We start from the raw sequence: 72089 nt of genomic DNA, 5'->3' as shown, positions 1-72089 counted from the left end.
AAAGAAGACACCCCAAGGTATTCCGTGAGGGGCATGGCGAGTTCCTATAATTTTTTATTTTTTGTCACAAGTTAGCGGAAAATGATGATTTTTTATTTTTTATTTTTTTTTCTTACAAAGTCTCATATTCCACTAACTTGTGACAAAAAATTAAAAATTCCAGGAACTCGCCATGCCTCTCACGGAATACCTTGGGGTGTCTTCTTTCCAAAATGGGGTCACTTGTGGGGTAGTTATACTGCCCTGGCAATTTAGGGGCCCTAATGTGTGCGAAGTAGTTTGAAATCAAAATCTGTAAAAAATGGCCGGTGAAATCCTAAAGGTGCATTTTGGAATATGTGCCCCTTTGCCCACCTAGGCTGCAAAAAAGTGTGACACATCTGGTATCGCCGTACTCAGGAGAAGTTGGGCAATGTGTTTTGGGGTGTCATTTTACATATACCCATGCTGGGTGAGATAAATATCTTGGTCAAATGCCAACTTTGTATAAAAAAATGGGAAAAGTTGTCTTTTGCCAAGATATTTCTCTCACCCAGCATGGTTATATGTAAAATGACACCCCAAAACACATTCCCCAACTTCTCCTGAGTACGGCGATACCAGATGTGTGTCACTTTTTTGCCGCCTAGGTGGGCAAAGGGGCACACATTCCAAAGTGCACCTTTCGGATTTCACAGGCCATTTTTTACACATTTTGATTGCAAAGTACTTCTCACACATTTGGGCCCCTAAATTGCCAGGGCAGTATAACTACCCCACAAGTGACCCCATTTTGGAAAGAAGACACCCCAAGGTATTTCGTGATGGGCATAGTGAGTTCATGGAAGTTTTTATTTTTTGTCACAAGTTAGTGGAATATGAGACTTTGTAAGAAAAAAAATAAAAAAAAAATAAATCATCATTTTCCGCTAACTTGTGACAAAAAATAAAAAGTTCTATGAACTCACTATGCCCATCAGTGAATACCTTAGGGTGTCTACTTTCCGAAATGGGGTCATTTGTGGGGGGTTTCTACTGTCTGGGCATTGTAGAACCTCAGGAAACATGACAGGTGCTCAGAAAGTCAGAGCTGCTTCAAAAAGCGGAAATTCACATTTTTGTACCATAGTTTGTAAACGCTATAACTTTTACCCAAACCATTTTTTTTTTTACCCAAACATTTTTTTTAAATCAAAGACATGTAGAACAATAAATTTTACAACTGAAAGTGAAAAATGTCATTTTTTTGCAAAAAAATCGTTAAATTTTGATTAATAACAAAAAAAGTAAAAATGTCAGCAGCAATGAAATACCACCAAATGAAAGCTCTATTAGTGAGAAGAAAAGGAGGTAAAATTAATTTGGGTGGTAAGTTGCATGACCGAGCAATAAACCGCTAAAGTTGTGGAGTGCCGATTTGTAAAAAAGGGCCTGGTCACTAGGGGGGTATAAACCTGTGGTCCTTAAGTGGTTAAGGTGAAATAGGGCTGAGTCCTTAAGGGGTTAAGGTTCTGATCCTGCATTTAATGTATATGTTTGGAATGCATATCTTTTCTATCCTGCAGAGTCTGATAAAAAAAAAAAGCATAATTTTTTTTTTTTGTGAAACTCTGGTGAACATCTGCCACTGTAAGGCATCTGTTACATATATGTTCTTTGAATATGTTAAGTGCATGGACACCGGCCATGTGCGTTCCGCATTTTGCGGACCACACATGGCCTGCATTATAATATAAATGCCTTTTCTTGTCCGTGTCTGTGAGCAATAGGACATTTTTTTGCGGGGCTGCGGAACGGAAGTGCGGATACGAACAGCACACAATCTTTTGCGGCCCCATTGAAAATGAATGGGTCCGCACCCATTCAGCAAAATTGCGTAACGGATGCGGACCCATTTTGCGGACGTGTTAATGGACCCTTAAAAGAAATCTATACTCTATAAACTCTATACACCACCACAATGGATTTGAAATGGAACAAACAACATGCATTAACTGCAGACTGTCAGCTTTAATTTGAGGGCATTTACATCCAAATCAGGTGAACGGTGTAGGAATTACAACAGTTTGCATCTGTGCCTCCCACTTGTTAAGGGACCAAAAGTAATAGGGACAGAATAATAATCATAAATCAAACTTTCACTTTTTAATACTTGGTTGCAAATCCTTTGCAGTCAATTACAGCCTGAAGTCTGGAATGCATAAACATCACCAGATGCTGGGTTTCATCTCTGGTGATGCTCTGCCAGGCCTCTACTGCAACTGTCTTCAGTTCCTGCTTGTTCCTGGGGCATTTTGTCTTCAGCAAGTAAAATGCATGCTCAATCGGATTCAGGTCAGGTGATTGACTTGGCCATTGCATAACATTCCACTTCTTTCCCTTAAACTCTTTGGTTGCTTTTGCAGTATGCTTTGGGTCATTGTCCATCTGCACTGTGAAGCGCCGTCCAATGAGTTCTGAAGCATTTGGCTGAATATGAGCAGATAATATCGCCCGAAACACTTTAGAATTCATCCTGCTGCTTTTGTCAGCAGTCACATCATCAATAATTACAAGAGAACCAGTTCAATTGGCAGCCATACATGCCCACACCATGACACTACCACCACCATGCTTCACTGATGAGGTGGTATGCTTAGGATCATGAGCAGTTCCTTTCCTTCTCCATACTCTTCTCTTTCCATCACTCTGGTACAAGTTGATCTTGGTCTCATCTGTCCATAGGATGTTGTTCCAGAACTGTGAAGGCTTTTTTAGATGTCGTTTGGCAAACTCTAATGTGGCCTTCCTGTTTTTGAGGCTCACCAATGGTTTACATCTTGTTGTGAACCCGCTGTATTCACTCTGGTGAAGTCTTCTCTTGATTGTTGACTTTGACACACATACACCTACCTCCTGGAGAGTGTTCTTGATCTGGCCAACTGTTGTGAAGGGTGTTTTCTTCACCAGGGAAAGGATTCTTCGGTCATCCACCACAGTTGTTTCCTGTGGTCTTCCGGGTCTTTTGGTGTTGCTGAGCTCACCGGTGCGTTCCGTCTTTTTAAGAATGTTCCATATAGTTGTTTTGGCCACGCCTAATGTTTTTGCTATCTCTCTGATGGGTTTTTGTTTTTTCAGCCTAATGATGGCTTGCTTCACTGATAGTGACAGCTCTTTGGATCTCATCTTGAGAGTTGACAGCAACAGATTCCAAATGCAAATAGCACACTTGAAATCAGCTCTGGACCTTTCATCTGCTTATTGTAATTGGGGTAATGAGGGAATAACACACACCTGGCCATGGAACAGCTGAGAAGCCAATTGTCCCATTACTTTTGGCCCCTTAACAAGTAGGAGGCACATGTGCAAACTGTTGTAATTCCTAGACAAGACATGGCCATGCTGAGCCCTCGAGAGAGAATTGCTCTTTACTCTAATAGATGGGGGTTTTCCATGTTCAATGTACTTGTGATGCTGTCAGTAACAGGAAACCCATTATTGTTTTAAAGGGAGTCTGTCACCTCCATATGGCCATATACAGTGCTTACATGGCTCTGTAGCACTTATACAGGATTGTAACTGTACCTTTGTTCTTTTCTTTAGACTTGCACCAGCAGGAAAACTAAGTTTAATTCATATGCAAATAAGCACTCACAAGTGCCCAGGGGCGGCGTTCAGTGTGTAGGTGCCCAGGCTGCTCTGCCTTCTTTTCACTTTACTCCTCCCGAGCCTCTTCCTTTGCCCGCCCTCCAAGTCTCTTGCCTCATCGATAGGTCCGGACTTGGATTTGGGGGCGGGCAAAGGAAGAGGCTGGGGAGGAGTAAAGTGAAAAGAAGGCAGAGCAGCCCTGGCACTTACACAGTGAACTCCGCCCCTGGGCACTTGCGAGTGCTCATTTGCATATGAATTAAACTTCGTTTTTCCTGCTGGTGCAAGTCTAAAGAAAAGAACAAAGGTACAGTTACAATCCTGTATAAGTGTGCTACAGAGCCATGTAAGCACTGTATATGGCCATATGGAGGTGACAGACTCCCTTTAAATGTGTTACTTCCAATTGTCAAGGAAGTATTAAACAGCTTCTGGTGCAAATCTCACAAGTATTAATGAAATGTTTAATAATGTCAATGGTTATAAATATAATAAAAATTTCAACAAAATTTCAGGCTGGTGTCACTATGATAGAATGATCTAGCAGACTACTCCATGAAGGGCTTGTCTGCATGACTACTGCATTTCATGGTGCGTGGTCCATGTTATGCAAAGCATGTCCTCTAAAGATTCTCGTTGTAGTACTATATGATCATTATTTATAGTCTAGCTGTTGGACTGCAATAGACACATTTATAAAGTGTCATAAACATTATATACATATAGTACAATGTTTTGTGAAAGGAATATTTAACACACAAGACTAGAACAATGTACAGTTATAAGGACAAGGATAGATGCTCCAGTATTTTTATTGTATGGGGGATGAAATAATTTTGGAAAACCGACATTGCAGGAGAGGTGACAGGTATGTGCACACAGCAGATTTTTCTGTTGGAGGAATGTCCATCAAACATCCAAGACTGATTGTGAGGAATGTGGAGTTATGATCTAATTCCAGCCATCTGCTTTCAGCTAGCAGAGGGAGCAGACTCCACAGGGGGCCTGGCTTTTAACCACTTCAGCCCCGCTAGGTGAAACCCCCTTCATGACCAGAGCACTTTTTACACTTCGGCACTACACTCCTTTCACCGTTTATCGCTCGGTCATGCAACTTACCACCCAAATGAATTTTACCTCCTTTTCTTCTCACTAATAGAGCTTTCATTTGGTGGTATTTTATTGTCTTCTTTCCAAAATGGGGTCACTTGTGGCGTAGTTATACTGCCCTGGCAATTTAGGGGCCCTAATGTGTGAGAAGTACTTTGCAATCAAAATCTGTAAAAAATGACCGGTGAAATCCGAAAGGTGCACTTTGGAATATGTGCCCCTTTGCCCACCTTGGCATCAAAAAAGTGTCACACATCTGGTATCGCCGTACTCAGGAGAAGTTGGGGAATGTGTTTTGGGGTGTCATTTTACATATACCCATGCTGGGTGAGAGAAATATCTTGGCAAAAGACAACTTTTCCAATTTTTTTATACAAAGTTGGCATTTGACCAAGATATTTTTCTCACCCAGCATGGGTATATGTAAAATGACACCCCAAAACACATTGCCCAACTTCTCCTGAGTACGGCGATACCAGATGTGTCACACTTTTTTGCTGCCAAGGTGGGCAAAGGGGCACATATTCCAAAGTGCACCTTTCGGATTTTGCAGGGCATTTTTTACACATTTTGATTGCAAAGTTCTTCTCACACATTTGGGCCCCTAAATTGCCAGGGCAGTATAACTACGCCACAAGTGACCCCATTTTGGAAAGAAGACACCCCAAGGTATTCCGTGAGGGGCATGGCGAGTTCCTAGAATTTTTTATTTTTTGTCGCAAGTTAGTGGAATATGAGACTTTGTAAGGAAAAAAGAAAAAAAAAGAAAAATCATCATTTTCCGCTAACTTGTGACAAAAAATAAAAAATTCTAGGAACTCGCCGTGCCCCTCACGGAATACCTTGGGGTGTCTTCTTTCCAAAATGGGGTCACTTGTGGCGTAGTTATACTGCCCTGGCAATTTAGGGGCCCAAATGTGTAAGAAGTACCTTGCAATCAAAATGTGTAAAAAATGGCCTGCGAAATCCGAAAGGTGCACTTTGGAATATGTGCCCCTTTGCCCACCTTGGCTGCAAAAAAGTGTCACACATCTGGTATCGCCGTACTCAGGAGAAGTTGGGCAATGTGTTTTGGGGGGTCATTTTACATATACCCATGCTGGGTGAGAGAAATATCTTGGCAAAAGACAACTTTTCCCTTTTTTTTTATACAAAGTTGGCATTTGACCAAGATATTTTTCTCACCCAGCATGGGTATATGTAAAATGACACCCCAAAACACATTCCCCAACTTCTCCTGAGTACGGCGATACCACATGTGTGACACTTTTTTGCAGCCTAGATGCGCAAAGGGGCCCAAATTCCTTTTAGGAGGGCATTTTTTGACATTTGGATCCCAGACTTCTTCTCACACTTTCGGGCCCCTAAAAAGCCAGGGCAGTATAAATACCCCACATGTGACCCCACTTTGGAAAGAAGACACCCCAAGGTATTCAATGAGGGGCCTGGCGAGTTCCTAGAATTTTATTTTTTTTGCATAAGTTAGCGGATATTGATTTTTTTTTGTTTTTTTCTCACAAAGTCTCACTTTCCGCTAACTTAGGACAAAAATTTCAATCTTTCATGGACTCAATATGCCCCTCACGGAATACCTTGGGGTGTCTTCTTTCCGAAATGGGGTCACATGTGGGGTATTTATACTGCCCTGGCTTTTTAGGGGCCCTAAAGCGTGAGAAGAAGTCTGGAATATAAATGTCTAAAAATGTTTACGCATTTGGATTCCGTGAGGGGTATGGTGCGTCCATGTGAGATTTTATTTTTTGACACAAGTTAGTGGAATATGAGACTTTGTAAGAAAAAAAAAAAAAAATTTCCGCTAACTTGTGCCAAAAAAAATGTCTGAATGGAGCCTTACCAGGGGGGGTGATCAATGACAGGGGGGTGATCAATGACAGGGGGTGATCACCCATATAGACTCCCTGATCACCCCCCTGTCATTGATCACCCCCCTGTAAGGCTCCATTCAGACGTCCGTATAATTTTTACGGATCCATGGATCGGATCCGCAAAACACATGCGGACGTCTGAATGGAGCCTTACAGGGGGGTTATCAATGACGGGGGTGATCAGGGTGATCACCCCCCTGTCACTGATCACCCCCCCTGTAAGGCTCCATTCAGACATCCGCATGATTTTTTACGGATCCATGGATCGGATCCACAAAACGCATGCGGACGTCTGAATGGAGCCTTACAGGGGGGTTATCAATGACAGGGGGTGATCAGGGTGATCACCCCCCTGTCAATGATCACCCCTCCTGTAAGGCTCCATTCAGACATCCGCATGATTTTTTACGGATCCATGGATACATGGATCGGATCCATAAAACGCATGCGGACGTCTGAATGGAGCCTTACAGGGGGGTTATCAATGACAGGGGATGATCAGGGTGATCACCCCCCTGTCACTGATCACCCCCCCTGTAAGGCTCCATTCAGACGTCCGCATGTGTTTTGTGGATCCGATCCATGTATCCATGGATCCGTAAAAATCATGCGGACGTCTGAATGGAGCCTTACAGGGGGGTTATCAATGACAGGGGATGATCAGGGTGATCACCCCCCTGTCAATGATCACCCCTCCTGTAAGGCTCCATTCAGACATCCGCATGATTTTTTACGGATCCATGGATACATGGATCGGATCCACAAAACGCATGCGGACGTCTGAATGGAGCCTTACAGGGGGGTTATCAATGACAGGGGATGATCAGGGTGATCACCCCCCTGTCAATGATCACCCCTCCTGTAAGGCTCCATTCAGACATCCGCATGATTTTTTACGGATCCATGGATACATGGATCGGATCCACAAAACGCATGCGGACGTCTGAATGGAGCCTTACAGGGGGGTTATCAATGACAGGGGATGATCAGGGTGATCAGGGTGATCACCCCCCTGTCACTGATCACCCCCCCTGTAAGGCTCCATTCAGACGTCCGCATGTGTTTTGTGGATCCGATCCATGTATCCATGGATCCGTAAAAATCATGCGGACGTCTGAATGGAGCCTTACAGGGGGTTATCAATGACAGGGGATGATCAGGGTGATCACCCCCCTGTCAATGATCACCCCTCCTGTAAGGCTCCATTCAGACATCCGCATGATTTTTTACGGATCCATGGATCGGATCCACAAAACGCATGCGGACGTCTGAATGGAGCCTTACAGGGGGGTTATCAATGACAGGGGATGATCAGGGTGATCACCCCCCTGTCACTGATCACCCCCCCTGTAAGGCTCCATTCAGACGTCCGCATGTGTTTTGTGGATCCGATCCATGTATCCATGGATCCGTAAAAATCATGCGGACGTCTGAATGGAGCCTTACAGGGGGGTGATCAATGACAGGGGGGTGATCAATGACAGGGGGTGATCAGGGAGTGTATATGGGTGATCACCCGCCTGTCATTGATCACCCCCCTGTAAGGCTCCATTCAGACGTCCGCATGATTTTTACAGATCCATGGATACATGGATCGGATCCACAAAACACATGCGGACGTCTGAATGGAGCCTTACAGGGGGGTTATCAATGACAGGGGGGTGATCAGGGAGTGTATATGGGTGATCACCCGCCTGTCATTGATAAGGGGTTAATAAGTGACGGGGGGGGGGGGTGTAGTGTAGTGTAGTGTGGTGTTTGGTGCGACTCTACTGACCTACCTGAGTCCTCTGGTGGTCGATCCTAACAAAAGGGACCACCAGAGGACCAGGTAGGAGGTATATTAGACGCTGTTATGAAAACAGCGTCTAATATACCTGTTAGGGGTTAAAAAATTCGGATCTCCAGCCTGCCAGCGAGCGATCGTTGAGAAGAAGTCTGGGATCCAAATGTCTAAAAATGCCCTCCTAAAAGGAATTTGGGCCCCTTTGCGCATCTAGGCTGCAAAAAAGTGTCACACATGTGGTATCGCCGTACTCAGGAGAAGTTGGGCAATGTGTTTTGGGGGGTCATTTTACATCTGAATGGAGCCTTACAGGGGGGTTATCAATGACAGGGGATGATCAGGGTGATCACCCCCCTGTCACTGATCACCCCCCCTGTAAGGCTCCATTCAGACGTCCGCATGTGTTTTGTGGATCCGATCCATGTATCCATGGATCCGTAAAAATCATGCGGACGTCTGAATGGAGCCTTACAGGGGGGTTATCAATGACAGGGGATGATCAGGGTGATCACCCCCCTGTCAATGATCACCCCTCCTGTAAGGCTCCATTCAGACATCCGCATGATTTTTTACGGATCCATGGATACATGGATCGGATCCACAAAACGCATGCGGACGTCTGAATGATGCCTTACAGGGGGGTTATCAATGACAGGGGATGATCAGGGTGATCACCCCCCTGTCAATGATCACCCCTCCTGTAAGGCTCCATTCAGACATCCGCATGATTTTTTACGGATCCATGGATACATGGATCGGATCCACAAAACGCATGCGGACGTCTGAATGGAGCCTTACAGGGGGGTTATCAATGACAGGGGATGATCAGGGTGATCAGGGTGATCACCCCCCTGTCACTGATCACCCCCCCTGTAAGGCTCCATTCAGACGTCCGCATGTGTTTTGTGGATCCGATCCATGTATCCATGGATCCGTAAAAATCATGCGGACGTCTGAATGGAGCCTTACAGGGGGTTATCAATGACAGGGAATGATCAGGGTGATCAGGGTGATCACCCCCCTGTCAATGATCACCCCTCCTGTAAGGCTCCATTCAGACATCCGCATGATTTTTTACGGATCCATGGATCGGATCCACAAAACGCATGCGGACGTCTGAATGGAGCCTTACAGGGGGGTTATCAATGACAGGGGATGATCAGGGTGATCACCCCCCTGTCACTGATCACCCCCCCTGTAAGGCTCCATTCAGACATCCGCATGTGTTTTGTGGATCCGATCCATGTATCCATGGATCCGTAAAAATCATGCGGATGTCTGAATGGAGCCTTACAGGGGGGTGATCAATGACAGGGGGGTGATCAATGACAGGGGGTGATCAGGGAGTGTATATGGGTGATCACCCGCCTGTCATTGATCACACCCCTGTAAGGCTCCATTCAGACGTCCGCATGATTTTTACGGATCCATGGATACATGGATCGGATCCACAAAACACATGCGGACGTCTGAATGGAGCCTTACAGGGGGGTTATCAATGACAGGGGGGTGATCAGGGAGTGTATATGGGTGATCACCCGCCTGTCATTGATCACCCCCTGTAAGGCTCCATTCAGACGTCCGCATGTGTTTTGCGGATCGGATCCATGTATCCATGGATCCGTAAAAATCATGCGGACGTCTGAACGGAGCCTGACAGGGGGGTGATCAATGACAGGGGGGTGATCAATGACAGGGGGTGATCAGGGAGTGTATATGGGTGATCACCCGCCTGTCATTGATCACCCCCCTGTAAGGCTCCATTCAGACGTCCGTATGCTTTTTGCGGATCCGATCCATGTATCCGTGGATCCGTAAAAATCATACGAACGTCTGAACGGAGCCTGACAGGGGGGTGATCAGGGAGTTTATATGGGGTGATCATGGGTGATCAGGGGTTTATAAGGGGTTAATAAGTGACGGGGGGGGGGGGTGTAGTGTAGTGTAGTGTGGTGTTTGGTGCGACTCTACTGACCTACCTGAGTCCTCTGGTGGTCGATCCTAACAAAAGGGACCACCAGAGGACCAGGTAGGAGGTATATTAGACGCTGTTATGAAAACAGCGTCTAATATACCTGTTAGGGGTTAAAAAATTCGGATCTCCAGCCTGCCAGCGAGCGATCGCCGCTGGCAGGCTGGAGATCCACTCGCTTACCTTCCGTTCCTGTGAGCGCGCGCGCCTGTGCGCGCGCGTTCACAGGAAATCTCGCGTCTCGCGAGAAGACGCGTATATGCGTCCAGGAGGAATAAAGCAACCACCTCCCGGACGCATATACGCGTACAGCGGTCGGGAGGTGGTTAAACAGACCACATGTTTGCAGTTCACACCTCACCCAGCCACAATGGCATTTCAAACCTTTCTGGCAGGATGAATGCCGGTTGGTCATTAAAACAAAATAACCCATCAGACATCATGGAACTGGGGGTTCATAAGGAATTATGAATTGCCCGTCCATCACAGGCATAAACCAGCTGACCAATTGACTGCCCCTGTCGCAGTTTGGGGGTAGGGTGCCAGGAAGAGGAGATACAGAGATCTCCCAGCATGAACCTAATAACAGCACCATGTTTGGTCTCCACTTGTAGCCGGAAACCAGGTGGATCCGTTGGTCCCAGAACCATCTCCCTGTGACCTTCTGGTAGAAACGTATGGTCCATGATGGGTTTTGTGTGTAAAAAGTAAAAGGGTCCAGCTTCTGATAAAACATTATCCTTTATTCGATGTGGTAAAATCCATACAAAACAAGACAGATGCAAAATCGATGTGTTTTGGATCTCAAGTTAATGATCCTTACCAAAACTTGAGATTTTCTATACATGGGGGAGAGAAACAGAACTGGATCGCACATCCACAATGCTATGCTTTGATCTAACTCGCTTATCAGCGCTATATTAAAGTGTACAGCCCCTCATACTTCATGCTGTACAAGAGGCATTAGTGTACATTTTGATCAAAAGGCATAAGCCCACTCACCACGCCAAGGTCGCCTCTTTGAGTGGGACCTACTCTGACAAAAAGGCGCAGCGCAGTGCGGTGACAAATCGGCACTGCCCTGGTAGACGGCGGGACCCAGGTGTCAAAACAGCAATCCTGCTGTCTGACAATGCCATCGATGGCACTGGGTCCCACCAACCCACCAGAACAGCACCACAAAAACAAAGGCCACCACGCAGTACTGCACCATGTGAACAGTTGTCTAACACAACATGTCCATTGCTATCAGGAGCTACAGGTCAATGACCACTATATGCAGACTCTTGCCATGCTTAACTTTGTTTGTATTATACCACATGTATTTGCACATCCGACCGCTGTATATATTCTCTGTGTATATTGTGTATTGTCTAGTGCGCCTTTAAGGCAATTAAATATATAATTTAATCTTGTGCTGTCCTTGTATCTCGTTCCCTGAATTCCCATGTCCGTGCTTCGGCATAGTTATACGCTACTGTGGGTTGGTTTTTCACCCTATATAATCCCGTTAGCAGACCAGGCTTATATCAAACAAGGAACTGGTGGCAGTCTACTGGGCTGGCAGAGCTCTGTTTCACTGGGGCAGTTAACCCCTTCAGCACTGAGTCACTTTTCACCTTCCCAGGCCAATTTTTGCAAATCTGCCGTGTCACTTTATGCGGTAATAACTTTGGAACGCATTTACTTATCCAAGCCGTTCTGAGACTGTTTTCTCGTGACACATTGTACTTCATGGTAGTGGTACATTTCAGTCAATATTTTTCATTTTTATAAAAAATAATAATAAAAAAAAATTGCAACTTTCCAAATTTCAATAACTCTGCTTTTAAAACAGATAGTGATACCTCATATAATAGTTATTACTTTACATTTCACATATGTCTACTTTATGTTTGGATCATTTTGTAAATGCCATTTTATTTCTTGGGGACGTTAGTAGGTTTAGAAGCAAACTTAAAATTTTTCAGAACATTTCCAAAAGCCACTTTTTAGGACCAGTTCAGGTCTAAAGTCACTTTGTGAGGCTTACATAATAGAAACCACCCCAAATGACCCCATTTTAGAAACTACACCCCTCAAGGTTTTCAAAACTGATTTTACAAGCTTTGTTAACCCCTTAGGTGTTCCACAAGAATTAAAGGAAAATGTAGATAATATTTCAGAATTTCACTTTTTTGGCAGATTTTCCATTTTTTTTATCCAGATGCACCCCTAGAGTAGAAACTCCCAAAAAGTTACCCCATTTTGGAAAATACACCCATCAAAGTATTCAAAACTGATTTTACAAACTTTGGTAACCCTTTAGGTATTCCACAAGAATTAAAGGAAAATCTAGATGAAATTTCACTTTATGGCAGATTTTCCATTTTAATCAATTTTATTCAGTAACACAGCAAGGGTTAACAGCCAAACAAAACTCAATATTTATTGTCCGGATTCTGTCGTTTACAGAATCACCTGTATATTTGTAAACTGCTGGGCACAAGGCAGGGCGCAGAAGGAAAAGACCGCCATATGGTTTTTGGAGGGCAGATTTCACTGGGATAATATTAAGCTGCCATGTCACATTTGAAGACCCCCTGATGCACCCCTAGAGTAGAAACTCAAAAAAAATTACCCCATTTTGGAAACTACAGGATAAGGTGGCAGTTTTGTTAGTATTATTTTCGGGTACATATGATTTTTAGTTGCTCTATATTACACTTTTTGTGAGGCAAGGTAACCACATTTTTTTTTTTTGTTATTTACAATGTTCATCTGACAGGTTAGATCATGTGGTATTTTTATAGAGCAGGTTGTTATGGTTGCGACAATACCAAATATACTACTTTTTTCGGCTCTTTGTTTCAGTTTTACATAATAAAGCATTTTTGAAAAAAAAGATTTTTTAGTGTTTCTGAAAGGTACATATTTTTTGGGGGGGCAACTGTCATATAGGGGCTCATTTTTTTCGGTATGAGATGATGGTTTAATTGGTACTATTTTAGAGTGCATATGACTTTTTGATCGCTTGGTATTACACTTTTTGTGATGTAAGGTGACCAAAAATTGCTTTTTTGACCCTTTTTTGTTTTACGTTGTTCATCTGAGGGGTTAGTTCATGTGATATTTTTATGGAGCAGGTTTTTATGGGTGCGACAATAGAAAATATGTCTACTTTAACACGTTAAGTACCTAGGACGAGTATACTCGTCCTGGAGCACTGATACTTAGCGCTCCAGGACGAGTATACTCGTCATGGCATTAAACTGTCACCATGTCTGCAGACATGGTGACAGCACTGAGTGCCGGCTGTTACACACAGCCAGGCACCCAGGGTCAATGCCGAGGGGGTCCTGTGACCCCCCCGTATCGGCGATCGCTACAAACCGCAGGTCAATTTAGACTTGCGGTTTGCAGCGCTTTCTGTAGTTTCTGATCGGGACCGCGGGGATCAGAAACTTTAAAATGGCCAAACTAAAATATTTTTAACCCCCCCGAATGATTTTATGTCGGGGGGATGCAGGGGGGGCGGGTTGTGGGCAGTGCGGGAGGTGCGGCAGGCGGAATCGCGAACCAAGTGGGTCTGGGTCCAAAAAAAAAAAAAAAAAACAGTGAAAAAGTAAAGAGTAAAATAACACATTTATCACTGAATAAAAATTAAAAAAATTAAATACACTACACATATTAGGTATTGCCTGATCTATGTTACTTTCCCCGCACGGTGAACGCCATAAAAATAAAAACTATCAGGAAATTGAAATTTTACCCACCTTACTTCCCAAAAAAGGTAATAAAAGTGATCGAAAAAGTTGCATGTAGGCCGAAATAGTACCAATCAAACCGTCACTTCATCCCGCAAAAAATTAGCCCCTACATGAGACAATGGCCCAAAAAATAAAAATAAAATATATGGGGATACTATAACATGATTATTTTTTTTGTTTCAAAAATGATATTATTGTGTAAAACTTACATAAATAAAAAAAAGTATACATATTAGGTATCGCCGCGTCCGTTTCGACCAGCTCTATAATAATATCACATGGCCTAACCCCTCAGGTGAACACCGTAAAAAAATTAAAATAAAAACGGTGTAAAAAAAAGACATTTTTTGTCATCTTATGTCACAAAAAGTGTAATAGCAAGCGATCAAAAAGTCATATGCACCCCAAAATAGTGCCAATAAAATCTTCATCTCATCCCACAAAAAATGAGACCCTACCTAAGATAATCGCCCAAAAACTGAAAAAACTATGGCTCTCAGACTATGGAGACACTAAAACATAATATATATATTTGTTTTATGAAATCATTGTGTAAAACTTACATAAATAAAAAAATTGCATACATATTAGGTATCGCCGCGACTGTGACAACCTGCTCTATAAAAATACCACATGATCTAATCTGTCAGATGAATGTTGTAAATAACAAAAAAAAGGTGCCAAAAAAGCTATTTCTTGTTACCTTGCCTCACAAAAAGTGTAATATAGAGCAACCAAAAATCATATGTACCCTAAACTAGTATCAACAAAACTTCCACCCTATCCCGTAGTTTCTAAAATGGGGTCACTTTTTTGGAGTTTTTACTCTAGGGGTGCATCATGGGAGCTTCAAATGGGACATGGTGTCCAAAAAAACTGTCTAGCAAAATCTGCCTTCCAGAAATCATATGGCATTCCTTTCCTTATGCGCCCTGCCATGTGCCCGTACAGCAGTTTACGACCACATATGGGGTGTTTCTGTAAACTAAAGAATCAGGGACATAAATAATGAGTTTTGTTTGGCTGTTAACCCTTGCTTTGTAACTGGAAAAAAAATTGTAAAATGGAAAATTTGCCCAAAAATTGCAATTCTGAAATTTCATCTCTATTTGCCAATAACTCTTGTGGAACACCTAAAGGGTTAACAAAGTTTGTAAAATCAGTTTTAAATACCTTGAGGGGTGTAGTTTCTATAACGGGGTCATTTTTTGGGTGGTTTCTATTATGTAAGCCTCACAAAGTGACTTCAGACCTGAACTGTTTCGACTGTTCACCAGTCTTTGTCAAGCCTAATGACATCAGTGTTGGTAGGCATATAAATACCCCCCATACTAAAAAACACGCCCCACATTCAATCAACAGAGCTAATCATTGTGATGGAATAAATCTGTACAGGTTATTACTTACTGAAACCGGCATGGCCTCCATCCTCCTCATGTGCGCCACAGCGTGTTGTTTACTCGATTGCGCAGCCGCGGCTTGCCGGCTACACATGTCGGAAGTGTCGTCAGTTACCATGACTACGGCAGGCGTAGATGTCTCCGGCCAATAGAAAGCCAGAAGAGAACATTGTCGTCATCGTCGTCATCATCTGCGCGACGTCCACGTGACACCCCACATGGTGCGCACAACCGTGCGTCAATCTCATGGGTCACATGGGCGGCGCAGCCAATGAAGACACAATGCAAGTGTCGGAGCCATGGAAACCCAGACGCCGTGGACTGCGCAACTTAACCTAAGGTGATGTGCATGATCCATATGTCAACATGCACTCGATAGGTGGCTGGATGAACATTGTCAGATCAAGATCGCAACAATGATCACCACATTCTCCCTGACTAATGGCCAAATCAAACAGAGGTGGAGACCATGTCCGGCGTCGCATATCATTATGTATAGCACATATTTCACAAATGACACCCATCAGACAATAAAAGGCAATATATCATACAATTATAGCAGTCACTATAATGGGGATGTGTTGTCACATATAAAAAATTAATTATAAAAAATTAATTAATGATGTCCCTATACTGAAGAGGACCATCGAACGACCCACATCAGTCGATAGATGTAACGTTAAACTCCAAGTTTAACCCATAGGGTTGAAGGGATCTAAGGGTATGGATCCACTTTAATTCCTTTTTCCTTAGGATTAATAAGCATAAGAGTACTATTAGAACAGGAGCCATTGACAAACCGGTTGCCAAACATTTTATTGATTGCAAACATGCTATTAATCAATTAAGATTCCGAGTAATAGACAGCGTTGGATATCTGAGAAGAGGTGGTGATAGGAAGGCGATCCTAAGGAAAAAGGAATTAAAGTGGATCCATACCCTTAGATCCCTTCAACCCTATGGGTTAAACTTGGAGTTTAACGTTACATCTATCGACTGATGTGGGTCGTTCGATGGTCCTCTTCAGTATAGGGACATCATTAATTAATTTTTTATAATTAATTTTTTATATGTGACAACACATCCCCATTATAGTGACTGCTATAATTGTATGATATATTGCCTTTTATTGTCTGATGGGTGTCATTTGTGAAATATGTGCTATACATAATGATATGCGACGCCGGACATGGTCTCCACCTCTGTTTGATTTGGCCATTAGTCAGGGAGAATGTGGTGATCATTGTTGCGATCTTGATCTGACAATGTTCATCCAGCCACCTATCGAGTGCATGTTGACATATGGATCATGCACATCACCTTAGGTTAAGTTGCGCAGTCCACGGCGTCTGGGTTTCCATGGCTCCGACACTTGCATTGTGTCTTCATTGGCTGCGCCGCCCATGTGACCCATGAGATTGACGCACGGTTGTGCGCACCATGTGGGGTGTCACATGGACGTCGCGCAGATGATGACGACGATGACGACAATGTTCTCTTCTGGCTTTCTATTGGCCGGAGACATCTACGCCTGCCGTAGTCATGGTAACTGACGACACTTCCGACATGTGTAGCCGGCAAGCCGCGGCTGCGCAATCGAGTAAACAACACGCTGTGGCGCACATGAGGAGGATGGAGGCCATGCCGGTTTCAGTAAGTAATAACCTGTACAGATTTATTCCATCACAATGATTAGCTCTGTTGATTGAATGTGGGGCGTGTTTTTTAGTATGGGGGGTATTTATATGCCTACCAACACTGATGTCATTAGGCTTGACAAAGACTGGTGAACAGTCGAAACGTTGCCATTTGTGTCTGGAGGTACAAATAAAGAAGTTTTGATACTGCTACATGCTGCCGAAGCCATCTTCCTTTTTATATACGTATTCCAAGGCCTGATGGATCAAGGGCCTACGGCTAGGCTGCTGCATTGAACGACGCATTATCTTGAGACCGTAAGGTGCTGCTTCTACATTTTCACGTTTATCTATTGTTGATCCGGGAGGCGTGCACCAGGGGGTTGAAAATCGTGGAGTTATACACACCATGGAGGGTCCCCCAGGTCCAAGTAAGAACATGGATACCTCATCAAGACACATGTACGTCTATACTGAGGAGGACATTCAGCGGCTGATTAATGTCGATGGAGGTGATGTAACCTTTTTAAGTTCCCCCTCGGTTGATATCTTGAAACGTAAAGCTGAACAAGATCTTAAGAGATTAAATACCATGGAGTTACACCTAATAACCCTGAGAGAGTATTATAAACAGCAAAGAATACCAAGGGGCCTCAGGTCCAATCTTCGCCCGAATTTATTCCCTACCAACGGCGATTTTTGCAAAGCTTTTGAAGCAATAAATAATCAATACTCTTTCGAATTGATGTTGCTCAATATAGATTATCTACAGAAAGAAGTGGATAACCTGAAGGTAATCACAACCAATTTGGAAACCCAGATTCGGGACCTGATGAGTGGCGAGGAGTTTACAGCTTATAAAGAAAAAACGAATCAACACATTATGCGGCACAAATCCGAGGTTGAACACATCAAAAGGGATAAGTGGCATAGAGACTTGGATGATTACCAATCTGGTAAAATTTACAATTGGCAGACGTCTCAACCACAAAGATTTAACAGGCGGAGACGTGGGAAACGCTTTGATCAAGGCAAGTTTGGCTTCAGCACTGGTGAGTCCGATTCTGCTGATGAGTCAGGTGCGTCCAATAATTTTTTAGGCCATGGCCGAAAAAGAGGCGAGGGCGATACAGAAGGGGTGGTAGGAGACACCATCGATCCAGCAAGGGCCCTTCCCCCTACACCCATGGAAGCCTCTTCCCATCCACAGGGGAGGATAACGAGACGCGGGCTACGGAAATGAACCTAGTTGTGAACATTTCATCTTCCCAACTTGATGATATACAAACCAATGTATTGAGCCGGGGCTTGACATTCTGCCCCACTACCCCACGTGATTGGTTCGAACTTGAACTGGACCTACAAAAGTTTTTTAGACGCCTTAGGCTGAAAGCCTTTTTCTCAATGAGAGACATCGATACATCTAGGTGTCCACCAATTGTACCCACTGATACGCTTATGTGTAAAGATTTTGATTTACGCAACAAAAGTTATTTTTCGCCACCGCAAAATAACCATGTGGTTGAAACATATATCAGCTTTGTCAGGAAACGAATTGACCAATTGAGGGAGGATAGTACTGACCAGTTCAGGCATAATCTGTCCCAGGCTGAGAGGCGGGCTTTGTCTGAACTGGAACGGAACACAAATTTAACCATCAAGCCAGCTGACAAGGGGGGTGCCGTGGTCGTTATGGATACCTGTAAATATATTAATGAGATCACACGACAGGTAGGGGACGTTAATGTCTATGAGATACTGAACAAGGATCCGAAGTTTGATATAGCAGGTGTTATAGGGGTACTATTGGATGAGGCACTTAGCCAAGGAGTCATCGATGATGAACTTTATAATTTTTTACATGTGAGCCACCCAATTACCCCTGTAATATATGTTCTACCAAAGATCCATAAGAGTTTAATGGATCCCCCTGGCCGACCCATTGTGTCGGGCAGGGGCTCCATCTTTAATCCCATATCAATTTTTTTAGATAGGGTATTGCGGATCCATGCTACCACGGCCCCCTCCTATGTCAGAGATACTGGCCATTTCCTGACTAAGCTGAACGCACTGGTTTTGCCTGCGGAATTTTTACTTGTTAGTTTCGATGTTGTATCGCTGTACACGTCCATCGACCACTCTTATGGTTTGGGTGTCGTCGATGTGGCCCTTGCCAGCACAGAACTCTCTCCTGGGGCGTGCCGGTTGATCCTCGCCCTCCTGGAGGTGGTCCTGAGGAGGAATTATTTCCTCTTTGGGGACACCTTCTACCAGCAAAAGCGTGGTGTGGCGATGGGGTCCAATATGGCCCCCACCTACGCTAACATCTTCATGGCGGAGGTCGAGGATCGGCTTGTGTATCGCTCCACTTTTTTTGAGAGGGTTCTGTGCTGGTGGCGCTACATCGACGACATTTTCTTGATTTGGACAGGCACTATACCTGAACTGGAGGATTTCCATGTGCACCTGAACTCTGGGGTCCGGGACCTGCAGTTCACCGTGATGCATTCTGCCCGTGAGCTGCAGTTCCTTGACGTCCGAGTTCAGGTGCACAATGGAAGGATCAGCACTGATCTATTCCAGAAACCTACAGATAGGAATACCCTACTAATGTACAACAGTAATCACCCTCAGTCCATGGTGAATTCTCTTCCATGGAGCCAGTTACTAAGGGTACGTCGGATCGTATCCGATGACACCCAATTGGACTACAGAATAGATGAGATGTGTAGGAAATTCGCAAAGAGAGGCTACCCTAACCAGCTGATTAACCGTACCAAACATAGGATCATTTCCATGAATCGTGGATCCACATTGGTGAGAAAACCACTGAAACAAGAGTTTGCCCGTATCCCTTTTGTGTCCATCTTTGGGGGTGACAGCCGCAATATTGCTGCAATCTTACGCCAGGACTGGCAGATCCTTCAGAAAGGACTGCCAACAGTCAAAGAGTTTTCTGTCCCCCCAATGATGGCATATAAACGGACCCGCAATTTACGTGACAGATTGGTCAAAGCGGACATAGGAGGCAAGGATTTAGACAAACAGAAAAGACTGGCACCACTTAGGAATGGTAATTTCCCTTGCCTCTCCTGCTGCAACTGCAGTTGCATCATGAGAGGTGATGGTTTTACTCATCCCTATAGTGGTAAACGGTTTAAGATTAAGGGACACTTCACATGCAAATCCACAGATGTGGTTTACATGATACAGTGTCCGTGTAGCCTAATATATGTGGGTGAAACCACAATGGAACTGAGGGAAAAGATTAATAAGCATAAGAGTACTATTAGAACAGGAGCCATTGACAAACCGGTTGCCAAACATTTTATTGATTGCAAACATGCTATTAATCAATTAAGATTCCGAGTAATAGACAGCGTTGGATATCTGAGAAGAGGTGGTGATAGGAAGGCGATCCTAAGGAAAAAGGAATTAAAGTGGATCCATACCCTTAGATCCCTTCAACCCTATGGGTTAAACTTGGAGTTTAACGTTACATCTATCGACTGATGTGGGTCGTTCGATGGTCCTCTTCAGTATAGGGACATCATTAATTAATTTTTTATAATTAATTTTTTATATGTGACAACACATCCCCATTATAGTGACTGCTATAATTGTATGATATATTGCCTTTTATTGTCTGATGGGTGTCATTTGTGAAATATGTGCTATACATAATGATATGCGACGCCGGACATGGTCTCCACCTCTGTTTGATTTGGCCATTAGTCAGGGAGAATGTGGTGATCATTGTTGCGATCTTGATCTGACAATGTTCATCCAGCCACCTATCGAGTGCATGTTGACATATGGATCATGCACATCACCTTAGGTTAAGTTGCGCAGTCCACGGCGTCTGGGTTTCCATGGCTCCGACACTTGCATTGTGTCTTCATTGGCTGCGCCGCCCATGTGACCCATGAGATTGACGCACGGTTGTGCGCACCATGTGGGGTGTCACGTGGACGTCGCGCAGATGATGACGACGATGACGACAATGTTCTCTTCTGGCTTTCTATTGGCCGGAGACATCTACGCCTGCCGTAGTCATGGTAACTGACGACACTTCCGACATGTGTAGCCGGCAAGCCGCGGCTGCGCAATCGAGTAAACAACACGCTGTGGCGCACATGAGGAGGATGGAGGCCATGCCGGTTTCAGTAAGTAATAACCTGTACAGATTTATTCCATCACAATGATTAGCTCTGTTGATTGAATGTGGGGCGTGTTTTTTAGTATGGGGGGTATTTATATGCCTACCAACACTGATGTCATTAGGCTTGACAAAGACTGGTGAACAGTCGAAACGTTGCCATTTGTGTCTGGAGGTACAAATAAAGAAGTTTTGATACTGCTACATGCTGCCGAAGCCATCTTCCTTTTTATATACGTATTCCAAGGCCTGATGGATCAAGGGCCTACGGCTAGGCTGCTGCATTGAACGACGCATTATCTTGAGACCGTAAGGTGCTGCTTCTACATTTTCACGTTTATTTATTCAGACCTGAACTGGTCCTTAAAAAGTGGGTTTTTGAAAATGTCTTTGCCACTAAACTTCTAAGCCTTGTAACATCCCCACAAAATAAAATGTCATTCCCAAAATGATCCAAACATGAATTAGACATATGGGGAATGTAAAGTAACAACTATTTTTGTAGGTATTACTATGTATTATAGAAGTAGAGAAATTGAAACTTGGAAATTTGCCATTTAAAAAAAAAAAAAATTGTAAATTTGGTATTTTTTTATAAATAAATTTTTTTTTTTTTTTTACTTCATTTTACCAGTGTCATGAAGTACAATATGTGCCGAAAAAACAATCTCAGAATGGCCTGGATAAGTCAAAGCGTTTTAAAGTTATCACCACATAACGTGACATTGGTCAGATTAAAAAAAAAAATGGCCTGGTCCTTAAGGTGTTAAAAAAATAAAAGCATTTTTGAAACAAAAAAAATCGTGTTTTAGTGCAGGCATCCTCAAACTGCGACCCACCAGCTGTTGTAAAACTACAACTTCCACAATGCCCTGCTGTAGGCCGATACCTGTAGGCTGTTCGGGCATGCTGGGAGTTGTAGTTTTGTAACAGCTGGAGGGCCGCAGTTTGAGGATGTCTGTTTTAGTGTCTCTATAGTCTGAAAGCCATAGTTTTTAAAAAATTTTGGGTGATTGTCTTAGGTAGGGGCTCATTTTTTGCAGGATGAGGTAACAGATTGGTACTATTTTAGGGGGCATTTTGGTCATGTGATATTTTTATAGAGCCAGTCGATACGGATGCGGCGATGCCTAATATGTCTACTTTTCTTTTTTTCCCAATTTTTTACTTTATTTTAAGAAAAGGACGTTTTTGATTATTTTTTTTTTACTTGAAACGTAACTTTTTTTGTACAACTTTATTTTTTAAATTTTTCTGATCCCTTTTACAATGCATTACAATACTTCTCTATTGTGATGCATTGGCTGTAAGTGTATTACATGCTGTAATACACTTACACAGCCTGCTTCCTTTGAGATCCAGGGGGCTAGATCTCACAGGCTGTCAAGGAAGGCAGCCACGATGCCTAAGGAAGGTATCCGGCTGTGTTTCCTGCCATCGGGTCCCCGTCACAGCAGCACAGGGACCCAATGGCCACCCCGCACCCAGCAGGATCCCGCGGGTGCCACGGTCAGTGCTGTCAGCATTAAAAGAAATAAACTCTTAAAATAGAGCTTTCTGTGTGCAATTGTAAGATGGAGAAACAGCCACTGATTCTTGAATGCTGTTTCTGAGACTGTCATTCTGTTTTCTGCCACAAGAGGCTGCTGTTTCCCCACACAGCGAAGTTACTGCTGGATCTAGATATGCAAAACAGATGATGACTCATGCTGTGTGCCAGACTGAGCAGGAAAATGGTGACATGAGGAGACATGTTTGTGCAAAGGCTGAATACAGGAGCCAGTGCCATCCTCAGGTCCGTGGGACTTGGAGCGGTCAAAGTCACTGTCAGAAGTGACTGATGCCTGTCAGCGATGCAGATGTTGCCAAGGGAGAAAGGATCGGTTCCCGGAAGGTCAGTTGGACGTGGAATGTGGTTACAGACTCTGTGAGGCCTCATGGTGGATGGAAGGACCTGCGAGTTGGTGTAAGTCCCCATCGGATAAGGACCAGGCCAGGGTCAGTGATCCAGAAGGCTTCCCAGAGAGAGAGAGAGGTCTGGGTCCTGGAAGGCTGGAAGAACCGTGGAACTGTTGGAGCTACCAGGAGAGGTGGAGTTTGTCAGCTTGGATTAGAATTAGTCCGCCATTTTGGGAGCTGCATGAGAGAACCGTGTGGTTCACAGGAATGAGTATCGGCGTCAGGAAGCTGATCGGAACAGAGGGTCAGAGTACAGGTTCTGCAGGGTCACATGTTGTGGCAGGGACTTGCTGTCTGTCTGGAGCAACCAGTAAACACAGGACATACCCATGTCAGTGCCTTACAGGCAGTTATTGACTTGCAGGCTCTGCTGTGTGCACCAGCGGTCAGGTCCGTTACCCTGCGGCACAGTATTGACTTGCGGGCTCTGCTGTGTACGCCACTTTGGGTACGGTTTTTTATTTGGGCTGGTACCGTGACACTGAGCCTGGGGTATAGGGTATTCTGGCCACTCCACTGTTGCTACACTACAAGGCAACCCAGCGTCCAGGCTGGGAGTACTCAGGGCACATGAACAGTGTCATTTGGGGGCAAGAGAAAGGAATGTGAGGTGTTTATTGTATTTCATATATATATGTGATATATACTCCCTGTAACCACGGTTGTCATTACTGTTAATACTACTGTTTATCCCCCTGTTCAGTAAAGTTACAGTTTTTTGTATCAGGAGCTGGTGTCCGTGTCGCTTTCCTTATTCCATGACTTCGCTGTATCCTGGGGGTCCCTCCCCGGTTCACGGTCTTACATAATGAATATATAAATGAGTTTGACTTTTTGAATCAAATTACTGAAATAAATTAACTTTCCGAAGATATTCTAATTTACTGAGATGCACCTGTATAGATATCTCACTGATCCGGTATTAATAACCTATCCTGAGGTCATCAATAGCTGTAGCTCACACAACCCCTTTAAACCACAACCAAAATTAAAATTGCTGGTCAAAAGAAGATGCAAAATAGCAGACGTGAATATAGATACTTCTCTGCTCCAGACAATTTTAGAAACCCGTCTATGCCAATCGACATAATTTACTTTTCTTGCAGTTCTCATTATTTCAATCAATATATAAAAATAACATTGATATAGTCATAATATTCATAATCTAAAGAATGTGGCCAATAATAAACTGCTAATACGACATATTTACTACAGGGTATCTTGGGAAACACTAAGTTATAGTAGGTTCAACTACAGAGTTCCTCACCAGTTTTTGCTAAAAAAAATAAATAAATAATTGTAACATCTGTGAATGTCCCATGTTCTAGCTTGTCTGGAATGCAAGCTTTATCCCATTATTGTGGCTGGAAACATGTGCAGGCGAAACAATAAAATTTCCCTACAGAATATATGGACCTTGAACATGTGTCTGAAAACGGTTTGCGTTATAGTAACAATGAATTCGATGCAGTGTAAGGGCTCATGCACATGGCCGTATTATGGAGGTGTTGTATGATGCTGCAGAAGGACTGTCGGAGTAACTTTAAGCATCTACTGGACCTACTGGAGTCACTTAGGGCATCTACTGGACCTAAATATGCCTGAAATAAACTGTATATACAGAGGTATTCCCTAAACACGCTGCAATTAATGGCAACCGTAAGTCAGCACGCTGAGCCACGCGACATCCGTGCATGGCTGTACAGGCCCTCTGCCTGACTGTATGAGCGAGCCTAGGTCACTTTCATACCAAAGTATGCTGGTGAGTATTTCACAGCCAAAACTAGGAGTGGGTTCAGAACATGTTAAGATGCAAATATTTCCATTACATGTTTTTCTGCGCAGTTTCACTTCTGGTTTTGCCTTTAGGGTACAGCCAGATGCGATTCCGGTGTGGATTTGTAATGCATCTTGCTGTGGATTTCTCCTACGCACTGCAAAGAGTGACATCCATGGTGGCAATTCACAGCATAAACTGAAATGCTTCAGGTAGAAAATCAGGTCAATGTCTACTGAGGCAATCTGGTCATTCCTGAACTCAGGACTAAAATGCAGAACACATTTCCATATACAGGTCCTTCTCAAAAAATTAGCATATTGTGATAAAGTTCATTATTTTCTGTAATGTACTGATAAACATTAGACTTTCATATATTTTAGATTCATTACACACCAACTGAAGTAGTTCAAGCCTTTTATTGTTTTAATATTGATGATTTTGGCATACAGCTCATGAAAACCCGAATTTCCTATCTCAAAAAATTAGCATATTTCATCCGACCAATAAAAGAAAAGTGTTTTTAATACAAAAAAAGTCAACCTTCAAATAATTATGTTCAGTTCTGCACTCAATACTTGGTCAGGAATCCTTTTGCAGAAATGACTGCTTCAATGCGGCGTGGCATGGAGGCAATCAGCCTGTGGCACTGCTGAGGTGTTATGGAGGCCCAGGATGCTTCGATAGCGGCCTTAAGCTCATCCAGAGTGTTGGGTCTTGCGTCTCTCAACTTTCTCTTCACAATATCCCACAGATTCTCTATGGGGTTCAGGTCAGGAGAGTTGGCAGGCCAATTGAGCACAGTAATACCATGGTCAGTAAACCATTTACCAGTGGTTTTGGCACTGTGAGCAGGTGCCAGGTCGTGCTGAAAAATGACATCTTCATCTCCATAAAGCTTTTCAGCAGATGGAAGCATGAAGTGCTCCAAAATCTCCTGATAGCTAGCTGCATTGACCCTGCCCTTGATAAAACACAGTGGACCAACACCAGCAGCTGACATGGCACCCCAGACCATCACTGACTGTGGGTACTTGACACTGGACTTCAGGCATTTTGGCATTTCCCTCTCCCCAGTCTTCCTCCAGACTCTGGCACCTTGATTTCCGAATGACATGCAACAGTCCAGTGCTGCTTCTCTGTAGCCCAGGTCAGACGCTTCTGCCGCTGTTTCTGGTTCAAAAGTGGCTTGACCTGGGGAATGTGGCACCTGTAGCCCATTTCCTGCACACGCCTGTACACGGTGGCTCTGGATGTTTCTACTTCAGACTCAGTCCACTGCTTCCGCAGGTCCACCAAGGTCTGGAATCGGTCCTTCTCCACAATCTTCCTCAGGGTCCGGTCACCTCTTCTCGTTGTGCAGCGTTTTCTGCCACACTTTTTCCTTCCCACAGACTTCCCACTGAGGTGCCTTGATACAGCACTCTGGGAACAGCCTATTCGTTCAGAAATTTCTTTCTGTGTCTTACCCTCTTGCTTGAGGGTGTCAATGATGGCCTTCTGGACAGCAGTCAGGTCGCCAGTCTTACCCATGATTGCGGTTTTGAGTAGTGAACCAGGCTGGGAGTTTTTAAAAGCCTCAGGAATCTTTTGCAGGTGTTTAGAGTTAATTAGTTGATTCAGATGATTAGGTTAATAGCTCGTTTAGAGAACCTTTTCATGATATGCTAATTTTTTGAGATAGGAATTTTGGGTTTTCATGAGCTGTATGCCAAAATCATCAATATTAAAACAATAAAAGGCTTGAACTACTTCAGTTGGTGTGTAATGAAACTAAAATATATGAAAGTCTAATGTTTATCAGTACATTACAGAAAATAATGAACTTTATCACAATATGCTAATTTTTTGAGAAGGACCTGTATATGTCTGAGCTTTATCCACAATGTGGGTGAGGAAAAGATAAAATATTGCAGGAACAATACCTGGACCACAGATTCTATCAGTTTAAGGCCTCATGCACACAACCGGTTTTTTTTTCGGTCCGCAAAAACGGGTTCTGTAGTTCCGTGATCCGTTTTTCCTTCCGTGGGTCTTCCTTGATTTTTGGAGGATCCACGGACATGAAAAAAAAAGTAGTTTTGGTGTCCGCCTGCCCGTACGGAGCTAAACGGATCCGTCCTGACTTATAATGCAAGTCAATGGGGACGGATCCGTTTGACGTTGACACAATATGGTGCAATTGCAAACGGATCCGTCCCCCGTTGACTTTCAATGTCAAGTCAGGAGTCCCCATTATACCATCGGATCGGAGTTTTCTCCAATCCGATGGTATATTTTAACTTGAAGCATCCCCATCACCATGGGAACGCCTCTATGTTAGAATATACCATCGGATTTAAGTTACATCGTGAAAACTCAGATCCGACAGTATATTCTAACACAGAGGCGTTCCCATGGTGATGGGGACACTTCAAGTTAGAATATACTAAGAACTGTGTACATGACTGACCTCTGCTGCCTGGCAGCACCCGATCTCTTACAGGGGGCCGTGATCAGCACAATTAACCCCTCAGGTGCCGCACCTGAAGGGGTTAATTGTGCATATCATAGCCCCCTGTAAGAGATCAGGGGCTGTCAGGCAGCAGGGGGCAGACCCCCCTCCCTCCCCAGTTTGAATATCATTGGTGGCCAGTGTGCGCCCCCCCCCCCTCTCTCTCTATTGTATTATCATTGGTCGCCAGTGTGTGGCCCCCCCCCTCTATTGTATTATCATTGGTGGCCAGTGTGCGGCCCCCCCCCTCCCGCTATTGTATTATCATTGGTGGCCAGTGTGCGGCCTCCCCTCTCCCCCCCGATCATTGGTGGCAGCGGAGAGTTCTGATCGGAGTCCCAGTTTAATCGCTGGGGCTCCGATCGGTAACCATGGCAACCAGGACGCTACTGCCATGGTTACCGATATTAGAAGCATCATATTAATATCATTAGTGGCAAAGGATGCTGCGCTGTCTGGGACCGGCCGGGAGCTCCTCCTACTGGTAAGTGACAGGTCTGTGCGGCGCATTGCCAGTAGGAGGAGCTCCCGGCCGGTCCCAGACAGCGCAGCACCCTTTGCCACTAATGATATTAATACAATAGAGGGAGGGGGGCCGCACACTGGCCACCAATGAAATTAAAACTGGGGAGGGAGGGGGGTCTGGCCCCTGCTGCCTGGCAGCACCTGATCTCTTACAGGGGGCTATGATACGCACAATTAACCCCTCAGGAGCAGCACCTGAGGGGTTAATTGTGCGGATCACAGCCCCCTGTAAGAGATCGGGTGCTGCCAGGCAGCAGGGGGCAGTTCATGTACACAGTTCGTAGTATATTCTAACTTGAAGCATCGCCATCACATAAAAAGCTTTTATGCAGACGGATCTTCGGATCAGTCTGTATGAAAGTAGCCTACAGACACGGATGCCAATCTTGTGTACATCCGTGTTTTTTCACTGACCCATTGACTTGAATGGGTCCGTGAACCGTTGTCCGTAAAAAAAAAAAAATAGGACAGGTCCTATTTTTTTGACGGACAGGATACACGGATCACGGAGGTGGATGACAAACGGTGCATTTTCTGAGTTTTCAACGGACCCATTGAAAGTCAATGGGTCTGTAGAAAATCACGGAAAACGGAACAACGGCCACGGGTGCACACAACGGTCGTGTGCATGAGGCCTAAAAGGAAAAAAAAACATTGCATGCTGGGGTGATTTATACCTTCCAAACAACGGACACCATCTCAGCCAGACAGATCTCACTGAGGTCCATTGGGCATGGGTGGGGTATGTCATATGCAAACAGAGCCTTACACAGAACTATAATAAGCTAGGCTTCAGTTTATTAAGACTTGTAGCAATACCTCTAGGAAATCTCACTACGTGTATATTGGTATAACGTGTTGGTTGGTGTTCATCAGGCAGACACGTGCAGTGGCAGCTAACAATAAAATGTCTGTTACCAGCCACGGTGTGGAAACATCTGGAAGAAGAACCAATTCACAGAACAAGCCGATATCAGGATGAGGGCACACACTATACAACTGAAGCTTTATTTGGTGCAGGTGACACATTAAAGGAAAGGAAATATTTGTTACCAAATTCTAATAAAGAAGGTATTTAAAGAAGACTCTACATTTGTCTTGATGTGTTACTCAGAGTGTAATAAAAACTTCCTATCTAGAAGGCTGTCTAGCCATGCCAACCTGTTATGGCAACGATTTAGGGCCCGAAACACTCAAAAGCAGGAATGAACATCTGACAGCTTGATATTTCTTGGTTTTCGCCCAGTATAACTGGAATGTATGTTGTAATGGTATGGTCTCACTTGCTGCTCCTGGACTTGTTCTTGAGTGCTAGCCACATGAAAAGCCTATAAAATCTTATTTACAGTGTACATTGGACTGAAGATGTAAACCGTGAGTGAAGGTCCACACTCCTACCGCAGTGAGCAATAAACATTCGGTTATCGCAGAAACCTCATTTTCTTTTTCTTCCAACGTTTATGGTCCACATCCTCAACAAAATCTGGGGGATCTGGTACCACAAATCCATCCGTCAATTTGTAATACACTATTGTTGAGTCAGATTCAACAACAGCTAAGAGGACAGAACATGCAGGACCTTGGTCTTCTTCTGATGTGTGGCTCAATTTCAGAAACTGTTGAATTCTGAAAAATAGTAATAAGTGATATACAACATGTAGCGAATATATAATTAATTTCTAATATTGGATTTTAAAACCTGATAGATATAACAATGCAATTTGTATCAGGGATCCTATCACTTTATTGGGTCAAATTCAGGTGGAAATTGTTCTGAAATGTGAGTTAATGCTGAAACGATATCAGGCGGATTTAGTGACAAAGACAGAACTGATCTTACTTGGGTCCAAATAGGACTCAAGGATGTTTACCAGATGGCTGTCCTTCAAGGACTGAAGGCTGATATTCGGGTAGTGTGATGAATGGTAACAGGTCCATGCACCTGATCACACAAACTGAATGAGGGAGGACTGATCGTTACCGGCACACCCCTGATTACATTGGGAGATGTGCTGCCAGTAACCGGTCATCCCTCATCCTGATGAAAGAAAAAATGAATAGCGGCACTCACCATAAAGTAATATTTGCAGCTATATTCTGGTTATAAACTGCCCGCACTTTCCAGTTTTTAACCAGAATAAAGCTTCAAATATTACTATATGGGAGTGCCGCTATTCATTTTTTCTTAATTCTTTGATTTTTGTATGGCAATCAAGCAGAGCACCACCATATATGGCATGTTGCGAGTGCAGGTGTGAACACAGTTGGACATTGGTCACACTCTAATTGCCCGAAAAACTGTGCAGACTAACAGGGGCCCATAGATCTGGCTGCCCATGATCACCCCAAGAACCTTGCTAAAAGGCTGTACGTAGTAAGTAAAGTATGACTGCAATAAAATGCAATTCTTATACAAAATAATACAATAAGGGAAGTGTTAGTTGCAAAGGCACTTAGAAATGAGCAAGATATAATAAAAAGCTTTACGAAACCAACACGCACAATACTGGATTCTAATACAGTGTAAAAAAAGTACAACCTTGAAATTCACTCTGATTTCAACCCCATAAAAAAAGTCACACTCCTTTAGGTCCAATACTGACCTCACATACAAGCCTGGACCTCAGCCACCAGCTAATATCATTAGGTACATATGCTTCTTGAGAACACCTATCTTTAGGCATTAAAGCGAACCAGTCAATTCACCATACCCCTTTAGCTTTCTGCCCTATGGTCACCACTCATCATGGATTTGGGGAATATGGTGAGGCTTTTTGTGTAGCTCCCAATTTTGCATCTGGTCTAGATGGTGATGCATATAATGACATTATCACACCGGTCTGTCTCTGCATTTCGAAGTCGGGTGCAAGATGGGACACCACACAGAAGAGCACTACTCTGCCCAGAAAAAATTTGTGGAAAATGTACCAAGTTCACAAATTAAAAACAAAAAATATGTAACTAATTGGTAGGGGGTTCCTGAGGGGCTTACAGGTGTTCTCCAGTGCTAAAAGGTTGAAAGTCACTGCCACAGAGAAATGGTATGTATCCCCAGAAGAACATGTTCTACACCGAGAACCTAGGCTGCTTCAGCTATTATTGTCAGCGGCTCTGGCAGCTGGACCACCGATGATCAGCTCATCGAGAATAGGTAGAAACAGGTCAGATGGTCACACTGGTACAGTCCGTGAACTTTAATCAGCACTCACTTCCAGAACAAAGGGCCAGAGGAACTCTGCATAAACCATTTGGCACCCCTCAGAGATTTATTTTACTGCACCGATGAGGTTTGGTATATCAATTGGAGATTTGAGATCATGGACGCCGCTAACAGAAACTTTCTTTGAAGAAATTGCAATTCCAAGCAGTTACATCTCTGACAGTAGGGTGGCGCTAACCTGCTGTCTATTTCCAAGGGCAACCCAAACAATAATATTTGTGAAGGAAGCAATTTTCATAAATATTACATTAAAGGGGTTGTCTCACTTCAGCAAATGGCATTTAACATGTAGGAAAAGTTAATACAAGCACTTACTAATGTAAAGAGATTGTCCATATTGCCTCCTTTGCTGGCTGGATTCATTTTTCCATCACATTATACACTGCTTGTATCCAAGAGACACGGCCACAGCTGCAAAGCAGATATGATGTCTCAGGGACGGGAGCTGCTGCCCGTGTGTGACTATGTGCTCTTCCATGGTCCCGGCCACCAAATAATCCAATGCTTTTTCCTATAGTTTGCAAACACGGTCATCACTGCTGGATTGCCCCTGGAAACGAGCAGTGTATAATGTGATGGAAAAATGAATTCAGCCAGCAAAGGAGGCAATAAGGGTAATGACAATACATTAGTAAGTGGCTTGTATTAAGATAAAAGATTAAGATAAAGATAAAACATGTTTAGCAGTATACTGTTCAGTACAATGTTTTCCAGGGACAAAGGGAATAGTCTTAAAAGGGTTGTCTCACTTCAGTGGGTGGCAGAGATTCCCCTGGAGGAAAAAAAGACTGAAGCATACAGTTGTGCTCAAAATAATAGCAGTCAGACATCACTAACCTGATCAATCATTGTTTTTGGTAGAAATAATATTTCTACATGGCAAATAATTTACTAGCAGGTTTAGTAGAGTAATAGAAACCCAACAGTCATGACATGCATGCTGCTGATTCTGTGTAATTGAATCACTTATTGAAAGGGGCATGTTCAAAATAATAGCAGTGTGGAGTTCAATGAGTGAGGTCATTCCTTCTTTGAAAAACAGGTGGCATTTATTGCCCTTATTTAAGGAAGGAAGGCAGCAAATGTAAAAAGTTGATTGGAGAGGGGAAAACATATTAAAAAAGTGCAGAAAATGATGGGCTGCTCAGCTAAAATGATCGCAAATGCTTTCAAATGGCAACCAAAACCTGAAAGACGTGGAAGAAAGCGAAAAACCATTCAAATGGATAGAAGAATAGCCAAAATTGCAAGGACTCAGCCAGCAATCAGCTCCAGGAAGATCAAAGAAGGTCTAAAGTTACCTGTTAGTTCTGTTACAATTAGAAGACTCCTATGTGAAGCCGAGCTATCTGCAAGAAGCTCCCGCAAAGTCCCACTGTTGAAAAAAAGACATGTGCTGAAGAAGTTACAATTTGCCAAAGAGCACATTGACTGGCCTAAAAAAAAAAATTGTGGACTGATGAAAGTAAGATTGTTCTTTTTGGGTCTAGTGGCCGGAGACAGTTTCTCAGACGACCCCAAACACTGAATTCCAGCCACAGTACACTGTGAAGACAGTGAAGCATGGCGGCGCAAGCATCATGATATGGGGATGTTTCTCATACTACGGTGTTGGGCCTATTTATCGCATACCAGGGATCATGGATCAGTTTGAATACATCAGAATACTTGAAGAGGTCATTCTGCCTTATGCTGAAGAGGAAATGCCCCTGAAATGGGTGTTCCAACAAGACAAAGACCCCAAACACACCAATAACGTGCAACATCTTGGTTCCAGACCAACAAGATTGACGTTATGGAGTGGTCAGCCCAATCCCCGGATCTTAATCCAAGAGAAAACTTGAGGGGTGACATCAAAAATACAATTTCTGTGGTAAAACCAAGAAATAGAGAAGAACTGTGGAATGTAGACCAATCATCCTGGGCTGGAATACCTGTTCACAGGTGCCAGGAGTTGGTTGACTCCATGTAACACAGATGTACGGCAGTTCTCAGAAACAGTGGTTATACAACTAAATATTAGTTAAGTGATTCAAAGGAAAGCAAAATCTTCAAACATTTTTCAGATTATATAGTGAATGTTTGAGTTTGTAAAGAAGAATACAAATACTGCTAGTTTTTTTTTTTTTGAAAAGTCTAACATTCACTTTTCTTCAATTTTTGGAACAACACAAATTTGATATATTTTTCTTCATGTTTTGATCTGGAATAGAATGTGTAGTGTTTGTGTGTATGGAAATAAAAGCTATTAGAAGGATTTTGAGCTTTATTCACTTTTTAAAACACACTGCTATTATTTTGAACACAACTGTACCTAGTGGCAGCATTTTATTTTTGCCTGTTTTCTACAAGTAATCTCTTTGCTATGGAAAGCACCAGAAGACTAAATGGACTTCCGCTTTCTATTGAATCAGACAATGAAGGCCTTTAAATACCCAGTGCTGAAATAAAATAAGAACATCTTCTGTCCTTACTTGTAATACAACCTGACAATGTAGATGAATGGAAGACATTCATTGGAACAGGAAAGTCTCTATGGCCGGGCACCAGAGAACACCAGAGCCTCCACTTCAGCCCTGATATTCCGGAATCCCTTGAATATTCAATGGCAGAGAGCGGACACAGTAGCTTCACACTCCACACAGTATTTCCACCAGTGACAGGAAGAAACGAAAGGAACCTGCTCCCCAGGGAGGATCCTGAACAATCACGTACTTGTGTTACTGGCAAGTGTAGATGTGGATACAGAAATTCAGAGTTTATTCCATTCACAAGTTAAAATAATACCAGATTCAGCAGCCCGTGCCTCTACATCATTCTGTAATGCCCACAGCATTCTGGCATAAACAGCTACACAAAAGGAACACACGATGGATGGACCATCCAAAATAATGAAAAGCATTAAAGGATATTCCATAAATATTTAATAGGTGCAGGTCACACTCCTGGGGCCCACTCCTATTTCAAGATTGGGGCCCAATGTTAATGAAGAGCACACTGCGCACGCACAGCATCTTTGACTGCAATGATAAATGCCATAAATGTCCCAGATGGAAATGCCCCTTTAAATGGAAGATCCTGCGACTGCGGACTGCTTTGCCGGGCCGGGGCATGTACACTGTGATGCCCATTGTGGTCACGACATCAATTCAACTAGTGCGCACGCGTCGACCTGGCGAGGCAGTGTGAAGGCGCGGGATCTCGGCCGGACCTAGTGATGACACAAGGTAATAGGAGGGCGGGCAAAGGAAGAGGCTGGGGAGGAGTAACACTGAAGGAAGGCAGAGCAGCCTGGGCACCTACACACTGAACGCCGCCCCTGGGCACTTGCGGGTGCTCATTTGCATATGCAGTAAACATTGTTTTTCCTGCTTCTGTAAGTCTAAAGAAAATAACAAGGTACCATTACAGTCATGTATAGGTGTGCTGTCTTTAAAGAGTATACATCCTTCATTATACTGAAAGCAACGTAGTTTAACTTTCCTGGACTTCTCATTTCTTTATAGGTCTGTCTAGTGTAATTTCAGGTCACTATGCCTCTCCAGGAATTATTCTCCTAATTCACCAACTATTTTAGTTAATTTCATTGACTTGTTCCATAGTTCAGTCACCTACAGACCAGAAGACACTGGACTTTATCCATGAATTTAAAAAAGAACTATCTAGAGTAATACACACCTTTATTTTACCTAAATCAATGTTGCTCTCCAGTGTAATTTCCACCCTTTCTAGCATCTTTACTCACAGCTCTGGTCCTGAGAATGAACTCACTCACACTTGTTACATAGGACTACCTATAATGAACACATTGTTCTTTAACTGGGACTATACGATATACGTTATGATAAAATGATGTGCCATTTAGCAATATGAGATACATATTATACAACCACACAAGTAAGATGGGTTACTGGAGATGAAAAGTAAATGACATCTGTGGAGCACAACCAAAAGTCCTACCTGAACATGGCACAAGATGCCACAGTTTGTATAGTGGACGTAAAATGCATGCCACGTAACAGGAGGAATCCAGCAATAGTCTCAATAAAGAAGTACAAAAAAAAAGTTAGGGATATTTGGCTTGTGGGTGAAATTTCAGGATGTACCTAAAATTACTCTAAAATGCACTCTAACCTTTACAGATGAACTTAAAGGGAACCTGTCACCGGGATTTTGTGTATAAAGCTGAGGCCATGGGTTGCTAGATGGCCGCTAGCACATCCGCAATACCCAGTCCCCATAGCTCTGTGTGCTTTTTAGGGATCGACCGATTATCGGATTTACCGATATTATCGGCCGATATTCAGGATTTTGAACGTTATCGGTATCGGCATTTATTTTGCCGATATTCCGATAACGTCCTGGGAACACAGATCGCGCTGCTGACAGCGCTCTCCGTGTTCCCTCAGCAGCAGCACAGGGGAGAAGGAGCAGTGTCTCCTCCCCCTGTGCTGCTGCTGCCGCTCCAGCCAATGGGAGGACAGGGGACAAGAGGAGGGGAGGAGCTATGGCCACTGCGCCACCAATGAAGCTTAATCTCACATTAATTCATATACAGGAGGCGGGAGCTGCAGGATCACATAGCCGGCTCCCGGCCTCTATGAGCTGTAGCTGCGATCTGCGGTAGTTAACTCCTCAGGTGCCGCGGATCGCAGCTACAGCTCATAGAGGTCGGGAGCCAGCTATGTGATCCTGCAGCCAGCTCCCGCCTCCTGTATGTGAATAAATTAGAGATTAAGCTTCATTGGTGGCGCAGTGCGCCCCCCCAAGCCCCCCAGTATCAGACATTGGTGGCGCAGTGCGCCCCCCCTCCCCCCCCAATATTAGGCATTGGTGGCGCAGTGCGCCTCCCCCCCAAGCCCCCCCAGTATTAAGCATTGGTGGCGCAGTGCGCCCCCCCCTCCCCCCAGTATTAAGCAGTGGTGCGCCCCCCACAGGATTCCCTCTCCCCTGCTCCTCCGATCGGAGCCCCAGCAGTGTAATGCCATGGCAGCCAGGACGCTATTGAAGCCCTGGCTGTCATGGTAAGCTCCATGCTGCTGTGTGCACAAAGCACACAGCAGCAGGGACAGTGTGAGCTCCTATTCACCCTGATAGATCTCTATCAGGGTGAATAGGACAAGGGTTCTAGTCCCTAAGGGGGCTAAAAGTTAGTTTAAAAAAAAAAAAAGTAATAAAAATAAAAAACACCAAAATATTAAATATAAATGAAAAAGAAAGATTTACAAAAAAAAAAAAAAAATACACATTAACAATAAACATTAATTTTCAGCAGATTTGTGGGAATTTTAATTTTTTTTCTCAAAAATGAAAATTCCCAGAATATCGGTATAAATTATCGGCTATCGGCCTGAAAGTTCACAAATTATCGGTATCGGCCCTAAAAAATCAATATCGGTCGATCCCTAGTGCTTTTATTGTGTAAAAAAATAAATAACGATTTGATACATATGCAAATGAACCTGAGATGAGTCCTGTCCCTGACTCATCTCAGGGACAGGACTCATCTCAGATTATTTTGCATATGTATCAAATTGTTTTTTCTTACACAATGAAAGCACACAGAGCTATGGGGACTGGATATTGTGGATTTTTTTAAAAAAAAATTGCAAGTTTCCAAGTTTCAATTTCTCTACTTCTAGAATACATAGTAATACCTCCATAAATAGTTATTACTTTACATTCCTCATATGTCTACTTCATGTCTGGATCATTTTGGGAATTATATTTTAATTGTTTGGGGATGTTACAAGGCTTAGAAATTTAGAAGCAAATATTATAATTTTTCTGAAATGTTCAAAAACCCCATTTTTAGGGACCAGTTCAGGTCTGAAGTCACTTTGGGAGGCTTACATAGAAACCACCCAAAAATGACCCCATTCTAGAAACTACACCCCTCAAGGTATTTAAAACTGATTTTACAAACTTTGTTAACCCTTTAGATGTTCCACAAGAATTAATGGAAAATAGAGATACAATTTCAAAATTTCACTTTTTTGGCAGATTTTCAATTTTAATAATTTATTTCCAGTTACAAAGCAAAGATTAACAGCCAAACCAAACTCAATATTTATGGCCCTGATTCTGTAGTTTACAGAAACACCCCATATGTGGTCGTAAACAGCTGTACGGGCACACGGCACGGCGCAGAAGGAAAGGAATGCCATATCGTTCTTGGAAGGCAGATTTTGCTGGACTGGTTTTTTTGACACCATGTCCCATTTGAACACTTTTTGTGGGGCAAGGTAACAAGAAATAGCTGTTTTGGCAACGTTTTTATTTTTTGTTATTTACAACATTCATCTGACAGGTTAGATCATGTGATATTTTTATAGACCAGGTTGTCACGGATGCGGCGATACCTAATATGTATACTTTTTATTTATTTATGTAAGACACAATGATTTATTTTTTTAAGCAAAAAAAAAATAATTGTGTTTTAGTGTCTCCATATTCTGAGCCATATTTTTTTTTATTTTTTGGGCGATTGTCTCAGGTAGGGGCTCATTCTTTGCAGGATGAGGTGACAGTTAGATTGGTACTATTTTAGGGGGCATTTTGGTCTAGGGGGCATTGGTTATACTTTTTGTGATGTGAGGTGACAAAAAAAAATGGTATTACTTACCGGTAATTTTATTTTACGGAGCCCATGACAGCACCACCAGAGAGAGGAGGATCCGCCCCCCGAGACAGGAAACCTGCAGAATAAAAAGGGCGGACACTCTCCTCCCCTTCAGTGAGTTTTTCAAGTACCGGAGGAAGGCCGCCAATATATATTAGACATGTAAATGAACATTTCTTTTTTTTTTTTTTTTTTTATATATATATCACCCGTGCAAAAAAAGGACACATAGGGAGGGAAAGCCGTGGTGCTGTCATGGGCTCCGTAAAATAAAATTACCGGTAAGTAATACCATTTTTTCCTATCGCCCATGACAGCACCACCAGAGACTTACCAGAGGAGCTCTAAGGGTGGGATGTAGAAAGAAGGACCCCCTCACCAAAGGAAGTATCCCCCAAAAGGTTCAAGTCCAACCTATAGTGTTTAAAGAAGGTAGAGGGTGAAGACCAAGTGGCAGCCTTGCAAATTCTCTCAATTGGAACCGCAGACCTCTCTGCCCAAGATGCCGCCACTGCTCTGGTTGAGTGAGCCCTTAAGCCAACAGGAGGGGACAGACCAGAGGAAAGATAGGATAAGGAAATAGCAGCAACAATCCATCGGGCGATGGAATTTTTAGAGGCTGCCGAACCCTTATTCACTCCCTGATATTGCAGAAACAGTGAAGAAGACTTCCGCCAGGTAGATGTGGCCGATAGATATGCTAAGAGAGCTCTTCTGACATCAAGACAATGGAGAGACTCTTCCTCCCTAGTAGAAGGATTCTGGAAAAGGGTAGGAAGAACGATCTCCTGAGAGCGGTGAAATCTAGAGACGACTTTCGGGAGAAAAGCCGGGTCAGGGCGAATGATAACTTTGTCATCTAGAATCAGAGTATACGGAGGATTTATGGAGATGGCCTGAATTTCACTAATCCTGCGGGCGGAAGTTAAGGCTATTAACAGGGCCAATTTTAAGGTCAGAAATTTGATAGAGGAGGACTCAATAGGCTCAAAGGGGGGTACTGCCAAGGCTTTTAGTACTACCTCTAAACTCCACGGAGGAGGCTTAGGTACTGACACAAGGGAGGCTCTATCCACGGCCCTAAAAAACCTGGAAATCCACGGATTCCCAGCTAGGTTTAGATTGAACAAGGCAGACAGGGCAGAGACCTGAACTCTTAGAGTGCTGGCTGCTAGGCCCAGCTCTAGCCCCTTCTGGAGAAACTCCAGGAAAGTCTGTACCGGGGCTACCGCCGGGAGGTTCCCTAACTGGATCTGAGCGAAGCCAAGAAATTTATGCCAAATCCTGCTATAAATTCCAACCGTGACCTCTTTTTTACTTTTTAACAGGGTAGAGACTAGGGCGTCAGAAAACCCTTCCTTGTTCAGCAACCACCTCTCAAATTCCAGGCCGTTAAGTGTAGGTTCTCTACGGTCGGATGTAACACCGGCCCCTGGCTTAGAAGCCCCTTGACTGAAGGGAGAACCCAAGGATCGGACACTGACATGGTTCTGAGTCCCGTGAACCAGGCTCTCCTGGGCCAAAAGGGGGCTATCAGGATAACCCTGGCCTTTTCTTCCCGAATCTTCCTCAGAACCCGGGGAATGAGGGGAAAGGGGGGGGAAGGCGTAAGCTAGCTGAAAATTCCACTTTTGGGACAGAGCATCCATCCCACAAGGGGACCCCGACCGGTCTAGAGAAAAGAACTTGGGAACTTTTTTGTTTGAATGGGTAGCAAACAAGTCGATTTCCGGAAGACCCCAAAGATGTACAATCTTCTGGAAGACTACCGGGTCCAAAGACCACTCCCCCTGAGACAGGGTATGACGGCTCAGGAAATCGGCTTGTTTGTTCTCCACTCCCCTTATGTGAACGGCTGAGATCGAGGGACATGTTCTCTCTGCTAACTGCAGAATAGAGAAGGCTTCTTTCATGAGGGTTTTGCATCTTGTTCCTCCCTGCCTGTTTAAATAGGACACTACTGTCCTGTTGTCTGACAAAACTCTCAAATTCCTTCCTTTTATCTCTGGAAGTGAACTCTTCATAGCTAAGCCCACTGCCATCAGTTCCTTTAGATTTGAGGAATGCATTTTCTGAAGGGAATTCCAACGGCCCTGATAGTAAGAACCTTGAATGTGAGCTCCCCACCCCCAAGGGCTTGCATCCGTAGTTAGACAGACCAAATTCTCGATCTTCCAGGGGGACCCCTGTGTTAGATTTCTTTCTACTAGCCACCAGGCTAGTTCCTGGATAGTCTGGGAGGAGACTTCTAGACTGGCATCCAGTGACCTGTTCTTCCCCCAACTGGCCAGAATCTCCCATTGTAAGGTCCTGGAATAAAGCTGTGCCCACCTCACTGCAGGGATACAAGACGTGAGGGAGCCCAGGACTGACATGGCTTTCCTTATGGAAGTCACTGGCCTGTGGGATAGACTCGCAACCTTGTTCTGAACTCTCTGTATTTTTTCCATGGGTAAAAAACATCTCTGGAGAGAGGAGTCCAAAATTAGGCCCAGGAACACCTGCTTTCTTAGCGGATGGGGTCTTGACTTTTCCTCGTTTATCACCCAGCCCAGTTTGCCTAGGATGGAACGGACCTCTAGAACTGCAAGATTGCAAGCTTCTTCTGACTGGGCAACGATTAAAAAGTCGTCTAAGTAAGGGATGAAAAGGATGTCTCTTTCCCTTATGTGGGCCGCCATCTCTGCTACCAATTTTGTAAAGACTCTCGGAGCCATGGAAAGCCCGAAGGGGAGCGCCTGGTACTGAAAATGTTCCAGATGACCATCCAGAAACACTGCTACTCTTAGGAACTTTTGATGTTCTACAGCAATGGGAACGTGGTAATACGCGTCCTTTAAGTCGAGAACCGCCATAAAACACTGAGGGTATAAGAGATTGATTGCTGATTTTATCGTCTCCATCCTGAATTTCTTCGGCTGAAGAAAAAGATTTAGTCTCTTTAGATTTATGATGGTTCTCCAGGAACCGTCTGGTTTCTTGACCAGAAAAAGCGGGGAATAGAATCCTTTCCCCCTTTCCTCTTCTGATACCGGGATTAAAACGGACTTTCCTACTAGTTTCACCACCTCCTTTTCCATGATGGATCTGCCCTGCACGGAACCCGGAACTATGGTGGGTAGGAATCTGGCAGGAGGAGGAATTCTAGGTTTAGGCCTCTGGAAATGGTATTGAGAACCCAAGGGCTCGAGGAAATTCTCCTCCACTCCAAAGCGAAAGCCTTCAGTCTGCCCTCTACCGGAATGCTGGCGTCATTGCTGATCAGGCTTCTTTTTGTCTGATGCAGGCTTCCCACCGAGACAGGAAACCACACTGAAGGGGAGGAGAGTGTCCGCCCTTTTTATTCTGCAGGTTTCCTGTCTCGGGGGGCGGATCCTCCTCTCTCTGGTGGTGCTGTCATGGGCGATAGGAAAAAATTGTTTATTTAGCACAGCTTTTATTTTTTACGGTGTTCATCTGAGGGGTTAGGTCATGTGATATGTTTATAGAGCCGCGGCGATACCTAATATGTATACTTTTTTTTAACCTTTTTTTAACTTTATTTGGGGAAACTGACATTTTTGTTTATTTTTACTTGAAGCTTTAAATTTTTGGGGGGCAAACTTTTTTTTTTCACTTTATTTTTTGTCCCACTTTGGGACTTGAAATTTTGGGGCTAATCCTTTACAATGCATTCCAATACGTCTGTATTGGAATGCATTGGCTGTATGAGTAATACAGTGTATATTACTCATACAGTTTCCGGCTTGTGAGATCCAGGGGGTTGGATCTCACAGGCTCTTCAGCGCAAGGCAGCGCGATGCCTCAGGAAGACATCACGCTGACTTCCATGCCATCGGGTCCCCCCCACAGCCCCATGGGGACCCAATGGCACCTCCGCCGTCGCACCAGGTAAAAGCCGCTGAATTGACCTGCGGTTTGCGGCGATCGCCGACACGGGGGGTCAAGGGACCCCCTGCGCATTTAGCCGTGGTGCCTGCTCAATGATTTGAGCAGGCACCACGTTCCGATCACCGCCCGCCGGTGATCGGAACTATATAGGACATACCGGTAAGTCATGGGTCATTAAGGACTCGGGAACCATGCCGTTTCGGTACATCATGGGTCCCTAAGGGGTTAATGTGGTCTTCTCTAAACTTTTGAATGCACATGTCAAACTGTTCAGTGTTTCAGCACTTTAGTACTTTTTTGCACAACTTGATGTTCTCTAAGCGGGAGCTTAATGGCAAACTGGTGTTTGATCCATGAATCACCCAATACATTTCCTGGTTCAATTAGAATTGGTATTTAAACAATGCCCTGCGGAACCGGATGATGAATGTCACACAATTCCAGGCACATTTAAGGGAGATGAGAGGCACCCAAGTGTCATGTTAGACCAATCAAAACCATTTACATCAGCATGGTCTGCATGCTAGACAATCTGCAAGGGCACCTACCTGCACCACCAGGCACAAGCGTCATCGTCTTCAGCCATCGTCTTGCATGGGCCAGGGAGAATCTACACTGGACGAGGGACCAGTGGCCTCAGTGCTGTTCACTGATGAAAGTCGATTCACGCTGAGCAGAAATGATAGCCGCCAATGATGTTGGACACATCAAGGAGAGGGCTATGAATCAGCCACTGTTGTCACCAGTCAAACCTTTGGTGGCTGTGGTGTTACAGTGTGGGCAGGTGTGTCTAGTCAATACAGAACTGCCCTACACTTTGTGAATGGAACAGCGAGAAGCTCATACTACTTGAATAAAATCATTAATCCAGTCATTGTGCCTTTGTATGAACAACACAGGTCTAATTTCATCCTCATGGATGACAATGCACCAGCTCATCGAGGTTAGCAACATTAGAGAACAGCTGCTGGAGACGGGGTTACCTCAAATAGAGTGGCCTGCACTTTCTCCGGACCTGAATCCCATTGGAAACCTAAGGCCTCTTTCAGACGGGCGTTGCGGGAAAATGTGCGGGTGCGTTGTGGGAACACCCACGATTTTTCCGCGCGAGTGCAAAACATTGCAATGCGTTTTGCACTCGCGTGAGAAAAATCACACGTGTTTGGTACCCAAACCCGAACTTCTTCACAGAAGTTCGGGCTTGGGTTCGGTGTTCTGTAGATTGTATTATTTTCCCTTATAACATGGTTATAAGGGAAAATAATAGCATTCTGAATACAGACTGCTTAGTAAAATAGCGCTGGAGGGGGTTAAAAAATAAAAAATAATTTAACTCACCTTAGTCCACTTGCTCGCGTAGCCGGCATCTCCTTCTGTCTTCATCTTAGCTTTGTGTAGCAACAGGACCTGTGGTGACGTCACTCCGGTCATCACATGATCCATCACCATGGTAAAAGATCATGTGATGGATCATGTGATGACTGTGACGTCACCAAAGGTCCTTGTTGCTACACAGAGCTAAGATCAAGACAGAAGGAGATGCCGGCTACGCGAGCAAGTGGATTAAGGTGAGTTTAATTTTTTTTAATTTTTTTTTAAACCCTCCAGCGCTATTTTACTATGCATTCTGTATTCAGAATGCTATTATTTTCCCTTATAACCATGTTATAAGGGAAAATAATAATGATCGGGTCTCCATCCCGATAGTCTCCTAGCAACCGTGCGTAAAAATCGCACCGCATCCGCACTTGCTTGTGATTTTCACGCAACCCCATTCACTTATATGGGGCCTGCGTTGCGTGAAAAACGCACAAAGAGGAGCATGCTGTGATTTTCACGCAACGCACAAAATCATACGTGATGCGTGAAAAATCACCACTCATGTGAACAGCCCCATAGAAATGAATGGGTCAGGATTCAGTGCGGGTGCAATGCGTTCACTTCACGCATTGCACCCGCGCGGAATACTCACCCGTGTGAAAGGGGCCTAAGGGTTTAGCCGAGTCGCTCGTAACTCTGTACCCCAAAACCTCAATGACCTGAGGGCTGCCCTTCAAGAAGAGTGCAATGCCATGCCTCAGCAGACAAGCTGTAATTGATGCTCAAGGCCACAGGACAAGTTTTTAAGAAACACTGACATTTTTTTGTGAGGGTATACCTACCACTGTTGGCTTTTGTTTCAATAAATAGTTTGAGATGAGGAAATTACCATCTACTTAAATGCCCTACTTTCATGATATGATATCACTGTAGTGTGAAATTTTTTACATTTTCCATAAATTTCACCCGAAAGCCAAATATCCCCAGCATAAACTGGGTCATCATTAGAAATACATGTATTAGTAATGTCAGTTTGCTGATGTAGTTTCCCGATGGGCTGATGTTCCCACAGATTTGCTTCTGTTTCCATTGTATTTCATACATTGCTGCACTTTCTGAGATTTGCTTACCGATGCGCTACAGATGCAGTCAAGCTAAACTTGACGGTTTACGCATTAAGTAAAGAATGGCAAGAAAACGATAACTAACTTTCAATGGATTTCAATAGTTTATGTGTTATCAGAGTCAATTTTAGCTCAGCTACAGCTGTATCCTCAATATAGGTCATCAGTATCTGATCAGTGGGGTGTGACACTCGGGTCCTCCTCCGATCAGCTGTTTGAGAAGGCAGCACTGCTAGAAGTGGTACTGTGGCCTCCTCTCTGCTTTTTCAAGGCAGTGATGACACGTTCATGTTTCACGTGGCCCCATAGAAGTGAATGGGACTGAGCATGATGCCAAGCACAGTCGCTATATAATGTATGGTACTGTGCTTGTGAGCATGGAGAAGGCTGCTGCGCTCACAGCAGTGCTGATACCTTCCCAAACAGCTGATCGGCGGGGGGTAGACCACCACCGATCAGATGCTGATGATCTATCTTGAAGATAGGTCATCAGAATAAAAATCTCGGAAAACCCTTTTAGCGGAATGGGTGTAGTCTCCCGCTGCCTGACATATTTACAATACGTTACACCAGAGACTGGCATACATTGATGTGTAAACCTATACCAGCCCCCAGCTGCAGTTCAGTAGATTTTGCTGGCACAACCCAAGCCTCCTAATAAATCTACACCCGAATCGCAAAGCGAGTAAACGCCGGTATTGTTGCTGTTCGAACTAACTACAAGTATTTACCCAAAACTAGACTCAGAACAGCATAAATTATAGAAATACTAAATCTTTTATTGGACATACACTTGTATAAAACATAGAAATCCGTATACATAAGCAGCATGAGAAAGCGACCACGAAACACGTGTTGGGATCCAGGACTGCTTGGTCTGTATTCACTTTTACTGCATGTTTTTCCCCATTTTAGAGTTGAGGCACTATGCACTTTATATATATTGACTGAGGGCTGTGATTGATCACCTTTTCTCACAGTCTGGGAATTCTTATTGCAAAGTGATGTTCAATATAATGTAACAGACCTGTAGGGATCATCCTGTGTGATTTAATGCTGATTATGTATACGGATTTCTATGTTTTATACAAGTGTATGTCCAATAAAAGATTTTGTATTTCTATAATTTATGCTGTTCCGAGTCTAGTTTTGGGTAAATAACTCCTAATAAATCTGCTGCATCTTAATCCAAAAAAAATTCTGTGTCTGTTCCGTTTTTTTTTTTTTAGGACTGTATGCGGAACCATTAATTTCAATGGGTCTGCAAAAAAAATAGAAGTTACTTTGTGTGCATTCCATTTCCGTATAACTGTTCCGCAAAGGATAGAACATGACCTATTATTGTCCACATTACGGATAAGGATAGCACTGTTCTATTAGGGGCCAGCTGTTCTGTTCAGCAAAATACGGAATGTACGCGGACGGCAAAATGCATATGGTTGTGTAGAAAAGCCCTAAGGCTGTCCTAATAGGATGTATCTGCATACACTGGAGGGAGATCATTCCAAGAAGCTGCAGGACCAAGACACACTGCCTTCCCCGTTATACCAGTAATCATAGGATTGGATATTTACTTTAATGCACATGAACAAGACTTCAGCTTTAACCATTAGTCTGCTGGGGTAGTGATTAGAAAACATATTGGGGAGACTCCGTCTCCCTGTGCCAGTTTTCTGGTGAAAAGAAAGTTGCAAACACCATGTTCACAATGTTTTAAATACTATTGCGAGAAAATATTGTCGCAAGGGGCATTTGTACGCCAGCCTCACCACTTTCCAAAAAGGGTCTTGGCAAGGGTGGTGAAGGGGGAGGGGCCAGAGTTTCTTCCACCAGTTGTATAAATTAGGGGGATAGCAAACCCAGCTGTAAACCGCCAGTCTATGCTACACCTCCCCCGTAGAGCCACTATCAGAGCTAGGAAATATCTGGCACATTGTCAGATAGCATGCACACATTTTTCTTGCAGTTCAAACTAGAAACATCTCTGCCCCCCTCCTCTGCTCAGTATGGACCACACAATTTTCTAATGTGAGGATGAACTGAATTCAGATATAAATTATTTTATTCTGGAGACACAAGCTAAAAATTACACTGGGAATGAAGTGGGTGCAGGATGGGCCCATTACGGTTTTCTTTTATTGGTCAGATTTTGCAGCTTTCTCATTATAATCTACCAAGCAATAAAATAAATACGCTGAAACTTCATGTTTGTGACTAATGCTACACTGGTGATATACTTAGCCCTAGTCACGTGATTGAGCTGTGTTACTCTGCAAACTCCCATCACTGTGTCCCGCAATCAATCCAATGGATACACCATGCATGCAAACCCCTTTAAGGAGCAAAAGTGAACTGCTCGGACATTGGATTTTTAACCTTTTGGCAGAGATATCGATGTACGTGACAATCCTTATATAGAAGCCACAGCTAATGAACCATAAAAGCCGGCCCTACAATATAGGCATCTGAAGATGACGAGATACTAATTCTACCTATAATGTTTCAACATGTCCTTAGAATTCAAAGCATTAAAAGTTCTGTAGATGAACCATCACTTTTCCAAAGGTGTCCTCAGATCACTTACCTCTCATGGCTGCATGACATGGTGACTGGAGTGGGGATTATGACTTGAGACATGCTGTCTTCTTTCTCTTTCCCACATAGGTAAATGCTACGAAGCTCTGATGAGCTCAAAATCTGCAGAGTGTTCCAGTTCCTAACTGAAGAAAAAGAAAGTACTAGTAAAGTCAGTGCATAGAGACTCCATTCATACCCTAGTGGCAGAAGCCGACACTCCCTCTACATACAAACACAATAAACGGAACCTCAGGTTTCCCTCCTCGTGATGGAAATTTATACCGTGCCTTTTTAAGCAGGAATTGGCAATAGGATTTAATATTTTATGTCTAATTGGTATGTAGGATTTTGCAAACCAATAAGCTGGCCCTGAGTGATAGGTAGAAGAGACTAGCATTACTTCATATGCTATGGTGTGTGGGAACAGGGTGCTGCACCCCACCAAACCAAATGCCTCAGATCATTCTTAAAATAACACACAAAACTAAATGTGCGCACCAGCACTGTGTCAGTACTATGGTTTTGGTTGGCTTTTTCTTACACAAGTGCTTGTGCTGGATGATATGCTGAAGCTTGTTTAGTTTTACAGATGTAGGAATACAAGGGTCTGGTTAAATGGTGCACATTGGATGGACATCATTTATTTTCTGATTGGTGCTGGAAATAATGCTGGTACTTCCTACTGGGAGAAATGCAGAAAGAACTGCCAGGCACAAAATCTGTACACAGAACTTTGGCCATGTTGGAAAAATGCAAAGAATAAAAAGTGACCTATATTCCGAGTTATGGGGAATTAAAAAAAAAAAAATACATTAAAGGGGCCATTTTCACGGGCAGGGAACAAACAGATTATCGCTAACCAGCGTCCATAGTAACATTCGTTAGCAATGATCGGGCGTGTAAATGTACCACCGATAACCCAATGAACAAGCAAAACACTCATTCATGGGGTGAATTAGTAAAACGCTCATTTATCAGGTAATCCGATCGGTGGTGTGCACTCAAAAATTATCCTTTACCGGCAACAGATTACCGGCAAAGAGTCAGTATGGGAAAGAGAAATGGCATTAGCGATCGCTCCTCCCCATACTCTGGAGGAGATCGCTGCATGTAAATGCAGCAGTCTCCTCCACCACCGATCAGCAGATTGTCATTAAGGAACGCTTCCTTCCCAACCATATCATCCAGTGTAAAGGGACCTTTACTTAGTATTGAAAAGAGAGGGGGACATAGTTGAAAGTGGGACATGTATAGGTTCAGATCGCAGCTCACCACCTGAGTACTCGTGATCAAGTTCGGCATACAAGGTTCGGGTTATCAAAGAATTCCGTTATGGATTCCGCTACCACAGACCATTAGTTAAGGTCTGTGGTAGCGGAATCCATAACGGAATTCTTAGATAACCCAAACTTTGTACACCGAACCTGAAAACAGTTCGCTCATCACTACTTCTGACATAGAGGTACTTTTGCATGTGTTTTAGTTTATGTGCCATTTGTGGTTTGTCTTCCATTTTTATTTCTTCTTCCCCTATTAGATATAGTTCTCCTAATGGAGCCTACATTTCCCATCATGCCCCTGGCTTTGCAGGAACAGAGAGGGTCAGTCTCACCAGACTAAGGGTAATCAGTGATTGATGGGAGACATAAAACTGCTGTCCCCCTAACTCACATTGCAGAGTTCCAGTGTATCCTATGTGATGCAGCTTCAGCCTGTCGGGGGGTTATAATTCAATTAAGAATATAAAATTTGTCATAAAAATGACCTGGGGAATTGTAGACAACCTAAGGCTACTTTCACACTAGCGTTCGGGTCTCCGCTTGTGAGTTCCGTCTGAAGGCTCTCACAAGCGGCACCGAACGGATACTTCCAGCCCTAATGCATTCTGAGTGGATGCGGATCCGCTCAGAATGCATCAGTCTGGCACCGTTTGTCCTCCGCTCCACTCAGCAGGCGGACACCTGAAGGTTGCTTGCAGCGTTCGGGTGTCCGCCTGGCCGTGCGGAGGCAAACGGATCCGTCCAGACTTACAATGTAAGTCAATAGGGACGGATCCGTTTGAAGATGACACACTATGGCTCAATTTTCAAACGGATCCGTCCCCCATTGACTTTCAATGTAAAGTCAAAACAGATCTGTTTGCACTATCATGAACAAAAAAAAAAAATTTTTTTTTTTTTTTTTTTTGTTCATGGTAATGCAAACAGATCCGTTCTGAACGGATCTAAGCGTTTGCATTATAGGTGCGGATCCGTCTGTGCAGACACCAGACGGATCCGCTCCGAACGCAAGTGTGAAAGTAGCCAAATTGATACAATTCACATCTGAGTCCAACTATTTCCTCAGATAAATACGCTATTTTTGACGTGAAATGACGTTAATGATAAACATGTAGTTCTGCATTATACAATAATACACAGGTTTATAAAAATATGCAGATTTATTGGTTACATGGTTATAAACATATATAAGTAAATAAACACAATAATACATGCAAATTAATATATATACAGTCATGTGAAAAAATTAGGACACCCTTTGAAAGCATGTGGTTTTTTGTAACATTTTTAATAAAAGGTTATTTCATCTCCGTTTCAACAATACAGAGAGATTAAAGTAATCCAACTAAACAAAGAAAACTGAAGAAAAGTCTTTTCAAGATCTTCTGTAAATGTCATTCTACAAAAATGCCTATTCTAACTGAGGAAAAAGATAGGACACCCTTGCCCCTAATAGCGAGTGTTACCTCCTTTGGCTGAAATAACTGCAGTGAGACGGTTCTTGTAGCCATCTACCAGTCTTTGACATCGGTCTGAGGAAATTTTACCCCACTCCTCAATGCAGAACTTTTTCAGCTGTGAGATGTTTGAGGGGTTTCTTGCACGTACAGCCCTTTTCAAGTCACCCCACAGCATCTCAATGGGATTCAAATCTGGACTTTGACTTGGCCATTCCAGGACTCTCCATTTCTTCTTTTTCAGCCAATCTTTGGTTGATTTACTAGTATGTTTTGGGTCATTGTCATGTTGCATGGTCCAGTTCCGCTTCAGCTTTAATTTTCTAACTGATGGTCTCACATGTTCTTCAAGCACCTTCTGATACACAGTAGAATTCATCGTGGATTCTATGATGGTGAGCTGACCAGGTCCTGCTGCAGCAAAGCAGCCCCAAACCATGACACTTCCACCTCCATGCTTCACAGTTGGTATGAGGTTCTTTTCTTGGAATGCTGTGTTTGGTTTACGCCAAACATGTCCTCTGCTGTTGTGTCCAAATAATTCAATTTTGGACTCATCTGTCCAAAGAACATTATTCCAGAAGTCCTGGTCTTTGTCAACTTTATCTCTGGCAAATGTCAGTCTGGCCTCGATGTTTCTCTTGGAAAGCAAAGGTTTCCTCCTTGCACACCTCCCATGCAAGTTAAACTTGTACAGTCTCTTTCTGATTGTAGAGGCATGTACTTCTACATCAACAGTAGCCAGAGCCTGCTGTAGTTCTCGAGATGACACTTTAGGGTTTTTGGAGACCGCTTTTAGCATCTTGCGGTCTGCTCTTGGGGTGAACTTGCTGGGGCGACCAGTCCTGGGCATGTTGGCAGTTGTTTTGAAAGCCCTCCACTTGTAGACTATCTTCCGGACAGTGGAATGGCTGATTTCAAAATCTTTTGAGATCTTTTTAAATCCCTTCCCAGACTCATAGGCTGCTACAATCTTTTTTCTGAAGTCCTCTGACAGCTCTTTTGCTCTCACCATGGTGCTCACTCTCACTTCAACAGTCAGGAGCACACCAAACTAAATGTCTGAGGTTTAAATAGGGCAAGCCTCATTCAACATGCAGAGTAACGATCTACTAATTATGTGCACCTGGTGTGATATACCTGGGTGAGATCTGAGCCAATTTAAGAGGGAATACATGTGAGGGTGTCCTATCTTTTTCCTCAGTTAGAATAGGCATTTTTGTAGAATGACATTTACAGAAGATCTTGAAAAGACTTTTCTTCAGTTTTCTTTGTTTAGTTGGATTACTTTAATCTCTCTGTATTGTTGAAACGGAGATGAAATAACCTTTTATTAAAAATGTTACAAAAAACCACATGCTTTCAAAGGGTGTCCTAATTTTTTCACATGACTGTATACAGTACAGACCAAGAGAATGCCAAGAGTGTGCAAAGCAGTAATCAAAGCAAAAGGTGGCTACTTTGAAGAACCTAGAATATTACATATTTTCAGTTGTTTCACACTTTTTTGTTATGTATATAATTCCACATGTGTTAATTCATAGTTTTGATGCCTTCAGTGTGAATCTACAATTTTCATAGTCATGAAAATAAAGAAAACTCTTTGAATGAGAAGGTGTGTCCAAACTTTTGGTCTGTACTGTACTGTATATATATATATATATATATATATATATATATATATATATATATATATTAGAGGTGCACCGAAATGAAAATTCTGGTCCGAAACCGAAAATTCAGGATGCCCTTGACCGAAAACCGAAACTGCCTTTTTGCCCAAATACTTTTAAAATACTTTTTTTTTAAGTAAAAAAAAAGGAAAGTGAATTAAAATATAAAGTTAAACAGATACATAGATATTATACACACAATGCCACCCAAAGTGGTTATTTTAAAAAAAAGTCACTCTCCCCCCCCCCCCTCCCTTGTCACTCTCCCCCTCCCTCCTTTGTCACTCTTATTCTACCCCCCCTCCCTTGTCACTCTTATTCTACCCCCCCTCCCTTGTCACTCTCATTCTACCCCCCTCCCTTGTCACTCTCATTCTACCCCCCCTCCTTGTCACTCTCATTCTACCCCCCCCCTCCCTTGTCACTCTCATTCTACCCCCCCCTCCCTTGTCACTCTCATTCTACCCCCCCTCCCTTGTCACTCTCATTCTACCCCCCCCCCTCCCTTGTCACTCTCATTCTACCCCCCCTCCCTTGTCACTCTCATTCTACCCCCCTCCCTTGTCACTCTCATTCTAAACCCCCCCTCCCTTGTCACTCTCATTCTACCCCCCCTCCCTTGTCACTCTCATTCTACCCCCCCTCCCTTGTCACTCTCATTCTACCCCCCCTCCCTTGTCACTCTCATTCTACCCCCCCTCCCTTGTCACTCTCATTCTACCCCCCCTCCCTTGTCACTCTCATTCTACCCCCCCCTCCCTTGTCACTCTCATTCTACCCCCCCTCCCTTGTCACTCTCATTCTACCCCCCCTCCCTTGTCACTCTCATTCTACCCCCCCTCCCTTGTCACTCTCATTCTACCCCCCCTCCCTTGTCACTCTCATTCTACCCCCCCTCCCTTGTCACTCTCATTCTACCCCCCCTCCCTTGTCACTCTCATTCTACCCCCCCTCCCTTGTCACTCTCATTCTACCCCCCCTCCCTTGTCACTCTCATTCTACCCCCCCCCTGTCACTCTCATTCTACCCCCTCTGGTCACTCTCATTTTACACCCCCCCCCCTCCCCCTCCCTTGTCACCTCTAGTGTAGCCTGTGTAGCGTGGCCGAGCTCTGTTCGGTCTGCGGTACAGGAGCATTTGTTTCTTGTACCCCGGCCGGACTGAAAGGAAGTGCACACTAAGTGAGCACTTCCTGTCAGTCCGGCCGGGTACAGGAAACAAAAGCTCCTGTACCGCGGAACGAACAGAGCTCGGCCACGCTACACTAACAACAGCAGTAGCACAGAGCAGACACAGCAGGCTGCGCAGCACTGAGCCGGAGATTCTTTAGCGCGGCAAGCGTTTAGGAGGCACAGCATGAGGGGCGCCGCCGGCCGCCCGAACGTATATAACCAACCAAATTTTCTGCCAATATGTACCAATATCGGCCGAAATGGATTAGGCCCATTTTCGGCCGCCGGAATTTCGGTGCATCCCATATATATATATATATATATATATATATATATATACATATACATACACACACACATACACAGTACAGACCAAAAGTTTGGACACACCTTCTCATTCAAAGAGTTTTCTTTATTTTCATTACTATGAAAATTGTAATGATATCTTCAACACAGTGAAACATACAGAGAAACAAAGGAGATGGATCTGGGTGGTGAGAGGAGGTGTCAGAGCTGCCAGGAGGGATTTGATAGAGGAGGACATGAAGTCAGCCACACAGGAGATACTGATCGGCTGGCTACACATCGTGAGCAAGGTTTGGACTGGTAGTCCGACTCACCTCACATGTCGAAAATATACGATTGCAACTGGGATGAAAGAAACTACACTCCAGAAACAAAAAGGATTCTTTACTGTAAGGGCTGTTTCACACGAGCAAGACTATTGTGGGAATCCCGCTCCATGTATCAGCGAGATCTTCTGTTCTGGGCTGCAGGACCACACAGCATTATACTGATTTATAATGCTCTGTGCCTCGGCTTGACCTTACAGATACAGAATCATAGTGACAGCACTTGGTCGTTTTAAGACCAACCTAGATATTTTGTGAAGCGAATGTTTAGTTGAATGCTGAGTTATCGGATACATGAACCCAGCATACCACATGTAATGATGATGCAGCTTACCTTCTAGAAGATCCATGTACACTAGGAACGCTGCATAAACCTGTGTGCTGTCCGCCACATCCAGCATCATCATCTCCTTAAACTGGAAAAGAAATTCAATTAAGTCATGAAAAGAAGAAGAGCAGAAAAGCAACACCTCATGCAAGAAACTGAGGCAAGGCTGGCACCATCACCGAGCGCGCTAAAAGGGGTTGTCCTAGGATAAGGGATAAGTGTCTGATCGCCCGGGGTCTGAATACTAGGGCCCCTAATCACTAGGACATGGACTTATGTTCCACCATTTGGATGCAGCGCCGGGCACATGAGCGTCTACCGCTCCATTTAACACTATGGGTGTCACAGATAGCTGAACGCTTGTACACGGGTGCAGATTTAGGGCTCATGCACACGACCGTATGCCCTCCGAGACATACAGTCCGTAAGCGGGGAGCACACAGCACCATAGATTACAATGATGCTGTGCACATCGGGCCGCCCGTGGGACTATTGTCCTGCACTCATATGATCTTAGGAGTGCGGGTCAATAGCCCCACGGAAGGCCCAATGCGCACAGCATCATAGTATGCACAATCTATGCCGCTTTGGGACATATGGCCCACTCACGGACCGTATTTCTTGGAGGGCATACGGTCGTGTGCATGAGCCCTTAAAGTGTGAGCTTTAACCCTTTCACAGCCATCATACGAGGTCTGCAAAAAAAGGTGCCGTGCTTGTGCAAAATTGTGGCACTTTTTGGGGGGTTGATAGCGCCATTCACCACTTTACAAAAAGTAGTACATTATACAGGGAGTGCAGAATTATTAGGCAAATGAGTATTTTGACCACATCATCCTCTTTATGCATGTTGTCTTACTCCAAGCTGTATAGGCTCGAAAGCCTACTACCAATTAAGCATATTACGTGATGTGCATCTCTGTAATGAGAAGGGGTGTGGTCTAATGACATCAACACCCTATATCAGGTGTGCATAATTATTAGGCAACTTCCTTTCCTTTGGCAAAATGGGTCAAAAGAAGGACTTGACAGGCTCAGAAAAGTCAAAAATAGTGAAATATCTTGCAGAGGGATGCAGCACTCTTAAAATTGCAAAGCTTCTGAAGCGTGATCATCGAACAATCAAGCGTTTCATTCAAAATAGTCAACAGGGTCGCAAGAAGCGTGTGGAAAAACCAAGGCGCAAAATAACTGCCCATGAACTGAGAAAAGTCAAGCGTGCAGCTGCCAAGATGCCACTTGCCACCAGTTTGGCCATATTTCAGAGCTGCAACATCACTGGAGTGCCCAAAAGCACAAGGTGTGCAATACTCAGAGACATGGCCAAGGTAAGAAAGGCTGAAAGACGACCACCACTGAACAAGACACACAAGCTGAAACGTCAAGACTGGGCCAAGAAATATCTCAAGACTGATTTTTCTAAGGTTTTATGGACTGATGAAATGAGAGTGAGTCTTGATGGGCCAGATGGATGGGCCCGTGGCTGGATTGGTAAAGGGCAGAGAGCTCCAGTGCGACTCAGTTGCCAGCAAGGTGGAGGTGGAGTACTGGTTTGGGCTGGTATCATCAAAGATGAGCTTGTGGGGCCTTTTCGGGTTGAGGATGGAGTCAAGCTCAACTCCCAGTCCTACTGCCAGTTTCTGGAAGACACCTTCTTCAAGCAGTGGTACAGGAAGAAGTCTGCATTCTTCAAGAAAAACATGATTTTCATGCAGGACAATGCTCCATCACACGCGTCCAAGTACTCCACAGCGTGGCTGGCAAGAAAGGGTATAAAAGAAGAAAAACTGATGACATGGCCTCCTTGTTCACCTGATCTGAACCCCATTGAGAACCTGTGGTCCATCATCAAATGTGAGATTTACAAGGAGGGAAAACAGTACACCTCTCTGAACAGTGTCTGGGAGGCTGTGGTTGCTGCTGCACGCAATGTTGATGGTGAACAGATCAAAACACTGACAGAATCCATGGATGGCAGGCTTTTGAGTGTCCTTGCAAAGAAAGGTGGCTATATTGGTCACTGATTTGTTTTTGAATGTCAGAAATGTATATTTGTGAATGTTGAGATGTTATATTGGTTTCACTGGTAAAAATAAATAATTTAAATGGGTATAGATTTGTTTTTTGTTGCCTAGTAATTATGCACAGTAATAGTCACCTGCACACACAGATATCCCCCTAAAATAGCTAAAACTAAAAACAAACTAAAAACTACTTCCAAAAATATTCAGCTTTGATATTAATGAGTTTTTTGGGTTCATTGAGAACATGGTTGTTGTTCAATAATAAAATTAATCCTCAAAAATACAACTTGCCTAATAATTCTGCACTCCCTGTATAGTGGTGTAGGGTCCTGTGCAGATGCTCCCCAATGGAGACGTGTAGCTGTGCGCTAATACTTTCAGGACTCCCTCTGCGGTGACTGGAGGGTGGCCGCACGCGCACCACGTGCTCTCTTCTCACTTCAGGGCCCGTTCTGGAGACAGGCGTGGGTCCCAGAAGTGGAATCCGCATCTATCTTAATGAGTAGGGATGAGCGAATCGTGGATGAAACATCAGAAGTTGATTCACATACAACTTTGTTCTAATACTGTACAGAGCAGGAGCACTGTAGAATGTATTGGCTCTGGTGAGCCGAAGTTATTACTTTGCGAAGTCTCGGGTTCGGTTCCAAGGTACCACTTTACAGTACAAATTAAACCAATAACTTCGGAGCCAATACATTCTAACACTGTACGGAGCTCCTGCTCAGCACAGTATTAGAACGAAGTTTCTAATACTGAGGTGACAGAAGGGAACGCCCCTTCTCTGACGTACACACTCCATATCCACATACTGTCACTTGTGTGTGTGATTCCGCACCTTATGTAGAGGGGTTTTCTCCACAGACTTCAATGGGATGGTTAAACAAAGACCCTGATAAATAATGGGGATTTTGTGCGGTTTTCATGAGGATTCTCTGCATATAAATAGTTAACACGTGCAGGTAGCCTTGATGTCAGTGGTACAGAACAACAGTAAGGGCTATTTACACGTCTGCGTCCGGGACGAAATCCGTGATAAGAAGGTCAGCGACTCAACTGTGAAGATTTCTGTGAATAAGCCGTGTGTCATTCATGCAGACAATGCACAGCTGAAAATTCATTTTCAGAGCGTTGGCTATAAATGGTCCGTGAAACATGGACGGCTAGAACACGGACATTAAAATGGATGGGTACGTGTGCTGTTCATGAGTCGCTGAGGTGTGAACACAGCCTTACAGCTCATGCACATGACGATGCTTTGTGCTCCACAAAAAATACGGATGATGTCCATGTGCATTACCGTATTTTGCTAAATGGAACAGTCCTATCCTTGTCCATAATGCAGACAATAATAATGTTCTGTTTTTTTGCAGAACGGACATGGGGAAACAGAATGCACTTTTTCTGACCGCCCATTGAAATGAACGGACACAGAAAGAAAACACGAAGAATGGGACACTTTTTTTTTTTTTTTGCAGAATGGAGCCCCGTTGAAATGAATCATTCAGTATACGGACCTGTAAAAAAAAAAAAAAAAAAAAAAAAAAAAAACGCAACAGAAAGGGAAGAAAATAAGTTGTCCGACACCAGCCATGGCACGTGGTTGGCACTCCCATAGAAAATGCCTATTCTTATCCGTGGCTGTGGACAAGGACACGCTCTATTTTTTTACAGGGCCGTGGAACGGAAGCGCAGACGTGGACAGCACACTGTGCACTGTCCGCATCTTTTCCAACCCCATTGAAAATTAATGGGTCCGCACTAGTTCCGCAAAACGGAACAGATGCGGACATGTGAATGGACCCTAAGGCTTCTTGCACACGACCGTAAGTATTCAGCGGTCCGCAAAAAAACGGAACGTTAAGAAAATAAGTTGAATTAAGTTGTCCTCACTCCCACAGAACAGGACACGTTCCCCAATGTGCAGAGCGCCAGCCGTGCATGGCCCCTGAGCCACAACCCACAGGCCAGGAGGCCGAGCCACTGGGGGCCGCGGCTGACTGTCCTGATATAGGGCTAGAGCCTCACCCTCACCTTCGGGTGTTCAACTATCCATGGCTCCTCCCCTTCCCGGGCACCGGCACTTAATTCAACTGGACCGTCCATAGGGGGGTAGAGTAGTAGTAATGGCTAAATAGGAACTGCTGACGTCACCACGTCACGTGGCACGCCTAGATCACGTGGATCGAAAGCAGGAGAGTCGCTCGCTTTTTCTTCACATGAAGTGACCTAAACCCCCGCAGCGCGGGCCCTACTAATAGGAGGGGGGTAGGAGGGCTGCTGGTGCTTAGGAAAATGGCGCGCTGTGTAGCACATGTGCGGTGTGGATGCTACTGTAAACGTGCTAGGGATTGTACAATGAGATGGGAGACAGCTGTGTGGAGGGGGTGTTGTCTGTGAGGGATGGTACACTGAGATGGTGGGGGTGGTTGTGGATGCTAAGGGGAGGGGGGTTGTGTTTGTATGCTGAAATAGGAGGCTGTGTAGTAGGGTGGTGTCAGGGTTGTATGTGAGGGAGACTGTGGGATTGTACACTGAGATGATAGTTATGGGTGAGGGACTCGGTGCTGGGTTTTATATGTGGGGTGGGCTGTCTTGCATTGTATGCTCAGAGGGGTGGCTAGGTGATGTCTGTAGGTTGTATGTGTGGGATTGTACACTGAGATGGTAGGGGGTATTTCGTTGTATAGGGGGTTGTGTGGCATTTCATGCTGTGATGGAGGTGTCTGGGTTGTAGATGGGGCTGTGTTGGAGGGGGGGGGGAGGGGTTGGATTGTATGCGAATTACATGTGAATGAGGCAACTTTTTTATATCCTAATTATATATGTATTTAAATTTGGTGACTAAACATTTTATTTGGCTCCTAAATTTGTCAGTTTAGCAGCCGTGTGTGTGTGTATATATACCGTATTTTTCGCTGTGTAAGATGCACTTTTTCTCCCCCCAAAATGGGGGGAAAATGCCCCTGCGTCTTTTACGGCGAATGCTGTCAGTTTTACATCGCAAGCTGCGATGTAAAGCGAGCGGGGACTCTGGGAGGGACTGGGAGGAGGAGCTGGGGCTGGCAATAGCGGCGGGGCGGTGCAGTCACTGTACTATAGCCCCGCCGCTCCGGTGTACTAATATAATATGTCATATTCAATTAATAGTTATTAAATATGCCCCTTTATGCCTAATAGTACCTTAAATCCTAAGCGCATCAGTACAATGCAGGCCGGGCGGGCGGCAGCGTAACTCCCTGATGTCACGTGCCTGCGCCGCCTACTTTATGAATGAAGCAGGCAAGTGACGTCAGTGAGTGACGCGCCGGCCGCCTGGCCTGCCTGCCGGCATTGTACTGAAGCGGTTAGGATTTAAGGTACTATTAGGAATAAAGAGGCATATTTAATAACTATTAATTGAATAAGACATATTATATTAGTATACTGGAGCGGCGGGGGATCTGTTGGTGGCACAGTTATGGGCTGGGAGGGTCTGTGGATGACACATGTATAAGAGTGCCATCCACAGATCCCCCCCCCCCCCCCTGTAACAGTGCCATCCACAGATCCCCCCCCCCCCCGTAACAGTGCCATCCACAGATCCCCCCCCCCCTGTAACAGTGCCATCCACAGATTCCCCCCCCTGTGACAGTGCCATCCACAGATTCCCCCCCCCTGTGACAGTGCCATCCACAGATTCCCCCCCCCCTGTGACAGTGCCATCCACAGATTCCCCCCCCCTGTGACAGTGCCATCCACAGATTCCCCCCCCCTGTGACAGTGCCATCCACAGATTCCCCCCCCCTGTGACAGTGCCATCCACAGATTCCCCCCCCCTGTGACAGTGCCATCCACAGATTCCCCCCCCTGTGACAGTGCCATCCACAGATTCCCCCCCCCTGTGACAGTGCCATCCACAGATTCCCCCCCCCCTGTAACAGTGCCATCCACAGATTCCCCCCCCCCCCCCGTAACACTGCCATCCACAGATTCCCCCCCCCCCTGTAACACTGCCATCCACAGATTCCCCCCCCCCTGTAACAGTGCCATCCACAGATTCCCCCCCCCTGTGACAGTGCCATCCACAGATTCCCCCCCCCTGTGACAGTGCCATCCACAGATTCCCCCCCCCTGTGACAGTGCCATCCACAGATTCCCCCCCCCTGTGACAGTGCCATCCACAGATTCCCCCCCCCTGTGACAGTGCCATCCACAGATTCCCCCCCCCCTGTGACAGTGCCATCCACAGATTCCCCCCCCCTGTGACAGTGCCATCCACAGATTCCCCCCCCCTGTGACAGTGCCATCCACAGATTCCCCCCCCCTGTGACAGTGCCATCCACAGATTCCCCCCCCTGTGACAGTGCCATCCACAGATTCCCCCCCCCCTGTAACAGTGCCATCCACAGATTCCCCCCCCCCCCGTAACACTGCCATCCACAGATTCCCCCCCCCCCTGTAACACTGCCATCCACAGATTCCCCCCCCCCCGTAACAGTGCCATCCACAGATCCCCCCCCCTGTAACAGTGCCATCCACAGACCCCCCCCCTGTAACAGTGCCATCCACAGACCCCCCCCCCTGTAACAGTGCCATCCACAGACCCCCCCCCCTGTAACAGTGCCATCCACAGATCCCCCCCCTGTAACAGTGCCATCCACAGATCCCCCCCTGTAACAGTGCCATCCACAGATTCCCCCCCCCCCTGTAACAGTGCCATCCACAGATCCCCCCCCCTGTAACAGTGCCATCCACAGATCCCCCCCCCTGTAACAGTGCCATCCACAGATCCCCCCCCCTGTAACAGTGTCATCCACAGATCCCCCCCCCTGTAACAGTGCCATCCACAGATCCCCCCCCCTGTAACAGTGCCATCCACAGATCCCCCCCCCTGTAACAGTGCCATCCACAGATCCCCCCCCTGTAACAGTGCCATCCACAGATCCCCCCCCTGTAACAGTGCCATCCACAGATCCCCCCCTGTAACAGTGCCATCCACAGATCCCCCCCTGTAACAGTGCCATCCACAGATCCCCCCCTGTAACAGTGCCATCCACAGATCCCCCCCTGTAACAGTGCCATCCACAGATCCCCCCCTGTAACAGTGCCATCCACAGATCCCCCCCTGTAACAGTGCCATCCACAGATCCCCCCCTGTAACAGTGCCATCCACAGATCCCCCCCTGTAACAGTGCCATCCACAGATCCCCCCCTGTAACAGTGCCATCCACAGATCCCCCCCTGTAACAGTGCCATCCACAGATCCCCCCCTGTAACAGTGCCATCCACAGATCCCCCCCTGTAACAGTGCCATCCACAGATCCCCCCCTGTAACAGTGCCATCCACAGATCCCCCCCTGTAACAGTGCCATCCACAGATCCCCCCCTGTAACAGTGCCATCCACAGATCCCCCCCTGTAACAGTGCCATCCACAGATCCCCCCCTGTAACAGTGCCATCCACAGATCCCCCCCTGTAACAGTGCCATCCACAGATCCCCCCCTGTAACAGTGCCATCCACAGATCCCCCCCTGTAACAGTGCCATCCACAGATCCCCCCCTGTAACAGTGCCATCCACAGATCCCCCCCTGTAACAGTGCCATCCACAGATCCCCCCCCTGTAACAGTGCCATCCACAGATCCCCCCCTGTAACAGTGCCATCCACAGATCCCCCCCTGTAACAGTGCCATCCACAGATCCCCCCCTGTAACAGTGCCATCCACAGATCCCCCCCTGTAACAGTGCCATCCACAGATCCCCCCCTGTAACAGTGCCATCCACAGATCCCCCCCTGTAACAGTGCCATCCACAGATCCCCCCCTGTAACAGTGCCATCCACAGATCCCCCCCTGTAACAGTGCCATCCACAGATCCCCCCTGTAACAGTGCCATCCACAGATCCCCCCCTGTAACAGTGCCATCCACAGATCCCCCCCTGTAACAGTGCCATCCACAGATCCCCCCCTGTAACAGTGCCATCCACAGATCCCCCCCTGTAACAGTGCCATCCACAGATCCCCCCCTGTAACAGTGCCATCCACAGATCCCCCCCCTGTAACAGTGCCATCCACAGATCCCCCCCCTGTAACAGTGCCATCCACAGATCCCCCCCTGTAACAGTGCCATCCACAGATCCCCCCCTGTAACAGTGCCATCCACAGATCCCCCCCTGTAACAGTGCCATCCACAGATCCCCCCCCTGTAACAGTGCCATCCACAGATCCCCCCCTGTAACAGTGCCATCCACAGATCCCCCCCCTGTAACAGTGCCATCCACAGATCCCCCCCCTGTAACAGTGCCATCCACAGATCCCCCCCCTGTAACAGTGCCATCCACAGATCCCCCCCCCTGTAACAGTGCCATCCACAGATCCCCCCCCCTGTAACAGTGCCATCCACAGATCCCCCCCCCCTGTAACAGTGCCATCCACAGATCCCCCCCCCTGTAACAGTGCCATCCACAGATCCCCCCCCTGTAACAGTGCCATCCACAGATCCCCCCCCCCTGTAACAGTGCCATCCACAGATCCCCCCCCCTGTAACAGTGCCATCCACAGATCCCCCCCCCCTGTAACAGTGCCATCCACAGATTCCCCCCCCCTGTAACAGTGCCATCCACAGATTCCCCCCCCTGTAACAGTGCCATCCACAGATTCCCCCCCCCTGTAACAGTGCCATCCACAGATTCCCCCCCCCTGTAACAGTGCCATCCACAGATTCCCCCCCCTGTAACAGTGCCATCCACAGATTTCCCCCCGTAACAGTGCCTCAACAGATTCCCCCCCCCCTGTAACAGTGCCATCCACAGATTCCCCCCCCTTGTAAAGTGCCAATCCCAGATTCCCCCCCTGTAACAGTGCCATCCACAGATCCCCCCCCCTGTAACAGTGCCATCCACAGATCCCCCCCCTGTAACAGTGCCATCCACAGATCCCCCCCTGTAACAGAAAACCCCCCCCAAAAGGCCCTGTAACACGTGCCATCCACAGATCCCCCCCCCTGTAACAGTGCCATCCACAGATCCCCCCCCCTGTAACAGTGCCATCCACAGATCCCCCCTGTAAACAGTGGCCATCCACAGATCCCCCTGTAACAGTGCCATCCACAGATCCCCCCCCTGTAATAGTGCATCCACAGATCCCCCCTGTAACAGTGCCATCCACAGATCCCCCCCCTGTAACAGTGCCATCCCAGATCCCCCCCCTGTAACAGTGCCATCCACAGATCCCCCCCCCTGTAACAGTGCCATCCACAGATTCCCCCCCCCTGTAACAGTGCCATCCACAGATCCCCCCCCCCTGTAACAGTGCCATCCACAGATCCCCCCCCCTGTAACAGTGCCATCCACAGATTCCCCCCCCTGTAACAGTGCCATCCACAGATTCCCCCCCCTGTAACAGTGCCATCCACAGATCCCCCCCCCCCTGTAACAGTGCCATCCACAGATTCCCCCCCCCTGTAACAGTGCCATCCACAGATCCCCCCCCCTGTAACAGTGCCATCCACAGATCCCCCCCCTGTAACAGTGCCATCCACAGATCCCCCCCCCCCTGTAACAGTGCCATCCACAGATTCCCCCCTGTAACAGTGCCATCCACAGATCCCCCCCTGTAACAGTGCCATCCACAGATTCCCCCCCCTGTAACAGTGCCATCCACAGATCCCCCCCCCTGTAACAGTGCCATCCACAGATCCCCCCCCTGTAACAGTGCCATCCACAGATCCCCCCTGTAACAGTTCAATCCCCCCCCCCTGTAACAGTGCCATCCACAGATTCCCCCCCCCCTGTAACAGTGCCATCCACAGATTCCCCCCCCCCTGTAACAGTGCCATCCACAGATTCCCCCCCCCCTGTAACAGTGCCATCCACAGATTCCCCCCCCTGTAACAGTGCCATCCACAGATTCCCCCCCCTGTAACAGTGCCATCCACAGATTCCCCCCCCTGTAACAGTGCCATCCACAGATTCCCCCCCCTGTAACAGTGCCATCCACAGATTCCCCCCCCTGTAACAGTGCCATCCACAGATTCCCCCCCCTGTAACAGTGCATCCACAGATTCCCCCCCCTGTAACAGTGCCATCCACAGATTCCCCCCCCTGTAACAGTGCCATCCACAGATTCCCCCCCCTGTAACAGTGCCATCCACAGATTCCCCCCCCTGTAACAGTGCCATCCACAGATTCCCCCCCCTGTAACAGTGCCATCCACAGATTCCCCCCCCTGTAACAGTGCCATCCACAGATTCCCCCCCCTGTAACAGTGCCATCCACTCCCCCCTGTAACAGTGCCATCCACAGATTCCCCCCCCTGTAACAGTGCCATCCACAGATTCCCCCCCCTGTAACAGTGCCATCCACAGATTCCCCCCCCTGTAACAGTGCCATCCACAGATTCCCCCCCCTGTAACAGTGCCATCCACAGATTCCCCCCCCTGTAACAGTGCCATCCACAGATTCCCCCCCCTGTAACAGTGCCATCCACAGATTCCCCCCCTGTAACAGTGCCATCCACAGATTCCCCCCCCTGTAACAGTGCCATCCACAGATTCCCCCCCCTGTAACAGTGCCATCCACAGATTCCCCCCCCTGTAACAGTGCCATCCACAGATTCCCCCCCCTGTAACAGTGCCATCCACAGATTCCCCCCCCTGTAACAGTGCCATCCACAGATTCCCCCCCCTGTAACAGTGCCATCCACAGATTCCCCCCCCTGTAACAGTGCCATCCACAGATTCCCCCCCCTGTAACAGTGCCATCCACAGATTCCCCCCCCTGTAACAGTGTGCCATCCACAGATTCCCCCCCCTGTAACAGTGCCATCCACAGATTCCCCCCCCTGTAACAGTGCCATCCACAGATTCCCCCCCCTGTAACAGTGCCATCCACAGATTCCCCCCCCTGTAACAGTGCCATCCACAGATTCCCCCCCCTGTAACAGTGCCATCCACAGATTCCCCCCCCTGTAACAGTGCCATCCACAGATTCCCCCCCCTGTAACAGTGCCATCCACAGATTCCCCCCCCTGTAACAGTGCCATCCACAGATTCCCCCCCCTGTAACAGTGCCATCCACAGATTCCCCCCCCCTGTAACAGTGCCATCCACAGATTCCCCCCCCTGTAACAGTGCCATCCACAGATTCCCCCCCCTGTAACAGTGCCATCCACAGATTCCCCCCCCTGTAACAGTGCCATCCACAGATTCCCCCCCCTGTAACAGTGCCATCCACAGATTCCCCCCCCTGTAACAGTGCCATCCACAGATTCCCCCCCCCTGTAACAGTGCCATCCACAGATTCCCCCCCCTGTAACAGTGCCATCCACAGATTCCCCCCCCTGTAACAGTGCCATCCACAGATTCCCCCCCCTGTAACAGTGCCATCCACAGATTCCCCCCCCTGTAACAGTGCCATCCACAGATTCCCCCCCCTGTAACAGTGCCATCCACAGATTCCCCCCCCTGTAACAGTGCCATCCACAGATTCCCCCCCTGTAACAGTGCCATCCACAGATTCCCCCCCCTGTAACAGTGCCATCCACAGATTCCCCCCCCTGTAACAGTGCCATCCACAGATTCCCCCCCTGTAACAGTGCCATCCACAGATTCCCCCCCCCCCTGTAACAGTGCCATCCACAGATTCCCCCCCCTGTAACAGTGCCATCCACAGATTCCCCCCCCTGTAACAGTGCCATCCACAGATCCCCCCTTACCCTCCACAGATCCCCCCCCCCTGTAACAGTGCCATCCACAGATCCCCCCCCCTGTAACAGTGCCATCCACAGATCCCCCCCCCTGTAACAGTGCCATCCACAGATCCCCCCCTGTAACAGTGCCATGCCATCCACAGATCCCCCCCTGTAACAGTGCCATCCACAGATCCCCCCCTGTAACAGTGCCATCCACAGATCCCCCCCTGTAACAGTGCCATCCACAGATCCCCCCCTGTAACAGTGCCATCCACAGATCCCCCCCTGTAACAGTGCCATCCACAGATCCCCCCCTGTAACAGTGCCATCCACAGATCCCCCCCTGTAACAGTGCCATCCACAGATCCCCCCCTGTAACAGTGCCATCCACAGATCCCCCCCTGTAACAGTGCCATCCACAGATCCCCCCCTGTAACAGTGCCATCCACAGATCCCCCCCTGTAACAGTGCCATCCACAGATCCCCCCCTGTAACAGTGCCATCCACAGATCCCCCCCTGTAACAGTGCCATCCACAGATCCCCCCCTGTAACAGTGCCATCCACAGATCCCCCCCTGTAACAGTGCCATCCACAGATCCCCCCCTGTAACAGTGCCATCCACAGATCCCCCCCTGTAACAGTGCCATCCACAGATCCCCCCTGTACAGTGCCATCCACAGATCCCCCCCTGTAACAGTGCCATCCACAGATCCCCCCCTGTAACAGTGCCATCCACAGATCCCCCCCTGTAACAGTGCCATCCACAGATCCCCCCCTGTAACAGTGCCATCCACAGATCCCCCCCCCTGTAACAGTGCCATCCACAGATCCCCCCCCCTGTAACAGTGCCATCCACAGATCCCCCCCCCTGTAACAGTGCCATCCACAGATCCCCCCCCCTGTAACAGTGCCATCCACAGATCCCCCCCCTGTAACAGTGCCATCCACAGATCCCCCCCCTGTAACAGTGCCATCCACAGATCCCCCCCCTGTAACAGTGCCATCCACAGATCCCCCCCCCCTGTAACAGTGCCATCCACAGATCCCCCCCCTGTAACAGTGCCATCCACAGATCCCCCCCCCTGTAACAGTGCCATCCACAGATCCCCCCCCCTGTAACAGTGCCATCCACAGATCCCCCCCCCTGTAACAGTGCCATCCACAGATCCCCCCCCCTGTAACAGTGCCAGCCACAGACCCCCCCCCCTGTAACAGTGTCCGTCATCCACAGATCCCCCCCCATAACAGTGTCCGTCATCCACAGATCCCCCCCCATAACAGTGTCTGTCATCCACAGATCCCCCCCCCCATAACAGTGTCTGTCATCCACAGATCCCCCCCCCCATAACAGTGTCCGTCATCCACAGATCCCCCCCCATAACAGTGTCCGTCATCCACAGATCCCCCCCATAACAGTGTCCGTCATCCACAGATCCCCCCCCCCATAACAGTGTCCGTCATCCACAGATCCCCCCCCCCATAACAGTGTCCGTCATCCACAGATCCCCCCCCATAACAGTGTCCGTCATCCACAGATCCCCCCCATAACAGTGTCCGTCATCCACAGATCCCCCCCATAACAGTGTCCGTCATCCACAGATCCCCCCATAACAGTGTCCCAATAACAGTGTCAGTCATCCACAGATCCCCCCCCCATAACAGTGTCCGTCATCCACAGATCCCCAGTAATAGTGCCATCCACAGACCACCATTAGTTCCAAACCCACCAAACACACAGCACACTTTTTGGTAAAAAATATTTTTTTCTTATTTTCCTCCCCAAAAACCTAGGTGCGTCTTATATGGCGAGAAATACGGTATATAGCAAAAAAGGTTTTGCGAAACCTTTTTTTTGCTGTTTGCCGTCCTGAATCGAGGGACCATCGCGGGCACCCTATAATCTACACAAGTCCTCAAGGGAGTGCTGCCACAGTTTTTCTCATATATATATATATATATATATATATATATATATATATATATATATATATATATATATATATATATAGTGATGGATGCCACAGTATGACATCTGCCTGAGTCACCTATTTTTGCCCTATAAGATGCATTCCCCCCCCCCCAAAAAAAATGGTGAGCATGCCCCTGCGTTTTATGGGGTGAATACTAATGAGCGCTTCAAGTGCTTATTAGTACCGGAGACCAGGAAGCAGTGAAGGCTCTGTACTCACTGCTTCCTGGTCCTGGGCTGTTGGCCGTGCAGTGGCTACACACAGCGTGAGGGCACTCTGTGACTGACAGAAGAAGGAAGCAGATCGGGGGTGGTGTCCAGGAGCAGGAGAGGTAAGTGTTTTTTATTTTATTGAACATGAGGCTGATGGGGGCTAATATAACATGGCTGGTGACAGGCTATGGGGGCTTATAGAAGTCTGCTGAGTGCTAATGAAAGGTAATGGGGGCTTAAGAGAGGCTTCTAGGGGCTAATGAAATGTAATGGGGTTGGTATAAGGCTGATGAGAGGCATGGGGCTCTTATCTGAGATCTGATTGGGGTCTAACCAATAAAATATAGTTTTCCATTTCATCCACCATGATGACTGCAGATGAGATTGACCTCTTTAGGGGCAGGAAATACACAGTGTTTAACTCCTTAAGGACCTGGCTCATTTTTACCTTCAGGAAATTTTCAAAAAAAACACTTTTTAAGGACCAGTTTAGGTCTGAAGTCACTTTGTGAGACTTACATAATAGAAACCACCCAAAAATGACCCTATTCTAGAAACTACACCCCTCAAGGTATCTAAAACTAATTTTACGAATGTCGTTAACCCTTTAGGTGTTCCACAAGAATTAATATAAATAGAGATACAATTTCAAAATTTCACTTTTTGGGCAGATTTTCCATTTTAATTTTTTTTTTTCCAGTTACAAAGCAAGGGTTAACAGCCAAACAAAACTCAATATTTATGGCCCTGATTCTGTAGTTTACAGGAACACACCATATGTAGTCGTAAACTGCTGTACGGGCACACGGCAGGGCGCAGAAGGAAAGGAATGGCATACGGTTTTTTGGAAGGCAGATTTTGCTGGACATTTTTTATTTACCACAGTTTTTTTTTTTTTTACGGTGTTTATCTGAAGGGTTAGGTCATGTGATATGTTTATAGAGCCGGTCGATCTGGATGCGGCAATACCTAATATGTCTCCCCTCCCCCTCCTATTTTTTACCAATTTTTTAACTGTATTTGGGGAAAATGACGTGTTTGGTTATTTTTACTTGAAACTTTTAATTTTCAACTTTTTTTTCACTTTTTATTTTTTTGTCCCACTTTGGGACTTCAACTTTTGGGGGTCTTATCCTTTACAATTCATTCCAATACTTCTGTTTTGGAATGCATTGGCTGTATGAGTAATACTGTGTGTATTACTCGTACAGCTTCCGGCCTGTGAGATCCAGGGGGCTGGATCTCACAGGCTTGTGACATGAAGGCATTGCGCTGCCTTCCATGCCATCGGGTCACCCCTACATCCCCACGGGGACCCGATGCTGCCGCCCGCAACATGAAAAGCCGCAAACCGCAGGTCTGAATTGACCCCCCCCCCCCCCCCCTTGCGGCGGTGATCAGAAATACACAGGGTGTATGCCCTGTGTCCTAAAGAGGTTAAGAAGCCCCCACCCACTCTCACCCTCAGTGTTTTCCTGTCCCTATGTGGCACTGCACAGAGAGGACTCCTTAGGGAGTTGAAGAGTTTATAGCAGGGTTTTTTTTAAACCACATGTTCTATATGGTGCAAAGAATGGCTTACCAATCTCCTCCTCAGCTCTCCCGCAGCTTATGCCAAAGCTGGGTTGGGGAGGTCAGCTTGAATCTCGTTCCTGACATCGGGGGACCTAATTTTCACCCACTGCTGTATGGTCTTCCTTCCCTGCTGTTGTTGAAGCAGACCAGCTGGAGCGGGATACTGCACATGGGCATTGCCCGGATACCGCTGTGACCCCAGAAAGGTCCGTTGGGGGGCGGAGCTTGGCAAGGGGAGCGTGTCACCATGCGAAGATGACGTCAGACGCCGCAGTCCAAGCTAAACAGCGCAGCAGCTCTCAGACAGGGTCTCCCCTGACTTCAGCGATAATGTCAGCTCCTGAGGCTCCAGTGACCCGTATGAACTGTGCAGACCCACCTTCGGCTACTCCATCCGTGAGTCTCCTTGTGGGAAACCTGCATTGTTCCTCTATTTTTTATTTACTTGCGTCAGTTAGTACATGGCTGACTCTGGGTTGCTCTTATTTTATCAGGGTTTTAAGGAAATTTAAATTAAACCAAAATATGACAAGTGTGTCAATTGTTCAAAAAAATTACCTGAGGGATATAAGAAGAAACTTTACAAAGCTTGCATTAACTGCTTCCCGACCGCCAAACGCAGGGATGCGGGCGGCCAGGTTATTCCTCCTTGACGCGTCGGCACGTCATCTCTAGAGACGCGAGATTTCCTGTGAACGCACGCTCACAGGATCGCGAGGTAAACTAGTTGATCTACAGCCTGCCAGCGGCGATCATTTTTACTCCAAAAAGGTATAGTTAGACGCTGTTTTGTTAACAGTGTCTAATATACCTGGTCCTTTGGTGGTCCCTTTTGCTTGGATCGACCATCAGAGGACACAGGCAGCTCTGTAAGCAGCGCCAATCACCACACTACACTGCCCCCCCCCCCGGTCACTTATTAACCCCTGATCACCCCATAAAGACTCCTTGATCACGCCTCTGTAAGGCTCCATTCAGACGTCCGTATGTGTTTTGCGGATCCACAAAACACAGACACCGGCAATGTGCTTTTCGCATTTTGCGGATCCGCACATTGCCAGAACTATATAGAAAATGCCTTTTCTTGTCCGCAATTGAGGACAAGAATAGGACATGTTCTATAGGCTCTACAAAAAACGCAGTGTTCGCCCGATCAGGCCTGATCTTGTGCGCACACTTGCATTCAGTCCGCCCCACCGCAGTGATAGAATTATTTTTTTTTATGATCACTGCAAAAACATAGTAAAATCGCTGCGGCACTATAAATATCACTTTTGAGGGGCATGGCGAGTTCATAGATTTTTTTTGGCACAAGTTAGCGGAAATAGATTTTTAGTTTTTTCTTACAAAGTCTCATATTCCACTAACTTGTGACAAAAAATAAAATCTTACATGAACTCACCATACCCCTCACAGAATCCAAATGCGTAAAAATGCCCTGTGAAATCCTAAAGGTACTCATTGGAATTTGGGCCCCTTTACCCATCTTGGCTGCAAAAAAGTGTCACACATGTGATATTGCCGTACTCAGGAGAAGTAGGGCAATGTGGTTTGGGGTGTATTTTTACATATACCCATGCTGGGTGAGAGAGAAATATCTCAGTAAAGTGACAACTTTGTGTAAAAAGTTGTCATTTACAGAGAGATTTCTCATACACAGTATGGGTATATGTAAAAATACACCCCAAACCACATTGCCCTACTTCTTCTGAGTATGGTGATACCACATGTGTGACGCTTTTTTTGCAGCCTAGGTGCGCAAAGGGGCCCAAATTCCAATGAGTACTTTTAGGATTTCACAGGGCATTTTTTTACGCATAAGGTGCCCAAGGGGATGTAAATGGATCCAAGCTGCCGCCCGCACCCGCCGCCGTTCGTGCCCAGCTCCACCTTTCCTGACCTCAGCGCCGCCTCATAATCCTGTGTGACTCCTCTGGCTCTCCCTCCCTCCCCCCTCCTTCTGCTCTAACATCTCGCGTGTGCGCACAGGCTTCTCCGTTCGGCTTCATGGAGCGAGTGTGCAGGTCATCGGGAGGTTGAGCGAAGTGCCGGCGCATGCGCACTTCGCTCCATGAAGCCGAACGGAGAAGTCTGCACGGGTGCATCAGGCAGAGGCCTGTGCGCACGCGCGAGATGTTAGAGCAGAAGGAGGGGGAGGGAGAGCTGGAGGCGTCACACAGGATTATGAGGCGGCGCTGAGGTGGCGCTGAGGTCAGGAAAGGCGGAGCTGGGCACGAACGGCGGCGGGTGCGGGCGGCAGCTTGGATCCATTTACATCCCCTTGGGCACCTCATTTTTATGAATGACAGGTTAGTAATAGCGTTTTTTAGGCAAAATGACCCTACAGATTACATTTGTAAGACCACATTAGGAATTAGTAAAGCTCCTTGAACATAACCATATTTTTATCTGGAGGGGGTTAAAACTGGTGACAGAATCCCTTTAAGGGGGTTTAGGCTAGGGGAGCTGAGGTGGTTAATGACCTGAAAGAAGAGCAACTGTCTATCCTGATGAAAGTTAGATCCATGATTCAGGATGAAATTGGATCCTCATTGGCCTCTTACTCCCCCTCAAAACGCACCTCCTGCTAAAAAGCCAAGGTTGTTATTATTATTTATTATTAAAGCGCCATTCATTCCATAGCGCTGTACATATGATAAGCGGTGCACATACATAACACAGACAATTGCACTAATCATAAACAAGATGAGTTACAAACTGGTACAGAAGGAGAGAGGGCCCTGCCCGTGAGGGCTTACAATCTACATGGTATGGGAGAAGGACACAGTAGGTGCGGGTTAAGTTGGTCATGGCGGTATAGAGGCAGCAGGGTCACTGGTTGTAGGCTTGTCTGAAGAGGTGGGTTTTCAGGTTTCTTTTGAAGGATTCCACTGTAGGTGAGAGTCTGATATGTTGGGGTAGCAAGTTCCAGAGTATGGGGGATGCACGGGAGAAATCTTGGAGTCGATTGTGGGAAGAGGCGATAAGAGGATAGGAGAGTGCGTGTGGGGATGTATCGGGAAAGTAGCTCAGAGATGTAGGGAGGGGACAGGTTATGGACGGCCTTGTATGTGTTTGTTAGGACTTTGAAGTGGATTCGTTGGGCAATGGGGAGCCAGTGAAGGGATTGGCAGAGGGGAGAGGCAGAGGAGTAATAAGGTGAGAGGTGGATTAGTCGGGCAGCAGAGTTGAGGATAGATTGGAGGGGTGCGAGAGTGCTAGATGGAAGGCCACAGAGGAGAATGTTGCAGTAGTCTAGGCGGGAGATAATGAGGGCATGT

The 72089-nt window shown here is 45.9% G+C and overlaps 1 protein-coding gene across 2 annotated transcripts; it reads right to left on the bottom strand.

Annotated features, from left to right (window-relative positions):
* Positions 1 to 29054: 29054 nt before the first annotated feature.
* TSEN15 (tRNA splicing endonuclease subunit 15) lies at positions 29055 to 57566 on the bottom strand. Of its 2 annotated transcripts, none has more exons than XM_044301312.1 (4): positions 57415 to 57566; positions 53363 to 53444; positions 46822 to 46957; positions 29055 to 29686 (listed from the first exon to the last, which is right to left on the bottom strand). In XM_044301312.1, the coding sequence occupies exons 1-4, from the start codon at positions 57484 to 57486 to the stop codon at positions 29482 to 29484; spliced, it is 495 nt and encodes a 164-aa protein (XP_044157247.1). In that variant the 5' UTR covers positions 57487 to 57566; the 3' UTR covers positions 29055 to 29481. The 2 variants fall into 2 exon arrangements, with proteins under 2 accessions (XP_044157247.1, XP_044157246.1); XM_044301311.1 differs by having other exon boundaries at positions 57409 to 57521.
* Between the last annotated feature and the right edge of the window lie 14523 nt (positions 57567 to 72089).

Source organism: Bufo gargarizans, chromosome 7 (genome assembly GCF_014858855.1).
Source record: "Bufo gargarizans isolate SCDJY-AF-19 chromosome 7, ASM1485885v1, whole genome shotgun sequence".
In the NCBI taxonomy this organism is placed as follows: Eukaryota; Metazoa; Chordata; class Amphibia; order Anura; family Bufonidae; genus Bufo; species Bufo gargarizans.
Note: the sequence above shows the minus strand (reverse complement) of the source record. Positions and strands in the feature narration are given on the sequence as shown.

Bases quoted from the DNA above. Each gene is read 5' to 3' on its own strand.
- TSEN15 (XM_044301311.1), bottom strand. From the start codon at position 57,486: ATGGACGGTCCAGTTGAATTAAGTGCCGGTGCCCGGGAAGGGGAGGAG. The intron at 53,445-57,408 runs GTGAGGCTCTAG...TTTCTTTTCCAG, and splicing joins TTGAACACCCGAAGGTGAGG to TTTAAGGAGATGATGATGCT. The intron at 29,687-46,821 runs GTAAGTGATCTG...ACTATTTTTCAG, and splicing joins ATGTCATGCAGCCATGAGAG to AATTCAACAGTTTCTGAAAT.